The sequence below is a fragment of the Amphiura filiformis genome, chromosome 7 (genome assembly GCF_039555335.1).
Source record: "Amphiura filiformis chromosome 7, Afil_fr2py, whole genome shotgun sequence".
In the NCBI taxonomy this organism is placed as follows: domain Eukaryota; kingdom Metazoa; phylum Echinodermata; class Ophiuroidea; order Amphilepidida; family Amphiuridae; genus Amphiura; species Amphiura filiformis.
The window spans coordinates 69,646,720-69,718,808 of record NC_092634.1 but is presented as its reverse complement, the minus strand read 5'-3'; the positions used below and the strand labels follow the sequence as shown (position 1 = coordinate 69,718,808).

At 36.3% G+C, this 72,089-nt stretch overlaps 3 protein-coding genes across 3 annotated transcripts; 1 reads left to right on the top strand and 2 right to left on the bottom strand.

Annotated features, from left to right (window-relative positions):
• Window positions 1-13,771: 13,771 nt before the first annotated feature.
• LOC140157549 (uncharacterized) lies at window positions 13,772-24,172 on the bottom strand. Its single transcript, XM_072180780.1, has 7 exons — window positions 24,121-24,172; window positions 19,323-19,476; window positions 18,866-19,042; window positions 17,738-17,849; window positions 16,489-16,583; window positions 15,346-15,396; window positions 13,772-14,253 (listed from the first exon to the last, which is right to left on the bottom strand). The coding sequence occupies exons 2-7, from the start codon at window positions 19,425-19,427 to the stop codon at window positions 14,128-14,130; spliced, it is 666 nt and encodes a 221-aa protein (XP_072036881.1). The 5' UTR covers window positions 19,428-19,476; window positions 24,121-24,172; the 3' UTR covers window positions 13,772-14,127.
• A 53-nt stretch (window positions 24,173-24,225) lies between these two features.
• On the top strand, window positions 24,226-51,120 carry LOC140157550 (uncharacterized). The gene is made up of 4 exons (XM_072180781.1): window positions 24,226-24,369; window positions 26,321-26,471; window positions 47,368-47,573; window positions 49,356-51,120. Exons 3-4 carry the CDS (start codon window positions 47,421-47,423, stop codon window positions 49,575-49,577), a joined length of 375 nt encoding a protein of 124 aa, XP_072036882.1. The 5' UTR covers window positions 24,226-24,369; window positions 26,321-26,471; window positions 47,368-47,420; the 3' UTR covers window positions 49,578-51,120.
• A 2,156-nt stretch (window positions 51,121-53,276) lies between these two features.
• On the bottom strand, window positions 53,277-58,682 carry LOC140158051 (nucleotide-binding oligomerization domain-containing protein 2-like). Its single transcript, XM_072181298.1, has 4 exons — window positions 58,557-58,682; window positions 55,922-56,792; window positions 55,259-55,426; window positions 53,277-54,505 (listed from the first exon to the last, which is right to left on the bottom strand). The coding sequence occupies exons 2-4, from the start codon at window positions 56,787-56,789 to the stop codon at window positions 53,601-53,603; spliced, it is 1,941 nt and encodes a 646-aa protein (XP_072037399.1). The 5' UTR covers window positions 56,790-56,792; window positions 58,557-58,682; the 3' UTR covers window positions 53,277-53,600.
• Between the last annotated feature and the right edge of the window lie 13,407 nt (window positions 58,683-72,089).

Sequence of the window (72,089 nt, the reverse complement as noted above, 5' to 3'; positions counted from 1 at the left end):
TAACTATCAATGGGTTTCATATTTTGTTCTGTGAAATCCTTTTCGTTCTTTTTAAACAATCTGTTTCTTGCAAAACATTTAATTAGGTTCTGTTCAAATTTGAAAACCTGCACGATATTGAAAATGAAAGCTTGCTTGTAAGAAATGCTCGGTACTTGTAAATATATTTTTTCGTTAATGTTGATATAAATGTTGCATAAAAAATTATTGCATAAAGAATTCCAGCTGGCTTAAAAAGTTCCTCACACACATTAATGTTTTTGGAATATTTTTAAGAAATTGTAATGCAAAGTTTAAATCTTTTAAAACTTCAACAATAATGTTGCATGGTATCAAAAATTACACGTAAAGCTGTAAGCACTTGATCATTGTCATTCGTAGCTCAAATGTTCTTTGGAAATATAACATGTTTGCACAACATAAACATTTAATGTTGGAAAGCTTCTTATTGCAGAAATCAAAGTTTTCTAGCACAAACTGTTATTCATGTTCAGTGAAAGATCGAATGACATAACACCGTCGGATTATAAAATTGATAATGTGGACTAAATTTAATGAGATACACAAACTTTAGGAAGCGATGAGCGAGTATGTTGATCAAACTTGGAATGAACTGCATTGATGCACGCATTATGTAATCGTTTATTTCTTCGCAACCAGTCAACCGAATCAAATAAAATTTCCGTATGTGATGCACAACAAAATAGGCTATGCGATACCTTTTAAATTTTTTGATTCTGATGTCTATTTTCGACTTATATTCAATTTTATTCGCTCGGTAATTTTTTCTGGGACACCCTGTATATGGATATATAATTGGTTGTATCTATAATTGTACATACAGATTAATTCACTTGGATGTAATTTGTAAATATTGTAATTTTACTATGACTTATGAGAGCTAATAGTTTTCAAACTCAAGGGTCTGAAATGGATCCGAGCAACGTAACATTGTTTGTTTGTTTCAACAATCTTGATGTAAACAGTTCAAATGATGTATCATGCAATTCAAAATTGTGTATATACTTTGCCAATGTCTCAAAATGATTACAGACATTTGTGATTTGCCATTTTATTGCTTTCACGTCTGGAATGTTAAACCTTCATGCATTGGAGGCCCTCCTTATAATTAATAATTTGTCTAAATGTGTAGACGAGTATGCAAGGGACAATCAGCTGGAGCAAAGCAAGTTATAAACTAATATAGTTGGCCGGAGTTGACCTAACTATCTATAAAAGGTCAAACTTGAATGTGTCTATACTTGATAAATACAGTAAAACCTTGTCTACAAGCATATATAGTGTTTTTTTATGAAAGCTAAATTAATTCGAAACAAGCGTAAATATGCCAATACAATAGATTGATCTTAAAATAATACTTGTTTGTATATGCTTGGATCCGTAACTTATTTACTCAAACTCCATGATGGCATCTGGATTAATGTAGTACTCTATGCTTGTAGACGAGGTTTTACGGTACTAAATATAAGTAGGGTTTGCAATATTGCTTCTGTGTAATTAAGTATTGTGCAAATATATGAATATACTAGGGATAGATTGTATATATTGGTTGTACCTAGAGTGGTAAATATTGTGATTATATGTTTAATGAATGTTGGCAAACAAACATGAGGGGTACACAACTCTGGTTCAAGTCTCTCTTCATATTTATTTATATTATAATCTCCTCCTTAGTCTTGCTTAATTTAATTATACCATCCCAAAGAAATTTTGTGGTGATCCTGTCTTATATTAAATATTATGCTCTTTGATAATATTATTTAAGAAATAAAGGGTATTATGCATTATCCTTTACACTCAAATAATGTGTCCGAGGTAGTAAAAACGTAAATAATGTTTTTACTGCCGAGGACACATTATTTGCATGTAAAGGATAATGCCGCACCCTTTATTTCTATTCTATTACCAGAAAATAGTGCAATTTAAAGAGAAAATATCATTTTTGACACAAATATTTCAAGTTGTTTACTTCAAGGTGGAGCGCGTACGCGTAAGTGACAGCGTGTATCGCGGAAATATTGCACGCGTAACAAAGCGTAATGCTGTGCATAGAATGTGTTACGGCGCTTGACCCATTATTGCAGAATAATGGGCTCTCATGTGACGGTTTTAACAAATCACAAAAGGTTTACAAGTCGGGTTGTATAAAGGGTATAAAACGTTTTAAGAACATTTGGAAAACATTTGTGAAAACTTTATCATGTTGATGCAACATTTTCCTTGTTATAGTGTTCTTTTCATATAAACGTTTTAAAAATGTCTTAATGACCGTTATATAAACTGACATTTAAAACGTTTTGACTACTCTCACATCCCTGTTTTGACCAAAACCAAAACGCGTTTATAACATGTTAATAATAAACGTTTTAAACGACATCTTCGTGTTTACTGGAATGCCTGGTGGATAATGGGATTATTATACCATGCAGCTGAAGGATATTGCGTGTTGTGACAAATGCAATTTGTATTTCCTTTATTCTGGATCAGTATCTAACAAATACAATGAATAAATAAAAGTGAAGCTCAAATGAATGAAGGCAAGTTAGGTTGTGATTGAGTATTAATCTTGCAATGAAAAGCTTAATGATGTATGTAGTTCAAATGTGACAAATGCCAATGTCCATAATAAGGCCAAAATAAATATTGTTGTGTTGCCCTCAAGTGAGAAAATGGGAAAGTTGGGTCGGACGGTCGGATTTTTTTTTTTTTTACCTTCAGTTTTAAAAAATCCTCTCAAATATTAAATAATGCTTCTTCAATTAGGGGCGATTTGTCAATTTTGACTTCTGGATACCTGTTAGACATCAGTTAAAGACTAGTTATTAAATAAAATATTAATTTAAAGTGAAAAACATTGATTTTTTGAACAAATCTGTAAAAATCATCATTAAAAAACACACACCTAATAATGGTTAAAGAACTTCGTGATATTTCTTCTCGGACCAGTTTTGAGCAAATAATCCCATAAATGATATTCATAGATTATGTTTATTGAAACTATTGTAAATATTATGTTAAAATTTAAGGAGTATTAGAAAATATGTTTAGAGGCAAATATCTGAGTGAGAGGTTCCAAAATCTTGGAAGTCTTTCTTAGTAGAAATTCAAAATATTATACAAATATATAACCTGGTGTAAAGTTTTACTCAACTGAATTATTCCACAGAAGTGAAAGGTACTATCTATCCTGAAGAGGGTAGAGCATACATATTTAGAAGCTGTATTTCAATTGGTCACTCAGATGAATGTATCATGTAAATAAACCAATCAGAAATGCTGTAAGAAAGGTAGCAGTTCTCAGGTGGTTAAGTATTGCTAGGTATTATTTATGCCACTCTTATGCTATGATATCAGCTGATATTATGATTATGTTCTCTAATACAGAGAGTGTTCAAACTGGCAGCAGAATATTTAAAAATTAAAATGGAATTAATTTTGAAACAAGATGTAATATTTCAATTCTTTTACATTTTGTTCCAAATATGTGTACACCATACATTAAGTTATACACTCTCAAAAATAAAGGTTCTAAAAGGCCTTGAACCCTTTTTGTCCTCTATATGAAACCCCCATGAAAAAAGGTTCTTTAAAGTTGTTGTTTTTTACCTTATGTAGAACCATTTTTGACATTTATAGAACCTTCTTGGTTCATTACAGAATCGTTGAGGGTTCAATATAGAGGACAGATTTTAGAACCTTTTTATCTGAGTGTAGTTGCAAATATTTTATTGTACAATAAAAAACCAGACCGACATGATGGACAACAGGATTATTTTGATCTCTGTCACCCCCGTTCAACCAGCATCTTTAGCAGATTCTGATCAAAGCTGTGCTTTTTGTCAGAAGAGTATTGGATTTAGGGAACAAACCAAAAGATTGATGACGTCATATAAACGAAACTAGTTTTGTTTAGGGGGAGGGGTAAAAATACTCAATTACGTTTGTACAAAAACATCGGTCTGAAGAATGTGTCATTATTATTATGTCAAAATTATCAACATTTCATTATTACGTTTCTGACAGGGAGGGAGGGGGTCGGCTGAGAAACAAAACTAGTTATGTTTATAGGACGTCATCGATCTTTTGGTTTGTTCCTTACCTGGTTCTGTGTCAAAATGTAATTGATATATAGAAAGATGGATGAATTCATTCAATAAAATTCTGATGACAAACAAAAATATGTGTCAATGTATTCATTTATTATTTAGTATCTGGTACCCATGGGGTCTGGTACCCATGGGATACTGGGGGACGGGTGTGGTTTTAAGTGGGACAGTGGGTCCTGGGATGTGCAGCTCAGATGGGTTATATATACATTTCCATGTGTGGGGTATATATACAAATATGTCACAAAATTATGATGAGGTGCTTTTTGTAAAATTTCACCAAACATAGGGAAAATTTGCTAATTTAATCATTAAAATCAAACAAAATATAGTCAAACATTTTCCAAAATTGTCAAAGATGCTTCAATTTGGACAGAAATTTATAAGATCTAGATCATTAGCATATTTTGAGTCTCTTCCCAAATTTAAACTGCACATCCCGACCCAAAGTCAAGAACCCCTCCCCTGGGGCAGAAACATTTGAAAGAAAATGCGAGGTACAAAGTAGATAACATAACAAATCATAATTGCTACCAGCTACAAACTACCCTCTAGGGTTAGAATTTGGATTTAGGGTTAGTGTCATTCTATAACTATTCCTATTCATATTGATGTAGTCTATCCAGTATCAGTTGGAGCATGACCCCATCCATTAACCTTTGTTATCTCATACATCCTGTCCAAAGTCAGGTTCCATCTTTCTCTACGTGATCTTTACCTAAAGTATGTTCTACCATAGGTTGGCAACATGACCTTTGCCCCATGGGTTAGAATTTGGGGTTCAGGTTAGTGTCATTCTATAGCTATTAATTTGATAGATTATTATGAGTACAATCAAACTTTGACAGAAAGTTTTAATAATTGTTTGTTGTAAATTAAGAATGATCATGAAAGATATCATGAACAAAAAGCATTTTCCATATTGCTATAGTTTGTCCAGTCTAAGCTGGAGCATGACCCTATCCATTAACCTTTGTTATCTCTTACATCCTGTCCAAAGTCAAGTTCCATCTTTCTCTACATGATCTCTACCAACTAAAGTATGTTCTACCATAACTTGGCAACATGACCTTTGCCCCATTTGTGTAAGATCCATGCATTTTGGTGTATGTTATGGCCTACCTTATACTGGACACACTTTAGAGCCATAGGTTATTATAGATTTGAATACATAAATTGAAATATATACATGTATTCCAATTTTGGTAGACACCAAATTATGAGAGAAGTAGTCTGGGTTTTCTTGTGTGATTTCTGCTATATTGTGGGTTGAGACCCACCAAAGCATTCACTCACAATGACTTACTCACACAAAATGAGCATAAAGATACAGTCCAATAAACAGGACAAATTCCAATCAAAAGTAAATAAAAAGCTATAAATAAATAAATAAAAATTCAATAGAAAACAAAAGAAATTCTGGAAGAAATATTGATTTTTGAAGACCAAAGCAACAAGTATTCCTAACATGTTTGGTATGATTTTAAAGGGTATAAAATAAGGATTTTAAATCTAGATTATCTCAGAATGTTATTTTGTGAGAGCACGTCATTGTGAGTTAAGTCTTTCTGGTTCTCAACCCTAAATATATGCCCATCCACCACAAACTGGTCGTAAAGTCGGCATTTTCCATTTTGAGATACAATCAAAAACAGTAATGGATTTCTATGTAAGATATATTAGGATTTTGACCTTTGATGAACCATAACTTCACTTCCAGATATCCAATGAAGCTTGTTGAGGTGTCATTTTAAAGCTTAAAGTGCATTCTTTCCAAATCTGCAATAAACAGAAAATGACCTAGAGCCGACTTTACTACCATTTCGTGGTGGATGGTCACATATGGAAATAATCTCAGAAACTGTAACTTTCTGATGGGAGTTTTTACCATATTATCACGTTTATACACAATTTAACATAATTTTTCACAACTAACAAATTCATTTTGCTAAGTCCCATTACATCTCAGCTGTTAGAAATGGGCTATTCCAGTTGAAATCCATACACCCTCTATGGAAGACATGACTTTAATCTTTCACACAGGGAGTGGGAATTTCAAATTGGGGTTACCTGAATGGGCAACTCCATTTGAAATCTACACCCCATGTGTGGGAGATTAAGGTCATGTCTTCCATAGAGGGTGTATGGGTCAACTGGAAGAACCCAATATTAATGCACATGTACATGTATCCTGAAATTTGAAAAAAGCTATTAAATTGACCTTTTGGTAAATCCCAAAAGCCTTTGCCAGTAGACCTGAAAAGTCGTCATTTGATGTCACGTTGATGCGCACATCGTTTAGTGAACATCGCTACTGGGCATTTCAAAGCTGTGAAGTGCACAGCAACGATGTGCACATCGACATGGCGTCAATGACATCATCTCAGGTCTGTACACAATTCGCAAAGGCTTTACGGGATTTACCAAAAAGGTCAATCAGGTACTGAATAAATAATGGTCATATCATACCAACGGTCACAAAGATTGAGAGACCAGTATAGTGATCACATGCCGTAAGCCATTGTAAAAATACTACTGGAAATTAAGTTTTGGCTGAAAATCCACACCAACATGCAATCAAGTTGCCTTAAAGGAAATCTGTACCAGTTATATACCCCTAAATTAAACATACCAGACGGTCTATATGAATTTCGGAATATTCCTAACAAAGAAAAAGCACTTTTAATCCTTCGTTTCTGCGATTCATGGAAGCCGCCATTGCGAATCCTTTCTGCCACAAGCGGTATAGTGTAACCTTTCACACAGACCCGCGGCGAGCGTGTGTTGCTATGGCATTCGCGACCCCCACTGCGAATTTTGGTTTTTAGTGCTGTTTTCACTTTTCGTTCTCAAAAGACATTGTTGATCATAAATATTACTTAAAATACATTTTTTTATGTTCTTCTGTAGTTTTATGGGTAAAAATTGTCGCGTTTTCTTTTGAACGAATGTTGAATCTGAACTTTGGTAGTATTCGTTTTGTGTCACCAAAGTTCACGAGGGACAAGGCTTGTGGCACGGATTTCGCTGGTTTCAAAATCGGGGTACCGTTACAGCGTAATAAAGTACATCGGGTATCAATATGGCCGCCACCATGGATTACAAACTGATCGCTGCTCGTCGTAAGGAATTAAGAATTTCTCCTTTATTTGGATGTATATAAGCTTGGGACTTTTACTGTTTGTCGTTTTTATTATTACTGCAACTATATAGCCATTGATTAGTTTATGGTACAGATTTCCTTTAAATCGAACTGTTTGCGATGTTGATGCAGGTGTCCTATACATTGGTTCGTCTCAAGTTCAGTAGTGACGTGGGTGCGTATTTCACTGGCTGCACTATCGAATGGTGCAGGTAATTGATCCTGTAGAGCCATGGGCATCAATCCCGGGGGATGTAGTCCCCCCACCTTTTGGCAAAATAACCCATATTTTGTTCTTTTTAGCCACTTTTAAAAATGTTGGCCAGGTGCCCCCCCCCACATTTCAAGCCGGATTGGCACTAATACGTAGAACGTACACGCACGCGTGCACGTTCGGTTTATCAGCACGCTTGCAGCGCAACCATGAAAATGTATTGACGTCACTACCAAAGTTGAGGTGAACCAAAGAATAACCTGATAGTGGCAGAAATCAAAAACACAGCAACTGTATAGTATGATACGACTTAAAATATATAAGTATAACACCCGTATGATTATAACTGAGGGACAAGCACACATGTAAATTAAATATTAAATAAAATTATAAAAAGAATTTAAGATATGATATGAAATTGGATCAATTCAGTTGATATCTATAATTGGTCGAGCTATGAATTTGATAATATTAGATGAGACATAGTCAAGTGCAATATTTCTTGTCCAATATTTTAAAACTCATAGCAAGACCAATTAAAATTAGGCGTAAAGTTTCCAATTTTGTCATTATTATGTTTTGGATCCAATATTTTCATACACTTGGATTCATCAAAACATAATGTATAAAGGTGTCTAAATAAAACATATTGTAGATAGGCAATATCAGGTCAAAATACAGAATGTATCAATCAATGAGGATGAGGTAAGGGATAAAATCAAAACTCGTCCGGTTACTATTGTTTAGAACAAAAGCAACCGGACGGATCTGGCGGTCAACCGCCAGTCGAGTTTTGATTTCATCCCTAAGCCAAAGAGTACCTACTCTGACATGTTTTTGTGTCCCTTATGGAGGGCAAATAGCGTACATACCTCTGGATAATTCTGTTAATTTAAATTTAGGAGAACTTTATTGCAATCAAAATTATGACAACTAAAAGAGCGACAGATGACTCATCAAGACATTCTTACTGGGTCACTTGTGTCATAGAAAAACACAAATGAGAAATTTTGGCTGTTTGGAGTGGTCAGTAGTGCTAGAAATAAGGTGGACCCTCTGGCCAAAAACTGACCACATAGCTGACAAAATGTGAAGGTCTCCTCCAACATCTACTAAATCTGAATTGTTACCTTTATTAGGTTGTAGAAAATTGTATTTGAAACACTGCTGACAAATTACTTTTCAAATTGAACTCTTAATAATAAGTGTCCATTAAAGCTTCAAGTTTGGGCCTGTAAACAAATGACAAGATAGATTCAGACCTAAGGCCCCAAATGGTCCGTAAAATTTCTTGCTTATGGGGCTAAATGAAATATGAAGGAGGGATCATCTTATAATTGTCATATTTTTTGATTGCATGACTACATTACATCAAATATAAACTCCACAAACTTTAAAAAAATTATTACATTAAAAATATATTTACTGTCTAAGGGTGTTGTGGTAGAAATATAATTACAAAGTAAAACTGGAACAATATACATCTTTCACAGTGATGAACATTGACAATCGAATGCGGATGCAATTTATCGTAACCATCAGTAAACTGTTTTAAGTTTTTTTTTTTTTTAGTCTGACCACTAGGGGCCCTACACAAGTTTAAGACAGTTAATACCGGTATTTGTATCACTCATACATAAATTTGATGGCATTTCATTGGTCAACACAACTCCAAATTTTGATTTGTCATGGAAATATGAATCATGACATAATTCATATTTTTTAATAATTTTGCCACAACTAAATCTGTAAATCTTATCGGTAAAGCATGCACAAATTTTGTGAAGAAACAATCTCTAAATGCACAGAATGTGGCAAACTGCAAGCATAGGTTGTAATGTGTTGGGCAACACAAGCTTTTTTGGGATAGTGAAAATTATCAAACACTTTATTTTGAATTGCAGTCAACCAATGAAATGTTTAGAATTTATATCAAGTGCTATCAAAACTAAATATCAGACAGATTTATTAATTTCTCTTTAATAGCTGACAATTCTATTTTGAGGTATAAGTGGTGAAAAGAAAACAAGCAAAGTACACCAACTTGATGTGGGGAAACAAGTAAAATACAGACTAGACAATATGGGGGGGCAAAACCAGCAAATGTATAGGCATAGGAAGTAGGCAAAGTTCGATAGCCAAAAATTACCAGTTCCAAGGCTCACAAAAGTGCTAAACCTGCAAAAACAACAAGGATAAAGTAACCTTTACTACAGTAAACTGTGCTAAGTGTGCTTCATTGAAGTAAGACATGCTTATTTTGCTCTGAGCTTATCTTGTTTGCTACTGAGTTCTATTTGAACTTGCCTTCAGTTTTTGACTTGAATTTGTTTTTAAACTACAGCATGTAGTTTTCGTTGTTTGCTTTTATATTTTTGTTGTCTGTCCCTGAAGAAGAGCAGTTTATCTGCTCGAAACGTCGGTTGTTTTTTGTCTGTTTTGTTTTGTTTGTCTGCTCCAGGTTACTTTATCCTTGTTGTTTTTGCAGGTTTAGCACTTTTGTGAGCCTTGGAACTGGTAATTTTTGGCTATCGAACTTTGCCTACTTCCTATAGGCTACATTTGCTGGTTTTGCCCCCCCCTTGCCTATTGTCTAGTCTGTATTTTACTTGTTTCCCCCCATCAAGTTGGTGTACCTTGCTTGTTTTCTTTTCTGTTGTTCATATTCAAGGTATCCTCTTGTATCATTTATTGATCCTTGATGTGTTTTGTGTCCTCGTCCGTTGGATTCACCATTACCCACTTTTTTTGTATAAGTGGTGATTGTTGCACTGATCAAGTATAAATAATAAGGCCCGAACTGACTGATCAAAAGGTACACTTCTAACTAGGATTATGTCAATAAATCAAGACATTTGTAGAATTATTTCAAAAAATTCATTATATTAAATTCATTTCATGATGATCTACCCGTGTCGCATGGTTCTTATAGAAATACAATACATTCTAATGGATATTATAACAAATAAATAAAAAAGCTGCATGGAAAAATCCTGAGGAGAATACAATTAATCAAAGAACCAGAGAAGGAGAATGTGGACTCCCGAAACAGGCATACTGACATCAGCTATGGGGTAAAATTTAAGATTTTTTGAGTCCACATGGGAACAAACAGAAACAATTCTGCATCAAATCTTATGATTTAAAGGGAGGTTCAACCTATCTGCTGTGTCCTAGCATGAGACCCACAAATTTGTCCAATTTAAATTATTGAAATTTGAAGGAAAAATTTATGTCATTAAAATATAAAAAAAACTTGACAAATATATTCTTTCTTCTTGTGTGGTGCATGCAACAGTACACTTAACCTATGTCAAATTTATGTATATACAACAATTACAGATTAAAAATATCTATTACTATAAATTAGAATATTTTACAATGATAAAACTATTTCTGGACATTCAATAAATACCACCCTAACCTTTATATACAAATAATTTACTTAGGAACAGCGTATATAGCTCAATATTTTGTGTGTACTATGCCATTGGGCTATCACTTGAAATCCATACACCTCTATGGAAGACTTGACCTTAATCTCCCACACAGGGAGTGCGAGTTTCAAATATAAAGTCACCTATTCAGGTAGTCCAATTTGAAATTCTCACTCCCTGTGTGGGAGATTAAGGTCATGTCTTCCATAGGGGGTGTATGGATTTTAACTGGTATAGTCCATTGTGATTAACAAGTGTTAATTTTTGATGCGTTCAAGACAAATGAGACGTTTGTTGAGCAAAATAAAAATTCTTAATTTTTTTTAAAATTTCATTATATTTGCCATTTTTGAAGCTTTATTTTGATGAAAACTCGATCCTAATTAGAGTTAGGCCCCCCCCAAAAAAAGAAAGAAAGAAAGTCTGTCTCGGATACCTACACGCATTGCTACATGTATGTGAACTCCAAATTAGCTACGCGTTGACCGTAAAATTATTTTTTCCCCATGTTGTTGATATTTTCAGTATCATATCAGGATCCAATTTTGTCTTTTTTTGCAGTTTGGTTGTTGTCTTTTGTACACATTTCACCATGATACATGCATACATTAATTTCTTAAATAAGGCGCAATATCCAATTTGATCACTGATGATTGTAAAATAGATAAGAAAACTATTCATTGCGTGTATTACTATGTTTCTGCATTTTAATATCAAAAAGTACATAAATATTGTGGCCTTTTTTTAAAAAAAGTATCGCATAGCTCATTTTCTTAAAAAAATCAAAAAGCATAGCACTTAACTTTTTCACCAAAATAATGTGACTGAGGCAGACTTTCTCTTTTTTTGCCTTATGGTTTCCAGAGATATGGTCATTGTAGTTTTGCTCAGAACAATAATTACTGACTCGATCCCAAAGTCAATGTTAGTGACAAACGACTCATTTAGCTTGATCGCTCCACACTGTGCTATGTTTTTCACTTATAAACTGCAAAAAACGTCAAGTAGAACAATGCCCCCTGTAAAGCTAATCTGAAAATCTCAGACGAGAAAAACAAAAATCACAGCTGAGATAAACCAGTGTTTGTTGCAAGGCAAACACATACACACAATTTGGACTATATATCAGCCCTTATTAAAAAGTTGATAAAAAATATGACATACTGTGATATATCCACTTACAATAGCAAGTTATACTTAACTATTTTTCATGTAGAGGAGTCAAAGTCAGTGACATCAATGCATTTGGGCAGCTGTTTAGAGTGTGCACCTTTGTGGCATCTTTAAATACATACATGTATATATTTTATATGTCAGCACTTTGAGCGAATGCTCACAATTTGAAGCTGCATCAAATGAAATGTGCACTGACCTGAGATGAAAAATAGTATAATTTATATTTGACATGTATGCATTGGGCTATTCCATATTAAATCCACACGCCCCCTGTGGAAGATTTCACTGCCATCTCACAATTCTAGTTACACCTTATGTTCAATCTAGGTGGAAATTTTGGCTAGTTTTATGTGAAATTCCAACTGAAAATTATGTACATTTGTGAAATCCAGTTAAAATTATGTAAATTTGTGAAATCCAGTTGAAATTTGCACAATTTGGCCTCAAATTAGACCTAAAAATTTGTTTGGAATCTAAAAATCTTCCACTCCTGATGAATGAAAATGGTTGAATCTGGTATAATTTACACTGTTGAATTTGGATGGAATTCTAAAATCTTCCAGTGGGGGTGTTTTTTTCAAATGGAACAGCCCATTTCAATGCAGAGGCAAACAAAGCAACTTTACAATGACAACAAAACCATAGTCACAGAAAAATCACTTTTCAATATTTTGTTTGCAAAAAAATACCCATTACTGCTCTTTTTGATGAGCTTGGTCTGTATATGAAGAAAGTAAGAATCAATCAAGCAGGTCTCTCCTCAGTCTGTGTAGATTCAAATTGGAGGCAGCTCACATGACGTCACTCGCTCTAGATCGCTTCATCCCATTTGTTGTTTTTGCCGGGATTCGGCTGTTCCATATCGTTCCTTTGGACACTTAAAGCTTATCGATTCATCCCAATGGTTGTTTTTGCCAAGATTCGCCTGTTCCATATCTTGCCCTTAGACACAAAGGGGACACTTATCGCTTCAACCCATTGGTTGTTTTTGCCAGAATTCGCCTGTTCCATATCGTGTCCTTGGACACAAAGAGGACGGTAATTACCGTTGCACTCAATGGTGGAAATCACAAAACATGTCATGAAATAAATAACAATTAAAGTCCAATTTCTTATCAGGGGAATAAGCTCCCAATAATTACAAAAGGAAAAGCAAATTGGCATTTTTTTATGTGGAGAAAATTAACTGGAACTATTTTGCGATTGTGTCCCCTTTGACAGACGTGAGAAATGGGTAAGAGCAATGGATGGAACAACACCAACCGAGAGAATGGTGAAAATGTCATTCTCATAGCAGTGTATTGTAAGTGCTGTCAATATAATCATAACTGTGGCCAGTACTACTTGAATCCAGCACACATGAGATTTTGACCAACAACTATGCTCCAGGACCATCACTAGATAACATACACTCATAGAGCAGCTATTCATTGTTATAATGAAAATGATACTTTAATATATCAGAACCCTATATGTGACATGATCTGGTCCATGGGAGCCAAAGTTGGGAAATTTGAAATTGAGATAAAGGCAAAAATTAAAACCAATAAAATCCATAATTACACACCACAAAAAGTCAGAACTTAAGAACCAAGTATACTAGACCTTTGGTGTTTTCAGTATATAATATGATAGCCTTATTATATTTGTATTTACAATGTAAAATTGCCTCCTTCGTCCGTAATGGAGCAGATCATGTCACAAAGACAGAAAATTCCACTGTGCTGAGCCTCGAACCACTAACTCAGGGACTATGTATCTGTATCTTGTCATGTGCAATCACTATCACTGGTTGTGGCATATGTACCTATATGTATACTCCACCTTGTAGTTTGAGGCAGCAGAATGGAATTTTCACCCTAATATTTTGAATACAAGAAACCGAATTAAGGCTGACATATAATATTGAATAGTGCCAGTGTGGTCCAAGAGCATGCATGGTTATAGGCCAAATTGTCACATAATTGTTGGTCCAAGAGCATGGTTGTACGCCAAAATCTCACATGCTAGGATACAGATGATTTTGGTCTATCACCTGTCTGATAGAACATTATCAGTTTCTATAATCCCCATTGCATCTGCCTGTAGAAGGCACCTTCCTTGCACATAGAATTTGGCTCCCTGCAGAAGCACTTCAGCTTTCAGCACTGTGAAAATCTACGCAAAATAGAAGATAAAACAAATTAATACTATGTGTGCTGGGCATAATAGGCTTCAACATAAAAAGTCCAAATTTTGAGATATTTTCTAGAAATATCAAGAGCTATCTCAAGAACCACTGAACCAATACTTGTTTGTACTCATTTCAATACATTTTTCATGCTGATTCAAAATATGGTCATGTAAATGTACAATTCTGAAATTGAAAAAAAATTGAAACTTGTCGTCTGCAGTCGACACCAGCATGGAGAGGGGTAAAGGTGCGTGGTCTTATTTTGTCACATGTTTTCTACATTACATTCATGTCCATCACCTAACATCTAAGCTTTGTGTTAAATTGCTAATGGTTTGGATATTAAAGCAAAAATCTGTCAAAAGTAGCAGCACAATGCTGCTCATGTGGTGAGCCACTACATCGTTTTCATTTTGTGGTTGGTATTGGTTGGATGTGTGCACCTTAGCTGCAAGTGTGGTGGGCTTTGTGGGTTTATGCCTGTGGCCAGCACACTATAAATCACTGCATTTTGAAAAAAATAGATTTAAAACTTTACATACAGTTTTCTTGATTAAGTTCATCAGGACTCAGAGGATGTTTAAAGACATTCCCATGACCCAATGGGGTTTCTGACCTTGGTATGTCTGGTTTTTGTACACATGTGGCAAGTTGACCATACTTTGCATTGGGATTGTGTGCAAATATCTGATGTTTTCATCCTATTATTTAACATTGAAAACATCGAGACTTAGGAATAAAATTAATGCAGTGGGACAATATGAATGTTTCCTGTAAGAAAATCAAATATCAGTCCTAAGTCTCAACTATTAGCTCGTTGGCTGCAGTTTTAAAATGACCATTTTGTGTGTGTGGCAATGGGGACTTTGCCTCTAAAATTAGGTTATATTGGTCAAATTTCCCAATCATAGTGCATTGTAGGAATGCCTTTAAGCCTCCTCTGATCAGGACTGTAGTATTCCATCATCTGGCTGATGAAAAGAGCAGACATTATCTCTTGAAACGTCCCATACAGTGTTTCAATTGGATTTTAATTACATACAGTAACAGAAAAACCCATCAATCAATTTACTTACCTGTCTTGCTTGTGACAAGTAGCAGTAAATCCAAATTGCACCTTCACTTTCCTGATAAGAGACGAAAGAAAGGAAAAGTATGAGCACTAATTGTTTTTTTAGTTCGCTGTCGTAAACGTGACGTCACATTGGTGACCCCGGTGCATTACCATAGCGACTGGATCACGCTTTCATGAGAACCACAATGGCGATATCAATGTATGGAATTTATAGATCAATATTTGATATTACCAGTCATATTCAAGACCAGCAACCTCTTGGTATCAGAAGGAAAACATCTTGTAAAAGCTTACTAAGCAGTGAAACCCATAATAAATGCTAAGACTTGATTTCCAAACAGCAGAACATCGACGTGTACAGCGTAGAAAGCGTTGTCATGCAAACCGCTTGATCCATCACCACAGAAGTAGTTGTGACTTTGGCAGGAAGTGACGTTGGTCTACGACAGCGAATTTCATTGCCAAAGTCCCAGCAAACGCAAGTATGATTTTAAAAAGATTTGCCAAAAAAATTCAAATTGTTTCAATAACATATATTCAAATCTTGGCTTACAGCATAAAAAGGCTTTAAAACATTTAGTATCAAATGCTGCAAATATATAGTTACATGTAAGATGATTTCGGCCCTGGTCAAAGATGAAATATATTCTACCTTGGCCTCATCGAGGTAAAGAATAAATTACTTGCAATGATTGAGATACATGTAGATACGACTTCTAAATGTGGATTCAGCAATAACTCTGGTCTCAGGCTCAATCCCAGGTGGTGTATGACTTGCTGGGGTATTGGACTGGCAGGGCAAGGGGTAGGGCATATCATGTGGCACAACTCCCCTCTCCTGGACTATCCCCCAAATCATAATAAGAAATTGGAAAAAAGTTCCACTGTTGGGGCAAAAAAGTCCCATGGGGCATTTAGATACATGAGTTCCCCCTGAAATTCACTTTGTCCCACTTCCCAACAAAAATATCTGACACCACTTGCGGAAAACATTGTAACACTAACATCTATAGATTATAAAACAGACTTTTGCGCTCCTGGGGTACATCTAGATTTGAATAAATGAACCATGAGATTGATAATTTTAATAAAATCCCATTACAATGGGGAAAAAGAACCACAAAGAAAAGCTCCTACAGTTTACCTTTAATTTACAGTTGCATTGAGGAAGACCTCCTTTCTTTGAAAGACGACATAATTTCACCCACATCTGATCTAGAGGTTTTGTTGAGGTGTCATCTGGTGATAAAGAAAGCAAGTTCAGATAAAATTTATTGAAAGCTGAGATTTGTTTAGAAGATTGTTTCAATAAGTGATTATTGCATATATCTACAATGTATAAATGTAATGAAATTATATTGAAAAACAACACCTCCCCTTAAGGTCATAAACATGCAATGGGCTATCTATTTGAAATCCATCCACCCCGTATGGAAGTCATTTAACCTTAATCTTCCACATAGGGGTATAATCCAAAGGAGTCACCCATTCAGGTAACCCCATTTGAAATTCATACTCCTTGTGTGGGAGATCGAGGTCATGTCTTCTATATGGGTGTATGGATTTCAATTTGAATAGCCCATTATAAGATATTGAGTCCATAAAAAGTTCATAACTTCGGAACTAACAAAATTTAGTTAAACCCAATGAGAACTACCTAACTAATTTTGAACCAATCAAGGATACTCTTAATAAGATCATCTGCAAATGCAAGTTTGATCATAAATAATTTAAAGCCTAGTATAATAGGCTATTGAAATGAGCATTTCAAGTTATCAACCAATCAGAAATGCTGTCAGATGACCAGTAGTGACTGTCCAGGGGGTTAACATCAAGAAGCTTAGGTACTGAGCAAGTCAGTAACATTGGTAAAAACCAAATTTAAACAATTTCTGAGTAGATTCTGACTTTGCTCTGATGTCCAAATATTGTATAACCATATAGTTTGTTGTCAACCCAGCAGTGAGTATGCTGGAAACAATGTTAATGAATCATGAGCTTCATAATTAGGCCGACTGAAAATTTGATATATTGTAAGCACAAAGGGCCCATACCTAAATACTAGTGTGCAGCTTTCCCCAGCTTGGCTGGGAAAGCCCTCATTCAATGGGAGCTTAAGCATTGTGGCTGCAGTAGGGCTGCAGCTTGGCTGGGAAAGGCTGTGCACTGGTTTATGGGTATGGGCCCTAAGAAGTCAACTAAACATACCTTTTTACATGGACTACTATGATTAAATTTCTGCTTGTTAATCATTTGGTGTAGCAGTTAGGCACACTGTCATTTTTTTGAACAGAAAATCTCTGGTTATGCAAGCCCTGTTTACCCTTCCCACTCACCTAATTTAATGACCCATCGCCCCCTGGCATGGAGTCCTCTTTACCCTTCCCACTTACCTAATTTGATGACCCATCGCCCCCTGGCATGGATGCTCACATTCTTTGGTATCCTAGGATTTTGGCTTTCCATTTCAGAGCTACATTGCTTATTGCTTGATGCACACCAAGTCTAAAAGTAAACATAAAAACATAAAACAACCTCCTGATTTATACATATAACAGCAGTGATGCCAATCAATCATTTCTTTAAGCATTTTGCTGAAGGGGTATATTTAATGTTTTTGTACCCTTTCAATTGTGAATGTTTTTCCGCATTGCCCAAGGGGTATTTTTTATATGGGAAGATTTTTTTAACAATATGTGTCTCATAATAAGCTTAATAAGTTACCTTTTCAGAGTCTGAATAGAGCAGCGATGTAGCTTGCGACACCATCACGGTCACCATTCGCTGCTCTATTCAGACTCTGAAAAGGTAACTTATTAAGCTAAATGTCAATATGACAGAGTCCAATATCAGTCTACACGCTGCTAATATGTGTCTCAATTTCACAGAATTGTTGACCCAAATGTTTTAACCATGGCGCTCAAGAATCTAAAACGTGGGGGTGGGGCTTTACTATCCAGCGATTGTCACGCTCAGCAGCTAGGTATGAAATCTATTTTAGGACCTGCTCTTAATAACCGGGCATGCTTGCAGTTACATTATCTAAGCCATGTATCGATGCAATAGAAACTGCCTATGTCTGCAGTGTGACCTGAAAATCCAAAATACCATGAACCAATCGGAACTGACACTGGCTACCAATTACATTTAATAGACCGCACCTTTTGGCCTGTCTGATGTGCCAAAAAATCAAATGCAGAGGAGATCGTTCAAAACTGTTCGGGATGGGTTGGACCATTAAGTTGGTATTATTCAGGTAATGACAGGATAGTGGTGGGAAAAAGAATTTTGCTAGCAATTTGACTGCTCAGTGCCAGGAGTAGGAATTAAAGTGTACAATGTAACTGCCATGTGTAGATGCCATGTGCAGATAATTCATTCATTCATTCATGTGTTTATTATAAGTACAATATAACATAATGTGTGTAAATTGTCAAATGTTCACAAGGCAGCTTTTGCACTTACCACTGAGCAGTCAAATGATCAATAAATGTTTCATGAATTAAAAATGTGATACTCACCACTTTATTCTTTGCATTACACGGCTTCCTTTCATTGTTATTATTACTATAGCTGTTGACCATTCTCTGAACTAATGGTGATAATTGGCTGTTTGATGACTTGTGCTGCTTCATGAGCTTTGTTACAAGGCAGCTTTTCTGTCCGACAGGTGTCCATGGTTTCTTAAATTGAGGAAACTTTAGAAAAAAAAAATTGAAACAGATTAAAAAAGAATCCATATATATTTCCACCATACTATACCATGATGTATCTATTTCTCATAAGAACATCATAAAATTCATTTTAAAAATTGTACCTAGTTTTTCTCCCTATAATCTGTATACTCTAGTATGGCTCTGTACGAAGGACGGTCAGCTTAACATTCATTCGAACAACAGAGTATTCTCACCTCCAAGAATTCCTACCCCAAGTCAATAACTCGATAGTCTCATACTTCTATACGGTAACGGTACTCACTTGTTGCATCAAAGGTATTTTATGCCTTGCATCTTCTTCTGACTTCAGCGTAGAGCTTTCATTTAGTCCAATGCTCCTCATCAATTTCTGGCTTAAGTCTTCCATTATGTGCACACATAATACATCATGGTTGGAGGAGCATAGTTATTGTGTCCTACAGAGAGGGTAAGTGATTTAAAACAATGGTTAACAGGTAGCACAATATTCTCTTTGAAAATGTTTAATCTTAATAAGGCCAAAAAAAAAAAGAGGTTTGTCTCAAAGCTCACGAGAAATTTAAAAACAAATGCGAAATGCGATTTTTTTTTTTTTATTCCCGACTTTTTTCATGGTATTTTGAGAAAAAAGTCTGATTTTCACTGATTTTTTCTGGAAAAAACTAAAAAATTTTTTTTTTTGAAATAAAAAAAATTTCCGCATTTCTTTTTTGTCAAATTGTGTGATTTTACAAATAATAATAAGGCCCTTCGCACTTGATTATTAGTTTCCTGTTTACCGCCCACGTCCAAAATTGAAAATCTCTAAATAATTAATTATTTTATTTTTATTTCCAATTTTCTCCTTTAAAATAACTTTCAACTACTTCTACTTGCCATTTTCTGACTTTAATAAGGCAAAATAAAAAAATAAGGGGAGGGGGTGTAACTCTCAGAACAAAAATAAAAAAGGGCCTCCTCCTTTTTCCAGGCATTATTGTATGTACGCTAAAACAGCTCTAAGTATGGGTATTTAAACCAATTTTGCGATAAAAAATAGAAAATAAAAAGCCCCCTCCTCCTCCTTTTTTTCGAAAACTCGGACGTGAAACATGTTTTATTTTTTACTTGGCCTAATATCAACAATAATGATGAATGAACAAAGAGTACAACTCCACCTTCACTTATTTATAAAACAGAACACACCAGGTACCACCACCATGATGTTCAATTGCACAGCTGGGAAACCACCAACCAACAGTACACACAGAGCTGCTCACATTACAACCCCATGCACTGAACTGATCAATCAGGTGCATGGATTTTCAAGAAAATTTGTTCTGGACTATGAAAAATGCTCATGCATATTATGTTTGTCCATCAACATTTGACTGTCTCCACTTGTATTTCCTACACAAGTAGCTTGAATACACCTTAAACTTCCATAGAAAAACTTTGAAAATCTCTGAAAAACTTGTAATTTTTACAAAAGGCCTTGAAATTTGAGTAATGTTGGTTCCACTTACATCAGTTACATGTATTTCAATGGGATGTAATTTGAGCTGGTGATGTCATTGGGTTATAATGAGCTGTGGTTGATTCATTTGCATAAGTTGAATTTGTACAGAAGTTTGCTTGTGCCATATGACTTGGTCTGATTGCGTCATCAAGTCCCGGGCATGGAATGCATGCACACAGAGCGTTTTTAATAGTGAGCTTTAGTGAGTCCTAGTTCTGTTAGGGTTACAATAACATTAACACACTTCATAAATACCATGAATACATGTAGTCCGAATAATCAGACCCAGAACAAAATATTAATTTCTGACATGATCGTGTTCTGGTAGAATGGAATACATGTATATACGTCATACATGATCAACTAGTCCGAATAATCAGACCCAGAACAAAATATTAATTTCTGACATGATCGTGTACTGGGTCTGAACTGTTTCCATATGAAATCTTGATGGCAAATTGGACAATAGAAGCACATGTCATGGTTCTACGTACATACATCGAATGTATGGAGCCGGTATATAAACCATCTAAGGATTGTGAAAAGCTGTAACTCACACATACGCCTGGGTGTAGGTTCTACGTGACAGCTTTTTAATCCCTATTCATGTTACGTGAATCACGCTATTGTGGACCATCCTTCTGATACTTGAGTGTTTGGACAAGCGGAACAGTCTTTTGTCTACCTCTCTGTTTGTAAACAAACCAGGAGGTCGAAATCATCCTCCTCGCCGAATACGAAAGTCAGCGTATTAAATAGTACGGCACTAATGATCAACAGTCAATTGTCATGTACTATCATGTACTTTGTACCCATATCATGATATACGGGTTTCTTTTATACAATACATGGATTCTAGAATAGCCACATTTGGCAATATCGTATTTCACGGCCCACTATTTTGGCGCCAAAGTTGGACCCCCTAGCTTACTGAAAATTGGTCGCACTATACGCAAATAGCAAAAATGATGATGTTTTTAAATTGTTTAATGTTTTCTTGCTATATTGTCCTATAATCTTGTTAAAAAGTTTGGTAAGATATTATGTTTAATGTGTAGAAATGTAACTTTGTGAAAATTAATACAGTTTGCCCAGAGAAACCTGTTATTGTCGCGTGTCGGCTATAAAATGACGGAATAAATCATAGTAGTAGGCCTATGCATAAAGTATGCAATTTATTCCGTCAAAATGTTGTCTGTAGGCCTAATAATTAAAAAAAAAAAGCAATTGGAAGTTTTTTTAAATTATCAGTCTTATTCTTTTAACGGAATAAATAGAATCAGTGTCACTTCCCAACTTTTAAACACGGGATCAAGTCATAACATGTTACAGTAATAACGGAATAGATCGTAGTAGTCCTAGGCATGAAGTATGCAATTTATTCCGTAAAAATTTTGCTTGTAATAATAATAATAATGAATCTTTTATTCTCGCGTGTCGGCTATAAAATGACGGAATAAATCATAGTAAAGTATGCAATTTATTCCGTCAAAATTTTGTCTGTAATAATATAAAAAAAAAAGGCAATTGCTTTAAAGGAATAATCGAATCAGTGTCATTTACCAACTTTTAAACACGGTATCAATTCAAAGCATATGTAACAGTAATAACGGAATATGCAAATATTTGTTGATTATACATGATCATGCTGATATTCTAGTGCCGGTATGGTATGAGATATAGGCCTATACGAGGTAATAATAATTCAAGCGCAGTTGATTAATTTGCTTTATTCCGTACCTATCGAACGGAATAAATGTAAAAATTAGGAATGATTTCAAAGCAGCCTACATTGGCTTAATCATACAGCAATATTCTATGTTGCAGTCTTAACGGAATAAAGGCAAAATCAAGTTATATTGCAGCATATTGCGTTGATTTATAATTATTTTTATCATGCTGGGGGCCTATTTTTGTGACGGCATGATATAGTCCTATTTTTAACGGTTTATTAATGAGCAATCTCACAATATATTATAGTGTCATAGAAATAAGGCAAAACCAAGTTAGTTTTATAATTTTCCCGCCTTTTTAAAACTTAAGTTTCCCGCCAAAATGTTCCCGCGCTTTCTAGTTTAAGCTTGTTATAGCCCATAAAATCTTCTAAACCCGCTTTTGCTGCGCAATTTATCCCCCAAAGGAAACCCTCTTTCTTCTCCTCCGCACGGGGACGTATTTTTTGTTTGAGTTTGTTGGAAAGCCTATATATATATATATAATCGTGTTTGGCGGCCCACCCTATGGGAATATTCTATTATTTGCGTGTAGGTGGGCCGCCAAACACGATTATATATTAAGCTTGATGATGTTCGCCCTATATAATCGTGTTTCATGGTCCACCCTATGGGAAAATTCTATTATTTGCGTGTAGGTGGGCCGCCAAACACGATTATATATTAAGCTTGATGATGTTAGACCCTATATAATTTCACTTGCACAACATATTTTGATCATGCTAATTTTTTTTGTGACGGCATGAATATAGGCCTAGGCCTGTTTATAAGGCAACTCCAAGTTCAGTTTTATAATTTTCCCGCCTTTTTAAAACTTAAGTTTCCCGCCGAAATGTTCCCGCTCTTTCTAGTTTAAGCTTGTTATAGCCCATAAAATCTTCTAAACCCCGCTTTTGCTGCGCAATTTATCCCCCCCAAAGGAAACCCTCTTTCTCGTCCTCCGGACGGGGACTTATTTTTAGTTTTAGCTTGTTGGAAAGCCTATATATATATAAGGCCAAGTAAAAAATAAAACATGTTTCACGTCCGGGTTTTCGAAAAAAAGGAGGAAGAGGGGGCTTTTTATTTTCTATTTTTTATCGCAAAATTGATGTAAATACCCATACTTAGAGCCGTTTTAGCGTACAATCTGTACATATAATAATGCCTGGAAAAAGGAGGAGGCCCTTTTTTATTTGTTGTTCTGAGAGTTACACCCCCTCTAATGATCACAAAACCTTCCTAAAATGTTTCTTATATCTTAACAAGGCTATAGAAAGCATCCCAACTTCCTAGACATATTTTTTTTTTTTTTATAACTGAATTTCAAAAAATAAAAATTTATTTGAGAAAACCTCAAAAAAGGAAGCGGGAGGGGACGTGAAACATGTTTATTTTTTTATTTGGCCTAATCGTGTTTCGCGGCCCACCCTATGGGAAAACTCTATTATTTGCGTGTAGGTGGGCCGCCAAACACGATTATATATTAAGCTTGATGATGTTCGACCCTATATATATAATCGCGTTTCGCGGCCCACCCTAAGCTATGGGAAAATTCTATTATTTGCGTGTAGGTGGGCCGCCAAACACGATTAGGCCTATATATTAAGCTTGATGATGTTAGACCCTATATAATTTCACTTGCACAACTGCGCAATCTCTCGTCTTTGTATTTTACCGCGCACGACAGAAAAACATCCGTTTATACAGCGCGCAGATAGGCCTATTATTGATTAATTTTCAGTAAGCTAGGGAGTCAAATTTTGGCGGCAAAACAGTGGGCCGTCAAACACGATATTGCCCTACATTTTTATATGTAACGTCTCTATTTACTTGAAAAAATACGACACGCGGGAAATCGGAAAACTTACAACAAGAAAATTTATCTTAATTTGGCGGTTCTGCGCTGTTCGTCCATTTTTCCCCGGGATATTTTTTGAACTTCGATTGACCCGTTATTTGCAGCCCGTCACCAAAACAATGATTTTCAATCGGAGAAAATGAGTGCAGTGAATGATGCCCAATCCATTGATGCTGGTACCTTTGCATGAAAAACAACATCTTGTCGATGATTGTATCACTCTTTTGACGGCTGAGTGGCCACGATGTAAAGCAACACGGTAAATGTATATTTTATTTTCATATATGTGACGTGTCATGTCAAAAGGAGACACTTTTGAGCAGGTTATCAATTTTGAGGTTTTTACATATCTTAAATATAGAGATATTTTGCTCCACAACGCCGTTTTCCCCAATGAAATCGGATATTCCAAAGCGAAGATATTGAGTTCGTAAGATATGGTATTATAAAATTGGAAATTGAAATATCGGCCTTTAAAAATATTATTGACAATGTTGAGAGTAGGAATTACCTTGAAAAATGTCTTTAAAAATACAAGATGCCAGTTATATTCCGGTTTGAAACTCTCAGACAATATTTTAAACACTAATAACATCACAAATTCGCAAAAAAACACAAATTGTGAAAAAATCACCCCGGGCAGATTTTTGTCTATTTCTCCATTTACCATCCTGCCCAAAAGTGTCTCCTTTTGACATGACACATCACATATATCTATTGTATTTTCAATAACATGATAATAACTAGTACATACCTCAAAACAAATATGATGATTGATCATGGCGCATAGGCCTAATAGATACCGTATTGAAGTTAAAGGGGCACTTCGTGATCCACAGCTAGTCCTGCCAGCAAGACTTCAGTCTTTATCATAATGACATCTACGGACCTGAAGTCACGCAGCGGTACATAGGGATGCACTGTACGTTTAAGAAATCCAAACTTCAAGCATCAAGAAATATACCAAGTATTTGTCAGTTGTACCTCAGAGATGCTGTAGAGTGTAGACCCTCTCTACACAGTGTAGAAACATCACAAGTAGAATGCTGCTCAATATTATAAATCCAAATCATGAAAATCAAGACATTTTGCAGAGCAATATTTTGACCACTTTTGCACTAAGTAAATTACTCCCATGAAGATTGCAGGTTTTTCCAACTCAGGGAATTTTGAACCCACCCAAAAGATGAGATCAATGTAGATCAATTACCTCAACTTTGTGAGTATAGACTAGTACAGTGGGATTAAAATCATCCAGGCACGCCCAAACCCTGGTACAATGGGATTAAAATCATCAGTGCATGCCCAAACTGTCCTTGAGAGAGTTCCTCAGCTACATCCTTAGAGCCCAAAATGAGCCCACATATTGTGATGTTTCTTATTTGTGGAAAAGATAGCAATAGAGTGAACTGTAACTCTAGGTATGACGAGTTACAGTTACTGGAACTAGATCCACAGCCTCATCCCCCCACTTTTCTCAAAAAAAGTTGAGATTTTTATATCACTGGAAACCTCTGGCCACATAATGTTTATGTACAAAATATTTCTTGCAGATTAATTCGCTTAGCAAAGATATCGTGAAATTTGAATTTCGTTCTGGTGCACCAGAACGAAATTACAACACATTGTCTATGGAGCAGTGTAATACACATAATCATGCATAACTCATGAACGCAAAATCGGAAGCAACTGAAATTTTGGGAATAGGTTTTTTTCGTGGATATCTAATGAAAAATGACATAAATAGAGGATGCTATTATCACGAAATACTCCTTTAATTGGACCTCAACAATTTTGGCTAAATTAATTTTGGAACGGCAGTTTCTGGAACCTGGCTATCCCTCCTCCCTTGTACATGCCAAATCCCAGGGGCCAAATCTATTAAGTGGAACCCAATTTGCAAACTGTTATGCATTTATATCTGGACAATTTTAACTGTAAATATATTCCATGCAAGTGTAGCTACATGTAGCAGGAAATTTTGCATATTTGAACGTTTCTGTGCCTTTTTAGAGGTGCCCTGAATGTGTGCCATAAACTACTTTCCCCCTTTTGACCTGCCATATATTGCTTGCCAAAATGTTGCCTCGATGCCCCAATAATTTTACCACCTAGGCTCATAATTGCTGCACGGTTGTAAGTCCTCCATATAATTATTCTACTAGTTACAAATTTGCTCTTTATTTCTTCCCAATTTCACATGAGTACAGGTTGCATGAGCTGGAGAGTATAAATCATGCCCAGGTCTTCCTTGTTCTCTGGTCTTGCTGGAAACCAACCAAGATGGGTCAGAGTTCATTGTTGGTCACTGTCGGGCTGTACGTGTTGCTAATCACAAAGACTCCATATATCTGGAATCAGGTAAATATAGGGGATAGTTGGATAACAAGAAGAATAACCTTATTTTTTGTCCTTTTCTCAAAACAAACCAGGGTGGGACCAGGGCTGCCGAGAACCATTACGGGCCCGGGTAAAATGAACACACAGCTGGGTGCCTTTTGCTAACTAAAATTGTAAATTGTTAACCCCAACTTATTTTCGCTAGGGTGTTCTACATTCAAAAAAATTGCTTCTTCTTTATTACAGGCTCCTTAATGTCTTATTTCTTAACTTTTATGGGCCATTAACGCCAATAAAAGGATTAGGGATTAATCTAATGTGATAATCACAACCAGGCACATGTAGCTTCCACGAGTGCAGAGACAGAGAGAGAGAGCCCATCCAGGCTCAGTGCACCTTAAGGGCACACAACTATGAATCACCTGGCGTAACTACCTCTTTCCTCTTTTTGTTTTTTTTTTAAGAAAAAAAAAAAAAAATCACTTTCCTCACAAGGAAGTGAGGATAACACTACTAAACAACTACTACTAACAACTGACTTGCAGAAACCAATCTAACAGCTTATGTGAATGAAGACACTGCTGGTTAGAACACTCAAAATAGACAATGTGCCAACAGTCAATAACATCAACAGTTCAAGAGTCTTTTTGTCTGCAATGACAAACTGACATTCAACATGAATGTAAAATGGTTCAAAGTTCAAAGAAGTAAACGTCAGTTCCAGAGTTTTCTTTTAGAATTCCAAATGACATACGTAAATCAGTTCAAAGTTCAATGAAGTGACCATATAGGAGGACACCGATGATGGATTAATGTCATAGTACACAGTGACCTGTCCATTTAGTTTAACACATAGTCTTTCAGGTGCTCAGGAAGTTTGTGAGGGCGCTGAACGCCTTTGTGTGAGCAATGGTGGCATGATCTCAGGGCCAACCATACTAGCTTGGGGATACTTTCACTAACCTCACTGCTGTTACCGGTACATGGATTAGACTGTGCAACCAAACCGGAGGTATTGCTGGAGCTATGACCGCTATCGCGCAAGGGATCGCGAGGATCTGACTCAGAACTGGGGTGCGAGTGATTAGCATTCATGGGCAGGGGGTCACAAGTAGCAGGTGTGGACAACTCGCCAGGTATGAAAGGAGGCTCTGGAGGAGTACATTCAGGGACCACTTCAACAAACTCGGAATCCACGGTGGGTGGAGACGACTTGGGAAAGGGACGAGAATCCAGGTCAGGATAATACTGGACCTTAAAGCACTCAGATTTCTTGATACGATAAGAAGTATTCGAAGCTGAGAACCCACAAATTTGCGGATGTTGCACCATGGGCCTTCGATAGTAGTGACTAAGTAGCGATCTCTAGCATGAGATTTCTTGCGATCTGAGTAGAGGTAGACAAGATCACCAACCTCCAACTCTGCTGCTGGGGAGGCAGAGGCTAATGGGGCCTTTGAATGAGCACTGTGTGGGTGGTTGGCTTTTCGCAAGGCATGCTGGGCCTGAATCATTTGACAATCAGTGAAAGGAACCTGCTCATTGGTAAACTGGTCACGCTGAACATCTCACGGGCTGAAAGACCTCGGGATCTGATGCGAGTATTAAGGGCTGCAGTAGCAATGGCAAGTGATAATGCTGTAGCCGGAACACCTGTAGAATCTTGTCTGAGCAACTCATCTTCAAGCTCACGAATGGCTTTCTCAGCAACAGGATTCTTGTTATTATTTTTAATACGACCGATCTCAACCGATAGATGGTAACGTGTGAGAAGTTTGTCATCAATTTGGCGAGTCGAACAAACCCTGGTGCTGGGTCAGTACGAATGACTGCAGGGGGCCATCAAGTGGACGGTTCAATGCACAATTGAATCAGGGCATCACGCAAGCGTGCCATGTTGTTCATTCTCGACAATGCAAGAAGCTGTGTAGGACGTTGAGGTTTCGCGCAGCACAAGGACTAGCTGGCGGCTACGCTTCAGGATATCAGCTGCAAAAGAAATGCCAACTGCATCGGGAGGGTCACTTGAGGACTGTTCGATCAATGTCTTAGGGGCATTGGACAGAGAAGCACACTGGTGACAAGTTGATGTCACTTGATCAACAGCCTTGTCCATATCAAGAGCATAAAAGTAACGCTGGGTCACCAAACTGAGCTGATGTTTGGAGGGATGGTCAAGTTGGATGTGCAGGGCAGTGAGAAGACCATTTAAGGGGCGCACCATTAGATTCTCAGGGGGGGGCATGGGAGTTTGGGTCAGGCAGAATTATTTTTTTTCGCCGCCGAAGGCGGCGGAATTTTTTTTTTTTTTCGCCTCCAAGAGCACCAAAATTTTTTTTTTTGCCGCCTTCGGCGGCGAAGTTATTTTTTTTCAATTTTAATGTACATTTTTATACATTATTATGTTTTGATGGATCCAAGTTGTGATAATATTGGATCCAAAACATAATAATGATAAAATTGATGCTTTACGCTTGGTCTGCTATGAGTTTTAAAATATTGGACTCGACTACGCCTCGTCCAATATTTTAAAACTCATAGCTCGACCAATAAATATGGGCTCAATCGAACCAATTTTATATCAAAGTTGGGTGGGGGAAATTTTTTTTTTTTACTCATCAGTGAGGCAAAATTTTTTTTTTTTTTCTCACTAGTGGGCAAATTTTTTTTTTTTTTTTCTCACTAGTGGGCAAAGTTTTTTTTTTCAAAAACTCCCATGCCCCCCTGGAAATCTAATGGTGCGCCCCTAAGACCTGTCTGGGAATAACAATACAATCGCGAGTTGGGGACAATGGTTGATCACGACGAACAACAAGTAGGCCATCTCTAGCGATAGATGCAACCTGCAAATAGCGCTTCACATCTTTGACAGAAGTAGCTTTTTTGAAGGGCGAGTGCCCTGAACTAGATGAGCATGTGTTCGCGCAGATCCGGGCATTCCTGCTGAATAGCATGTCAGGCTGCTTTGCTGGCAAAGGGAGCTTAGCTTTCCCGACAGAATGTCATGTGCGGAAACACGAAGGACAGTTGCTTCATCTTCACGCTTGATAAAGGAGCATATTTGACAAGTGGGCTCAGTGCAGTCAGGGGCATTACGACTAGCAAAGTCTGAGGGGGTGTTAGCTGATCCTGCAAGATGACGAACAGATGCTTGGAAACGACTGACAGTGGAGAGGAATGTGGACACGCGAGGACTGGCTGAAAACTCACCCCGCAGAGCTTTTCATATGCCTGAACACAAGGTTTGCTGTCAGTGAGGATACATGTCTTGTGTTTGGACTGAATAACATAGGGACTGAAGTGCTTGGTGGAGGCAGAAATAGACAGCGCCTCAATTTCGCAGGGTAACCATGTTGGCTGTCGATCACGCAATTTAGCACTGAAGAACCCGGCGAGGAAGAGTTTGTCATTGCGGGAAATATACAATGTCGACCCAATGCTATGTTTCTTCACGGATCCATCAGTAATGATCCAAAGCTGATCATTGGGATGGGGAAGTGTGACTGCCCTAGCGGAAGACAGTGCTGCTTGAGCCTTGTGAAAAGCAGTATGCAGACTATCAGACCATGTAAGCTCTTCAGTTGATTGGTGCCCTGCAATAGCATCATCTAATGGGGCTACCAGACTGGCACAATTCTGAATGACACGGGCCAGAACCTTGTATGCACCGATGAAGGACCGCATGCCACCAACTTTGCTTGGAGGCGAGCAGCTGGAAAGTGTGGCGATGCTATGGGGGCTAGCACAAAGGGTTCCATTTGACCAAATCCAACCCAGAATTACTGTCTTTTGGGGCAAATGACTGTTTTGGAAGCAGAAAGACGTAACTCCAGACTTAGACAAAGCTTGCAAAACTTGACGCCAATTCTCAACAAGTTCATCCACAGTATTACCACCACAGTACAAGTCATCAGCGAGTTTTGCTACGACACCTTTCTCTAAGAGGTCACCAAGGACACGACACATCAGTTCCTCAAGGGCTGTTTCAGAACCTGGCATACCCATGGCACACCGTGTACATGTATACACACGCACCCCACGAAAGGGAGTAGCAACACCACAGTATTTCATGGACTCATGGGATAAAGGGATTTGGTAGAAAGCACTAGTCAAGTCAGTGGCAATCAAATACTTCCATTTGGCAATTGAACGCAATGTTGAGTCCACATTGGGCATTAGAGAGGGTTGTGGCTTGCTATATCTACCGACATCAGCAAATGCAGTAACCAGACGAAAGCCTCCATTAGGCTTCTTGACAAGAAAGGACGGGTTAAGGTATTCGACACACACACCGACATCTTCAGGTCTAGCAAAGACGCCTGCTTTTTCAAGCTGATCAAACTTTGATTGCAACTCTTGGAGTTTATCCTGTGCATACAATGGGAGACGACCTTTGCGTTGGGGGGTTGGACCGGTCCCATATTAACCACAGATTTGAAAGGGCCGACAGCACCATTGTAACCTGGGAAACTAGGGTCAAAAACCTCATCGTACTCATCGAGAAGACTGCGGAAGTTGGATTGCTCACAAGTGCCAAGTATACCATCTGGGTCAAGGGCAACAGCAGCTGAGTAGTTAACCGGTGAACTGGGCTTTGGGACACTGACTGATGCTGCTGCAGCAGTGTGTGATGGCTTAGAAGTTAGTGATGGTGAAAAAACAGTGTGTATCTGGCCAACATGGCCAAGATGTTCATGCTTTCTGATGACAAGTGGCACACCAGTATTGTTGGGAATGCGAACCCTGCCTGCAATACTTGTGATTACATCAGGCTTGGGCCAGGCTTGTTTGGGCGGTAGGAACCTACCGAGCGGGGTATCAACACGGGCTCAATGGCAAAAGTAGCATCTGATTCAACGATGTCTGCAGGGAGATTTACCTCAACGTATGAGCCTGGCCATATGGTAGTGTTTTGAGAAGGTCCACGAAGTATATGGGCACGACGAACAGTGTGCTGGGATTTGGGGCTCTTGTTGGCGCCATAAGTGATAATTGTACCATCTGTCAAGATGATTTGGTTCTTAGCAGGGCGAATTGCGACATCATTGCATTTCATGAAGGGAATACCTGCAAGGATTTCATCGCCAAGGTCTCTAACAACTAGACCTTAAAAGACAAAGGAGTGTCTGTCAAGAGTAAAGGTGAGGGTTGTTTCCCCAACTACCTTAGGAGGGGATGACCCATCAGCTTGAAGGGCAGACTGCGAACTCTGATGAATGGGGCATCCTAATCGTTGGACAGTGTTTTCGCGAATGAGATTACCAGTGGATCCACTGTCAATGGTGATGCGGACCGCATGGTGCTTGTGGAATGCATCTACATAAGGAGACTGATCAACATGAATTCGCAGCGCTGTCTGAACATTGGGCTGCGCACTAAGGTCAGATTGGTCAACAAAGGCGCATGCTAAATCTGAGTCGCTGTCACAATCATCAAGGATGTTAAGCTGACGAGCGCTGGCCAGGTATTTTCTGTCCTTTTCAGGGAGGTACGAGCACTCGCTAAGAAATGCGCATGGTCATGCCGACCAGCTTGCTCACACAGAGGGGCAGGATTTACCAAATGATTTCTTAGCTTTCAATTTAGGCATCGGTCTCACGCTGACTACTAGTGCATGCTGCGAGCAGCATCGATTGAGCTCAGCTCATCCAGGAGCGAATCCAGAGCTTGAGAAATTTCGGCTTTGATAGAAGCCAAGGTGCGGATCTTAGCTCTGTACCGTATCGCTGCTTTACTAATCGGGCAGATCAGGGTTTATAAGACGCAACCACGTTAACACTACAAAGTTTTCGAGTGTAGGCGTAATCTCCTCATCTTCATCGATGACTTGGTCATGGTGACTGACGCCGCCTCCTTCACGCATGAGGTTGCCTTCGGTGACTGCTACATGTACTAGACGCTGGTACAAGTCCTCTGGCCGTGGATCAGCGCCAAGGGTAATATTGTTGAACTCTAGGAAGTGGCCACCTGTTGTTTGGAAGCCAAAATGGAGACGGATGGCTTGCCATATCGCTTTTCAGGCTGGTGCAGTTTTTGAGTATTGTATTTCGTGAGATAATTGGACAATAGTTGGCTATTTGTCCAAGCATAAGGGGTGGTGCAATAATTATGTGTACCCCTGGGGGGTGAATTCTCAAAATGGTCTGCCAAAAACGCTTGTTCCCCCTTTGGCCATGCCAAAAGTCTTTGCCCCCCCCTTCGATGTGCCAAAAACCTTTGCCCTCCTTTTGACGTGCCAAAAAATCTTTGCCCCCCCCTTACACATGCAAGATTTTGGGGAACCCGAATTTAAAACGTTAAATTGTCTTATTATATAATGCGAGCGCAGCGAGCAGGAAATTTTGCATATTTGAATGTGTTCCTAACGTTTTCCTACGCCTTTTTAGGGCGTAATATAGAAACGGTACCCAAAATATCTGTGCCAACATTGCTTGCCCCCCTTCGACCTGCCAAAAATCGCTTGACCCCCCTTTTGACCTGCCAAAAAATGCTTGCCCCCCCTTCTGGCCTGCCAAAAATCTTTGCCCCCCTATAATTCACCCCGGGGTACACATAATTATTGCACCACCCCTAAGCTCCAATGCAGCATTTTTCTGGACTGCTGTTTTCCTTTGGGCTTCCTGTATGTCCTCACCGTCGTTAGTGAGACCTCGAAGAGGGAAGTTTTTGACTTTTGCCCCATACCGCTCCTTCAACCAAGTAGGGAGAAAAGCTTGGGTCTAATGACAGTGTATACTGGAGGTTATGTTTCCAGCTTTCAAATGAGTTTATTGTTTCGTTCTTTGTTAGAGGCCATATTGCTTGGCGCACGATGTGTTGTGGCCATTGCTGATTGTTTTTACACTGCGTGTATGTGAACCAGAATAAAAGCTAATATGCAGCCTTGCAGGCTTAAGCTTACTGTTTTAAGCTTACTGGTCGCTCACAGTCTTGTGAAAGATCACACATTTAGGGTTCAAGATGACCACCAATTTCGTCAGGAAGGTCAGCTGAGAGACTTCAGAGATGACTGGTTTCAATCCAAGCTGTCACCACGCCAATAAAAGGATTAGGGATTAATCTAATGTGATAATCACAACCAGGCACATGTAGCTTCCACGAGTGCAGAGACAGAGAGAGAGAGCCCATCCAGGCTCAGTGCACCTTAAGGGCACACAACTATGAATCAACTGGCGTAAGGTATTTAAAAAAAACTTATTTACAGGCCCCTAAAACTCCAGACCCAGGAGTAATGCACCCCCTTGTCCCCGCTTGTTGGTGGTACCGGGCCGGGTGTGGCCACTATGGAAAGCTAGAATGATTATGTTAAATCAGTCCTTTATCTTAAAAATTACCAACTGAAATTATTATGAAAAGGATGGGTACTGTACAGGTGGTGTGATTATATAAAAAAAATGTGGGTTAAAAATGAAAAGGATGCATGGCCAATGGCCATGGGGGTCTGATCCCACAGCACACTATTCAAGAGGGCAGAAGATAAGAACAAAAAGATGTCACTATGAACCAGTGGACAGCGCTTACTTTAGCCATCAAAATTTTGTCGAAAGGTATACCGTAAAACCCCGTCTACAAGCATAGTGTTTTTTATAAAAGCTTAATTAATTCGAAGCAAGCGTTAATATACCAATACAATTGATCAGTCTTAAAATAATACTTGTTTGTATACTTTTTGTATGCTTGGATCCGTAATTTATTTGCTCAAACCATGCACATATTTTGGGGGTGGGGCTTTTGGGGCGCCAGCCCCCCGGGGTCAAAGTAGGGGACGGCAAAAACGGAAAGGGGCGGCGGAAAAAGTAGGGGCGACAAAAAAAAGGCAGAAAAAATGAAGGGGGCGTCAAAAAACGAATTAGCAAAGAAAAAAGGGCGAAAAAAATTGAAAAAGCCTAACAAATTTGGCAAAAATGGTTGCTTTTAGGGCGCTAGCGCCTAAAATCCTTTTTTTTTTATTTATTAAAAAATTTTTTTTTTGCTCTTCACTTTTTCAAACGACCGTGAAAAAAATTGGGTCAACCATTTCGGGCTGTTAAGGGCTGGGGTATGAACGTTTGGACAGTATTTATTTTGGGACGTTAGAGCACATCAGACATATCGAATTGCATTCTGAATACGAAGAATGTCATTCTGATATCAAATAATTTTGATTTTTGACATTCGCAATTTGATACACATTTTATGGCAAATCATTAAAAATTGATATTTTTGATATTTAACAGTACTTGAAGTAAACTTTATAAATCTGCTGATTTATACTTAAAGTGTATGTAGGTGGGATGAAAACCGACGATCAATTGAAAATTTTGACCTTTTCAGATTGAAGATATGGATTTTTTTCCCAAAACACCAAAATAAATTAGGTCTTTTTGGGAAAAAAATCCATATCTTCAATATGAAAGGTCAAAATTTTCAATTGACCGTCGGGCTTTTCCTCCCTGCTACATACACTTTAAGAATATATCATTAGATTTATATAATTTACTTCGAGGAATACATTGATTTTCATCCAGTCAAGACGTGTTTCACACGTTGCTCCCATCTAATGGGAAAATCAATGTAGTGGTTAAGCTTATTGACTTGCATTGCCAATGCCTGTATAATATAACCAGTGTATGTAGTATAGTAATATGTAAGTACTACTCAGTACAACTTTGTATTTATTTATCATATACCACTGGTTGGTGTAATATTTATTGTATTTGCATTGTGAAATATGGCTGAATATAACATTGTCAATGTTTGTATATACAACAAGTGTATGAACTATTGTAACATGTAAGTACTACGAGTACAACTGTGTATTATATTCCTCACTCTATCATACCACTGGGTTGCATAGTACATAACTGTTATTGTATTTGTCAAATATGGCTGATAACAAACTACCAGATGTAGATGACTTTCTGGACAAAATGATGTCAAGTTCAAAATATAAAGAGTTTCTGAAAAATGTAATCACTGAAGTCATTGATGAAAAAATTGTTCAACGATAGAGAAATGCGAAAGTGATCTATTTGACCTTTCTAACAAAGTAGAAGCTCTTGAAATTGCCATGGAAGAGAGTAACGTCGGTAAAGAAGACCTGTCTCAGCAAATGAAGTATGTAGATAAACAACTAAATGACATCCAACAGTATAGTAGACGTAATAGTCTCAGGGTGACAGGCATACCCGAACATCTTAAAGAATGTACTGACACTATTGTAAAAGACCTGGCAAAAGAGAAATTAGGTATCACCATAAACGACAGTGATGTTGACAGAAGTCATAGAGTCGGTAAAATGAATGAAGAATCAGAAGACGGTAGTAAAAAACACAGGGCAATCTTGGTCAAATTTACCAGCTACAGGCCAAGAAATAAAGTTATCAAAGCTAGAAGCAAATTGAAAGGCTCTGGCATTACTATACATGAAGACCTGACTAAACAAAATCAAAGCTTGCTATCCAAGACAGCTAAACATCCAGGTGTTGTCTCTGCATGGAGTATTGATGGTCGCATCTTTGCCTCGATTCCAAGTTCAGCTCCAGGTAAAACTGTGATCATACTTGTAAGAAACACAGACGACTTTAAGAAAATACCTGAAGTCGATGAAGGCATTGTGGCTAATCTGAAAAAGCTAGCTAAGTCAAAATCTAAACCTCATGTAACTTCGCCCAAACATGCAATGCAAACAAGAAATAGATCTGGTAGCTTAAAGTAATTTAAGATGATGTTAGCTATCATCCCATTTCCATGATTATAGTGCCTGTATCAGATCCTGTAAATATTATCTCTGGTGTTTCTGATACTGTAGGTCTATAAGGTTTGTTATTGTTTGTTAGGTATGATTCCTCTGTTGTATTTATATCCACCATTTGTTCCTTACTGATGATATGATGTTTCTACATATTCAATGTATGTTGCTATAAATGTGCCTGATGTATGAATCCTGTTGGTTAGAAAATAGGGAAAATTATATATTTGCTGCAGCTCCAAATTCATGCTTTATTGTATTCAATATGCCTGATGCATGAATCCTTGCTTGTTCTATAATAATGATTTTGCTGTAACTGCAAATATATGTATTGTTGTTCCAAAAATTCATGTAGAATAACATAATTAGTCAATGTGTTGATGCATGAGTCCATGTGGATTCCTGAAGTGATCTTCCATGTATCCACAGTGTTTCTTCTATTAATTTATATATTCTGTAGGCCTATGCATGATGTATGAATCTATGTTGGTTTCAATGATATGTATCTTGTATAATTCCAATTTTGTGCAAATATAAGCAATATAATATGAATCCATGTTGGTCCTAAGAAAGGTTGTCTCTGTTGTATCTGCAAATCCTCGCCTGTATACAGCATGTTTAAGACACAATCATTGTATTACTTGTTTTGTCTTATCCCATGTATGCCATATCTGCATACTCATGATTATTATTGTGCCTGATCTATGTTCAAGGGTATCCATGATATGACAATTATGTTGTATCTTCATATTTATGGATGTTGATGCAATGTTAAGTCTAATATTTCTTGTTTGTTGCTATATAATACTGTACCCGGTATGTAAAATGTGCCCAATGTATAAATGACATGTTGATTCCAAAATGATATGTTTTTATCTACATATTCATGTACGTTATTATATTCAATATGGCCATGCGTTTTGAACTCGACACCCAAAAAGGGTGGTGGCGTCACACTTTTCACTGTGATCATTTTGTTTTTTGAGTGTATCTTTGGAAGAAATATAGGTATGACAGTAAATTTGGTATCAAATGAAGGCTAAGATATTGATTAGTAACTATGGACAGTTTCATTAAGATATCTTGAACATTGGCAGAATGTCACCCAATCCAATTGACCAAGTCAGGGGTGGTGGTGGCAGCGGTGCATGTGGCAGCGGTGCACTCATGTACAATCTCTATGGTAGTTTGTATTTTAAGAGCACGCAATTTTAAAATTGTTCATTATGTACTTCAAATGTGTCCTTATTACTATAAATTTGGTATCAAAAGATAGCTTAGTTGTCCATGTAAACATTTAAATACCTTAACTTTCTTAAAAGAAAATGAGAGGACTGGTAGTCACAGGTAAGTCACATGACATACAAATTCGTCCCTATTCTCTACGCAGTAAACCCAAATTTTCAAGCGCAATATACTGCTAGAGATTACCATCGCTGTATTTTGAAAAGTATACCACCTAGGATAGCAAAAGTATACATTTTTGGAAAGCTCTTGGCTCAAGGAATCCAAAAATGCACTGGAAATTAGTGTAGGGTGTTACCCTAAGAAAATATTTGTCAAAATGTACTAGACTGATGGGTTGAATCGGTATAAAATTCCACCAGCCATTTTCTGAAATACACATTGGTTTACTATCATAAAGTCCTATATCATCAGAAAGCTAATGGTCTGAACCTTTCAAAACTGCATTAAGAATTGATGGAGGGGTACACACGAATGAAAACCAGTACCCCAAGTAAGCTTCATCAAAAATATAAAATGGGCTTGCATTTTTTACATTATTTCTTTTTACTTATACCCTACACTAATTCTGATTCCATTTTTAGATTCCATGGACCAATAGCTTTCCAAAAATGTATACTTTTACTATCATAGGGTGTATGGATTTCCAGATATGACAATTTATACCAAAAAAGATGCATCGTGACAGAAAAATCAAGGTGTGACGCAAAGTCGGCGAGTTCACGACGCATGGCCATATACTTAATCATGCGAATCCATGTTTATTCCATCAAATGATATCTTGGTTGTATCTGATATAAATCATATATAAATATTGATACATAAAGTGCGATTCATAATATGGATCCAAATGCATTTCATACTGGTATCCACAGTGTTTCTACTATTAATGCATGATGTATGAATCTATGTTGGTTTCAATGATATGTATCTTGTATAATTCCAATTTTGTGCAAATATAAGCATTATAATATGAATCCATGTTGGTCCTAAGAAAGGTTGTCTCTGTTGCATCTACAAATCCTTGCCTGTATATATACAGTGTGTTTAAGACACAATCATTGTATTACTTGCTTGTCTTATCCCATGCCATATCTGCATACTCATGATTATTATAAATGTGCCTGATCAATGTTCAAGGGTGTCCATGATATGATAGATATATCTTCATATTTATGGATGTTGATGCAATGGGTCTATATGCATGTTGATATAATGTATCTAGTATATGAGTCCAAACATGATCCTCAATGATATCTTTATTGTAGGCCTACGTGTATCTGCGAATGCATGTTTTACTGTATTCAATATGTATGATGCATGAATCCATGTTTGTTCTATAATAATAATTATGTTGTTACTGCAAATATATGAAATTGTTGTTCCATAAATTCATATTGGGTGATATAATTTCGTCATTGGCCATTTTGGTGTATTAGGACCTATATTTTATAAATGATATGTGAAGTGATGATGTATGAGTCCACGTTGATTCCAAACTTGACCTTCCATGTTGTTTCTAATATTTCTTGTGTGAATGTTTAAAAAAAATACTGTATCCGGTATGTAAAATGTTCCCAGTTTATAAGTGACACGTTGATTCCAAAATGATAATGTTTTACTTACAAGTTCATGTACGTTATTATATTCAAGGTAGTTAATCACGCGAATCCATGTTTGTTCCATCAAATGATATCTTGGTTGTATCTGATATAAATCGAGTATTTGATATATAAAATAGGATTCATATTCTGGATCCAAGTTAAATGGTATCCACAGTGTTTCTACTAATTTTTTGTATGTTGTATGCCTGATGTATGAATCTATGTTGGTTCCAAATTATATGTATGTTGTATATTTCCAATCTTGTTCAAATGCCAAGCAATACAATGTCCTGACTCCTGATACATGAATCCATGTTGGGTTTAAGAAAAGTTATCTCTTCTGTATCTACAAATCATTGCCTGTATATGTACAGTGTGTTTATTAGATGCAAAATCATTGATTGACTGTTGGTTGATGTTGATGCAATGGGTATTATGTATAATTATGTCTTTGTTCTTTAAATTTCTGTTTGTTGATATTATACAATGTGTGTAAACATGAATCATTGACTGGTTTTACAGTGATATCTTTGTTGTTCAGGTATCTGCACACTCATGTTTGCTTTAAAATACACACGATATGGAGTATGTGCATGATATATGAATCTATGATGTATACTTCTATGTTATAATAGTTACATGATGACATCGGCATGGTTTATTTGTTGTATCCATATAGCCACCCTATTTCATATGCCTGACACAGTCTATGAATAAATCACGGTTCAAAATGATATCTAGGCCTATGTTGTTGTTTTTAACACTTTAAATTTATGTATATTTTTTAATATACAATTATGTGTCTGGTCTATTTGAATCTTTGCTGATTCCATTAATGATAACTATATATCTTCAATTCCTTCAAACCCTTGTAGGTTAACATGTACAACGGGATTTACAATTTTGTTGATATATTATCTCATGACAATTCTAAATGATATCTTGTTGTATCTACACTGATCCATGTTTATGATATACATTAATGTTCCCGATAGCAATCCATGTTCAGTTGGTTACAAAATGATATGATTACATAACGGTTCCAAATGACTCTAAAGATGCAATATTGTAAACTCTTAAATGGTTTTCTTTTTCATGTATGCTTGTATACAATTCATGTATGTCCTCAATATACAGATTTTATGAATCTAGTACCTTTATTCTATAAATTGGTCATGTTCAAAGTCAAATACTGCATCATTCAACATCGATATGTGTCTTAATTGTTTTTGATAAATATGTTCTTTATAAATACATGTTCTTTATAATATTGGCATGCAAGCTTAGTAATATCTAAGTATAACCCTAATATTTTGCTGTGTTTACAGCATAACTAGGTTATTGCTTTATATATTATTTTTACTTTATTTGTTTGTTGTTTTATTTATTTATGTCTTGTTTATGTGCTATATGCTCCCATCTTGTAAAAAGAAATCATAGAAAGTTAATTTGCAATTTATGTAAGAAATATGTTCACAAATGTTGCAGTGACCTATCTGCAAAGGAATTCAGAAGCAATGACTATACAAAATATTGGCATTGCTCCAGTTGTAATGAAAATTTGACACTGCCTTTTAATCATTTTACTGATGAACGTGAATTTCAACTTGAATTGTATAGGTGTTTTGAGGACATGTCGGCTGATACTGAATATATGAAATCCCATTTCGATAACATGAAATACAATCCTTTTGATAATGATGATGCATTTGAAGTAAATGATTGTAATAATAACACACAATATTTTTCCACAGACAATCTAAAAGAAACAGCCGGTATAAAAAACAGCAATTTATCATTACTTTGTAGCAATGTAAGAAGTCTGACCAAAAACTTTGATGCATTAAAGGAATTACTCTCAGAAATTGATGTAAACTTTCAAATCATTGGACTGGTTGAAACTTGGTTGAAAGAAAAGCCTCATGATTACTATCATCTAAGAGGATATAACCTCGAATTGTGTAATAGAAATGACAAGAGAGGCGGTGGTGTATCCCCTTACCAAACATGAATGCCTATTTGGCATTCTGTAGCTATTCGCCAAGCCCTCGAGTGCTAAGGATAGAGGTACTAGGTGGTCACTAGCACTCAGTAGCTAATGAATGCCTATAGAGCTGGTTCACAGGCATTCCGAATGCCTTACAAGAATGCTACCGAATGCCTATTTACTCATTAAGCCCTCAATAAAGCTCAATACTATTAACTTAGGCATTCCTAAGCATTCATAACTTAGGCATTCCAAGTGGTTCTAGGATTAGGCGGTTTGCTATTGGCACTCGGTGGCATTCGGATAAGTCATAGGCATTCCACTGAAAAAATTTCTAAGTATTAGGCATTCGGTTAAATTTTTTTTAAAGTAATAGGCATTCCACTGAAAAATTTCTTAAGTATTAGGCATTCGGTTTAAAAATTTCTAAGTAATAGGCATTCTGTTCAATTAGGCATTCTGCTATAGCCTTGACTAGCATTCCTTAGTGGTTGACCCAAGGGTCAAACAGGTGCATGATGGGAATATATTTCTAACTGCCATTTTTGAACTGGTGTGAATGCAGAGATGATGGAATCTTTATCCTTTCATGTTTCCAGCTTTATTATAGACCTTATTTTTCCACTTTTTACATTTGGGATGTTACATGACAATGCATATTATGTGGACAACATCATACATGTATACATGTGATCCATGTAGTTATCTTTGTGTGCAATAATATGCCACAATATGGATGGTATATGTATAAAAGGTAAGCTTAAATATGACTAGATGTAATGTAGGCAGTTTCTTGAAATATGGAAGGAGAGGCTAGTTAGTATGTATATTGGGGCATTATTATTATTAATAATAATAGTGTACATTTATACCACGCACAAATATCCACTAAAAAGCACTCATATGGTGCAAGAAGAGCTCAAGCAAAGAGCATGAAACCTCAAACAATGAAACCAAACAACAGTGACAAATTACCGGTACATCATTATGTAGCTATAATTATTTTGTGTAATGTACACTGATCCCAGAAATCAGGCTGTATTTGCAAATGAACTTCAACCTGATTTCAACCTCTGCATCCGGGGTCTGCATTGAATGTTGGTTGAAATCAGGTTGAAATTTCAACCTTGTATCAACGTTGAAATTTCAACATGATATCAACTAACCTTTAGGTTGAAGGGTTGAAATCAGGTTAAGTTGAAACTTCGATGTTGTTTCAGTATTGATACAACGTCGAAATCCTAACCTGTGCAGACTAGGATATGTTACTCAATTTATCAGTTATGAATTTGATGCAATTTAGTGGATCTTGCTGATGCCCATGGCTCCGGGACATGGCTATATACTTGCTGATATATTCAAGTTCAATTTGTGCATATTCTTAATCCTTACTCTCATAGAATTCCTACAGCAACCGTATAAGATTCAAGTTCAAGTGCTATTTTTGAAAAAAAAAATACGGGAAATCATATGGAAAAGTATACTGTTACATCTTTGCGTTCACTCAATTGATGTGAATACTGAATTTTAAGCTGAATTTGCAATTAAAATGCCTCTGCCTCTGTCACAATGGATAAAAAATGGGAGTATATTATGGGCTTACCATTTGCGATTTTCTGCAGTGCATTCCTATTCCTCACTTTTGTAGAATTGCTATAGCTATATTATTATTTATATCGTGGTTCAAGTGCTATTATACAGGTGGTTGGAATACCTATAAGCGGTTGGAATGCATATAGGCGGTTGGAATGCCTATAGGCGGTTGGAATGCTTCCTAGGCAATTGGAAATTTCTTTGGCGGTTGGAGTGCTTCATAGGTGGTTGGAATGCCACTAAGTGGTTCGAGGGCCTAGCTCATTTACATATTGCGCCTCTGAGGAGGGCTTATGAACAGCTTACGAACCACTTATAGCGGTTGAGGGCTTAATAAGTGGTTCGAGTGCTAACCTGTAGGCGGTTGGAATGCTTCTGAAGCGGTTGGTATGCTTCCTAGCGGTTCGAATGCTTCCTAGGCGGTTGAATGCTTCCCAAGCGGTTCGAATGCTTCCCAAGCGGTTCGAATGCTTCCTAGGTGGTTTAAATGCTAGGTGGTTTGAATGCCTCCTTAGTGGTTCGAATGCCTCCCTAGTGGTTCGAGTGCTTAGCTCATTTACATATTTCGCCTCTGAGGAGGGCTTATGAACCGCTTATGAACCACTATAAGCGGTTGAGGGCTTAGAAACAGGCGGTTGAGTGCTAACAACCGCCTATTAGCTCAATGTTATAGTATTGGAGGCATTCACCATTTAGGCATTCATTAGCGGTTCTTTACCATTCAATGGAATGCCTAGTGAGTGCTTAGAGAATGCTAGTTTTTAGGTAAGGGTCTATGTATGTTGATGAGAATATTGCTTATAATGTTAGACATGATATTAATGATCTAAATCAGTTGAAGTATACTGAATCGTTGTTTATAGAAATTGAAAAAAGTAATTAGCAAAACATTGTAGTTGGTGTAGTATATAGACCACCTGACCAAACTATTGATGAATTTAATAAATATATTGATGCTGTATTATGTAAAATAACAGGTCAGGAAAATAAGCTCCTATATATAATGGGTGATTTTAATATAAACCTACTCAATGATGATGTTCATAAACCAACTGGTGAATTTGTAGATGTTATAACATCATATTCTCTATACCCTAGTATAACTAAACCGACTCGGATAACTAGAAAATCAGCAACTCTGATTGATAACTTTTTACCAACAATTATGCAAATCAAACATCTGGCATTATTCTAACTGATATAAGTGACCATCTTCCTATATTTGTATCTACAAACTTAAGTGTTTATGGTAAAAATACCAAAGATTTTGTCATCGAAATTAGGGATATGAGTGTACAAAACATTGATACACTTAAAGATAAACTTAGCAAGGTTGACTGGGACAATGTGTGTGAAAATCATGATGCCAATGTATCATACAACAAGTTTATTGATAAATTTAAAGCGGTATTTGATGAATGTATTCCAAAAAAGGTAGTTAAGAAATCTCATAAAAAAAATAGGATGCCTAGGGCACCTTGGATAACATATTCTCTACTAAAATGTATTCGTAGAAAGAACAAGTTGTTCAAAAAACATATCCAAAAACCTACTGATGCGAATGTACATAAATATAAAATGTATCGTAACAAGTTAAACTCCTTATTGAGGAGGGCAAAACAAAATTATTTCAGTTCACAACTGGACAAAGAAAGGTATAATATGAGAAATACATGGAAAATTCTGAATTCTGTACTCAGATGTCCAAAAAAGACATCTTCTCAAAAGTTTGTAAGTGACAATGAAACTTATAATGATCCATCAAAAGTAGCAAACAAATTCAATGAATTCTTTGCCAGCATTGGACCTACACTAGCTGCCTCTATAAAACACCAAGGTAAAAATTTTGATGAGTATCTAACTAATAGTTGCAACTCTAGTTGTTTTTTCAAACCGACAGACGAAAATGAAATTCTGAAGATTATTAACAACTTAGGTAATAGAAAAAGTCCAGGTTATGATCTAATAAAGTCTGACGTGGTAAAATTGGTTGCCACTGAAATTTTATATCCATTGAAAATCATTTTCAACAAGTCACTAACAGAAGGAATTGTTCCTGATGCTATGAAAATAGCAAAGGTTGTACCTATATATAAGAAAGATTCTCCACAATTATTTGGTAATTATAGACCAGTATCTGTGTTGCCTTGTTTTTCAAAAATTCTTGAAAGAATTGTTCATGAAAGATGTAGTAACTTTTAAATGCCAAAGAATTACTGTACAATAGGCAATATGGGTTTCAGTCATAAACATTCTACGATATGGCTGTATTAGACTTGATTAAAGATACAAACAAGGCTATTGATGAAAATATGTATACTGCAAGTGTCTTCATGGACCTTTCAAAGGCCTTTGATACTATTGATCATGACATCTTATTACAAAAGTTGTACCATTATGGTTTTCGTGGTGTACCGTATAACTGGTTTGAAAACTATCTGTCAAACCGTAAACAATATGTATCTTTTAATTCTGCAAAATCATCTTGTACCAGTGTGAAGTGTGGGGGGCCACAGGGCTCCATCTTGGGGCCACTACTATTTATTATATATATGAATGACATTAGCAGAACATCCAAACTTCTATCGTTTATATTATTTGCAGATGACACAACTGTTTTTCTTTCTGATAATAATATTCAAAGGCTTTGTGACAATATGAATAAAGAATTGAAGGAGATTGTTAACTGGTTTAAGTGTAACAAGTTATCCCTAAATGCTAGTAAAACAAATCTTATGTTTATTGGAACACCTCATCAAACAAAGAATATAACTGATGTCCACAATGTATTTCTAGATGGATGCAAACTTTCACGTGTATATGACGTTAAATTTCTGGGCATTACACTTGATGACAACCTAACTTGGAGGTCACATATTAACAACATTAGTAAAACATGTTCTAGAAATATTGGTGTCCTAAACAAACTTAAACTTTTATTACCAAAAACAAGCCTGTATCAGTTGTATTGTACGCTAATCTTACCATATTTAAGCTACGGTATAATATTGTGGGGTTCTGGTAATAAGTATAATTTAAACAGACTTGTGAAGCTCCAGAAAAGAGCAGTAAGAATTATAAATAATAGTTCGTATCTTTGCCACACCAAACCATTGTTCGAAAAGTACAATTTACTTAATATATGCCAACTGTATAATAAAGAACTGGGTATATTTATGTACAAATATCATAAGGGTCTATTACCAAGTTCATTTGACAACTTGTTCATAAACATGAAGTCTATTCACAATTATAATACCAGAAAGAAAGAGAATTATCGAACTGACATCCATAAAGTCACTGATGTTTTAACACTTGGTCCTAGGCTGTGGAATAGTTTGCCAAGTGAAATTAAAGAAGCTAAACTGGTAAATGAATTCAAAAATAGTATGTTAAGGTATCTAAAAGATAACAAATAATGTCACAATTCATATTGTGCTGAATCTATGTTATTCACTATACTATTTGATACTACACTACTGCTATACTATTTGCCTACTTAACATTGTATTATGGTAAATTAAAATGGGTTCTTATAATTCATATTGTGCTGACTCTATGTTATTCACTATACTACTTGATACTATACTACTACTAAAATATTTGTTTGCTTAAAATTGTATTACGGTAAATTAAGATGGGTTCTTATAATTCATATTGTGCTGACTCTATGTTATTCACTGTACTACTTGATACTGTACTACTGCTAAAATATTTGTTTGCTTAAAATTGTATTATGGTAAATTAAGATGGGTTCTTTGTTTATTTATTTATGTTTATGTGTATATTCGTTGTTTTGATTAAATTATAATTATTTGTTAATTAAAAGGTGGTACATCGTTATCAGGCCTCGGCTTTGTGATGTACCTACCTTCATCAAATCTTGTTAATACACAATAATTGTATATAATAATGCTATAATGTTTGTAATGAGATTGATGAAAAATAAATAAAGATTGATTGAGATTGAGGACTGTTATATATCAAAAATTTGAAAAATATCAAATTTTTATAATTTGTCATAAAATTTGTATTATATTGTGATTTTAAAAAATGAAAATTATTTGATATCAGAAAGACATGCTTCAGATTCAGAATGCAATTGATAGGTCTGAGGTGCTCTCATGTCCCACAAAAAATACTGTCGAAACGCAATAAACGCTCATTTTGGATCCCTTAAGGAAGGGGCGGCAAAATTGTTTCTTCTTCAGCCCCCCCGGGGTTGGGGCGGTCACGGTACACCAATGGCTCAAACTCCATAATGGCAACTGGATTAATGTAGCTTTCATCAGAAGCACACTATATGCTTGTAGACGGGGTTTTACTTTATATCAACTTGGGGCATATATCCTCCTGTTGAACAATTTCATCTGTGTTTTTTCAAGAGTTTTCTATCATTGACAATGGGCTATTCCATTATTTGAAATCCACACTACCCCTGTGGAAGATTTTGGAAATATGTTCCACAGAGGGAGTATGAATTTTAAATGGAATTAGCACATTAGGCAGCTCCATTTGAATTTCATACACCCTCTGAATCAACCTGAATCTTCCACATAGGGAGGATGAGTTTTAAATGGAGCTGTCTAATGTGGTAATTCAAATTCAAATTCATACTCCCTCTGTGGAAGGTATTTCCAAAATCTTCCACAGGGGTAGTGTGGATTTTAAATGGAAAAGCCCAATTGGTTCACCACCTGAGTAACATTTTTTTTTCTGAATATACTCAAGTTAGCATAACTTACTTTTTTATTCCAGCTGCAATTTCTTCAGATTTTCGAGGTAAAAAAGGATATGGCAAAAAGTTGTTCATGATGGTCGAAGAATATTTTAAAAATAAGGGCTTCCAGGCTATCTTTGTAGTGACTGAAGTGTTCACACACCAAGCCAATATTTCCAAACCACTCTTTGAGAAGATGGGATATGAGTATTGTGACAAAAATGTTCAGCCTCAAGGAGCAACAGTAAGTTACTTGTTTGTTTATATGTGACCCATTCTGACAAAACCAGGAACAAGTTGCATTTTTGACATTTAATGATTTGAATAAAAATGTAAGCACTAGACAATAAGTTTTAAAATGATACCAAAATTATACATAGCATCAATACTTTTCAAGATATGGATAATTTTTTAAATGATATCTTGATATTTTTGCGAAATTACTATTTCCAAGTAATGAGCTAATTAGTTTCCTGCCATACACAGGATTGAATAGGGACATGCCCGTACGCAGGATTTTTTTGGGGGGGGTGCTGATTTTGAAAAAGTGGACTTTTTTTCCAAAGGGGGGCGATTTTGTGAAAAGTGGACTTTTCCTCAAAATTTGGACCTTTTTGACCAAAAACCGTAAAAACCTGATTTTTTGATCGCCACGCCGCAAATTCTTACATTTTGGGACTTTTTGTGTACTTTTGCAAATTTGGGGCACCCCCAGCGTACGGGCCTGAATAGGGATTATCATAGTTCAACTGTTAATTATTGATTAAATAAACCGCGTTTAATGAGTACTTTCAAGGATTTGAAAGTCCACTTACATGTAGACCCACAGCCAAATACCATGAAATTTAGACAATGGAAATGTCGGCACTTTAAAGGCCTATAACTCAAAAACATGCCTGGCGACTTGTTCCGGGATTTTGTTGGAGCTGGTCACTTTATGTTGTAATATGAAGTATAAAATATTACTATTTTGTTTCTGCAGAATACTCTCTCATATTTAATGAGTACTTTCAAGGATTTGAAAGTCCACTTACATGTAGACCCAAATTCAGAAATGGAAATGTCCGCACTTTAAAGGCCTATAACTCAAAAACATACCTGGCGACTTGTTCCGGGTTTTGTTGGAGCTGGTCACTTTATGTGGTACAATGAAGTATAAAATATTACTATTTTGTTTCTGCAGAATACTCTCTCATTTCAAGGTTTGTGTAATATTGTGACAATTAAAGTTTGGGTAAAGTACAAAAAATGCTTTTGCAAAATAACCAAAATGATTCATATGACTAATTACTTGTATCTACTCGCAACTCGACGAAACTTGAGGTCCACATTCAGGTAGCAGCTTACTCCTTGGCGGATTATTTTTTAATCTATGTTTTAGGGTATGTAGCACTAGCAGTGTCATAGCCATGGGACCCCATCTTACACCCCTTCATGCCTGCCCCCTCTATCGAAAAAATGCATGTATGTTGGTGGGGAGTGATGATATGTGGGGAGGGGGGTGTTTTTGTTTGTAAATGGCAAAGGGAGCGGTTCATTGTCTTTGCAGAAAAATATTATCATCTAAAATGAAGACAATTAAGAGATAAAATTCATGGTGATAGTGGAACATCCCCCATATATGGTCGTTTTCTTTCTTTAACCAATTCCTCTCAGTCTGTGTTTCATGTGGTGACCAACCAAGCAAATATAAAGTCCATTGGGCTGTTCCATTTAAAATCCACACTACCCCTGTGGAAGATTTTGGAAATAACTTCCACAGGGGGAGTATGTTTTTCAAATGCAATCGAGTTAATCATTTTGAAACCCATACTCCCCCTGTATTATGGCTTTACGTAACATATCTTCCACAGATGGAGTGAGTATATATTTCAAATGGAAGTTACCCAATTGTCTATTCTATTTAAAACCAATACTCCCTCTGTGGAATACTTTAGCTAAATCTTCCACATGGGGGTAGTGTGGATTTCAAATAGAATAGCCCAATATACTGACTACTTGCATATTATTCTTTGTTTTATTTCAGATGTTAAGAACATCTCCTCTGCCACCAGCCTTGAACATATCGCTACAGGGTTATGAGAAGTACTATTTCAAACCACCACCAAAAGAAGAGTGGAAAGAGTTTTTTGCTGCACACAACATAGAAACAGATGTGGAAATTTCAGATAGTGAATTTGCTGGTACAATACCAGACTATGCCATAGACTTACTGGGAGTTATAGCATGGATGAGAAAAACTTTATAAACTGAATTAAATTTGGAAAATAGACTCAATGTTGATATTTTGAACAGGGACTTTGCTGTTAAAATATCAGACTGTGCTATAGACTACTACGATGTGGTACTTTTAGAGTTATATGACGGATGAGAATTAAACACTGCATGTTTCCAAATTAAATTTGTAGCAGAGATAGTGAGATATTTCAGACAGTGAATTTGCTGGTACAATACCATGTACCGACTATGCCATGGATTTAATGGGCTATATTATGGATGAGAATTAAACACTGTATGTTTATACATATCCGAATTAAATTTGTAGCAGAGATATATAGTGGATATTTCAGACAACGAATTGCTGGTACAATACCAGACTATGCCATGGATTTAATGGGAGTTATAGCATGGATGAGAAAAACTTTATAAAATTTTTCTTTGATTTATAAAACTAAACTGAATTTGGAAAAATGACTTAATGTTGATATTTTGAACAGGGACTTAGCTGGTATAATACCAGACTATGCTATAGATTTAATGGGAGTAATAGCATATGGATGAGAAAAACTTTATAAAACTGAGCTAAATTTGGAAGAGACTAATGTTGATATTTTGAACAGTTAAACCAGACTGTGCTTTAGCTAATTACTACTACGTATATTGTGGTTATATTATGAATGAGAAAAACTTTAATCATGTTTATAAATAGCTGAACAAATTTGTAGCAGAGATATGGGGATATTTCAGGCAACGAATTTGCTGGTATAATACAAGACTGGGCTATAGAATTACTGGGAGTTATATCATGGATGAGAAAAACTTAAAGTAACCTGCCAGGTGTACGTGTGTGAGAGAGTATAAAGGTGTAGCCATTCAATATATTTTAATTGATTTGTGTGAACTGGTTATTTTAAGCTCAAAATGAACTTTAACATTTACAGAATGTTTACTACTATCTTTAACAACACACTTTTTATTGTTCTGGGTCTCGAAAGTTGAACAATTCAGAAAAAAGGACATGTTTGACACAACCAAAATATGTATTTAGGGTATTAAGGAAGTCCTTGAAAAATATCCTAATTTTCAAAGAAAATTTGACCCATTTCTATACCAAAATTCAAAATAAATGGAAATTCCTAACTTTTCCCAAAAAACATTTTGGCTACATTTTTGCCAAACTGTGTTATTTTTTTTGGAAAAATGAGGAAAATTTTGAGAAAAATTAAGCCATTCATATATCAAAATTGATGTAGAAAAAGGGGTCATTGATATACCAAATGGCCGAAAATGCAACCAGCGTTTACGGCACATCCCAATATGGTCATTTGTCATATGTGAACAGAGTACCCTCTGAGTAAAGGCACAGGGAACCATGCAATGGGAAAATTAATATATGTCATCAGTCTCTGTGAGTTGTATATTGTATATTTTATTAAATTCAACAACTGGCAGCCATAGGCTGAATTATTTGTCAATTACAATATTAAAAACATCAAAAATATGAAAATTACAATTACAAGATGGCATTCTATACAAATAAGAAATTGTCGTAATCAATATTGAAAAATGACATTTTTTTGTATACAAGGCAAATATTGCACTCATAGAATTGCAAGTTATCATAAAAAATAATTAATTCAAAAATGCATACAAACAAACTGATTGCACTGACACTGGGGTGGAATTAATTTTCATTTAACTTGAAATCTTAGAAAAGGGAGCAGGCTATTTTGGAATCTGTGGTCTGAATTTGAATGAGTTGCTTGTGTTTAAAGGGCAATTAGTGGAGCTATACACTCACAGACTAGGATCCATGACCTCTGATTTGAACATCTAAACATGTTTCTGGATGGTCTCAATTTGATTCACCTGCCTGTGAGTATGTGCTTAATTCATCCCTGTGGTGCTACCTCTCTTTTGAAAGGGATTTATATTTAAATGTGCTGCTTTCTTGTCTGCGATTATGCAGAAGTTGGAGTTCAAGAATTGCCAAGGCGTCCGCATTGGTACCCGGGATGTATTTGCAAAAAACAAAATGTTTCTGGATGTTGTTCTCAATTTAATTCACTTGCCTGTGAGTAAGGTTTTATGTGCCAATGTAATTCATCCATGTGGTGCTACATCTCTTTTTAAAAGGATTTTTATTTAAACTTGCTGCTTTCCTTTCAACCACAGTGCAACATGTTTAACATAAATCTTTACACGTACTTGAATAAATGTTGTTGTCAAAATACAATGTTTTATGAAAGAATTTCATACTTAAGAAACATATTCATGATTCCATATGGAAGTTAGCTTCATTACAGAATACAAACTTGAAATATTGTTATAAAAAATACAATGTTTTACAAAAGAATCAAAATCCCCGGGCAAAATCCATGTAATGTGCAAGTTATCTTCATTTAATACAGAAGACATACTTAAAAAGGAAATATAAGGGACATGTGTGTATGTCACATTACCAATCACTGGTAAGACAAGGCATAAAGTAGGCTATAATATATAAAAATATTCAAATATTCAGTCAGTTTTCATATTATTCAAGTACTAGTTACATAGAAATATTTTGAAACATTTTTGTGTAATAAACGTGTTATTCATCAAAACGTTTTAATAGCATTTCAATGTCAGAATAAAGGTCATGACAACATTTTTAAACCTTTTAAATAAAAAATAATAATTTGAAAAATGTTGTCAAAATGTTATTGCTAAATATACTTTTTGGCAACTAATTTTGCAAAATATTTGTCAACACTTAATAACAGTATGTTACAATGGTTTGCATGTAGTTTCAAAAATGTTTTCTGAATGTTATTAAAACGTTAGATGCACTTAACCCAACATTCAAACGTTATCTGTAAAACGTTTTGTGTTTGCTGGGATACTATTATAAATTACACATATTGACTTTTCCATTTGAGCTTGTGTTCATTTTACATATAATATGTGACATACCATTTATTTTTTAGCCTTACCACCATCTTCCTATCAACTATGTGGAGATGATTAAAAGGGCATTTCGTGATCCACAGCCTCATCCCCCCACTTTTCTCAAAAAAAGTTGAGATTTTTACATCACTGGAAACCTATGGCTACATAATGTTTATGTACAAAATATTTCTTGCAGATTAATTCGTTTAGCAAAGATATCGTGAAATTTGAATTTCGTTCTGGTGCACCAGAACGAAATTACAACGCATTGTCTATGGATGCAGTGTAATACACATAATCATGCATAACTCGCGAACGCAAAATCGGAATCAACTGAAATTTTGGGAATAGGTTTTTTCGTGGATATCTAATGAAAAATGACATATATAGAGGATGCTAGGATCACGAAATACTCCTTTAAGTTGAATTCCCAAGCTTTAGGTATATAAAATACAAATAAAGAAAACAGGTTGGAGATAGGGCTAGAACCTTTCTTTTTTGCTTTTTTAGTAGTCGACACCGAATAGTCATGACTATTGCGACTACTGGCTTCCCCCTTTATGTCGTTATTTGATAGGCACTGTCTTAACTATTATTTCAATAAAATTGATGTCAAATTGCCCAGAACAAGCTGTATCGATATAAGTTGGTTTCTTTGGCTTAATTGTCACCAATTTAATTAAAATCTAGATTACCACTAGCTGGTATTAATTTTGTGGTATGAATGGCAGATCTTTCAAAGCAGCCTGTCCAACTGGGCCAATGCCAGGATTGTGTCTAAGATCAACAGATCTTCATGCAAGTGTGCAAGATGCACAGCAATACAAAAGTCGTGAAATGTTGAATGCAAAAATGTCACTGCTGAAGTAACTTTGAGACTTTTCCTCTTTCGTTCTCTTCTAATGATTCCCATCTGACATCCTAGCCTACAAATTTTGCTTCCAAAATCCTTTTCACTAAACATAACTTGGTAATGGCCAGGCTTCATGCAATTCAAAGCCACCTCACCTAGTTTGATCAACAAACCATTTAGCTCCTCTCCAAACTCTTCATCATCTGACTCTTCATCTGATTCATTATCTAATGAATTTTCTACTCTCTGTTTGTGTTGGTATCTTTTCTAAAGATGTTTGATAGTTTCTTGATACAATTGAGTCATTGTATTTGGTAAGCTAGAGTTGTCATCCCATAATATACAAATCATGAGAAGCAAGACTGGTATGGCTGCTAGAGCCAATATATGGGGCTCTTGTTCTAGCTTTTGAATGAGAGTAGCAATTTTATTTTTTTCTCTGAAAAATTTCATTATGTACTTGAGCATATTTTCGAGTGAAAACCCCTTTAATTTGACTTGAGTGTAGTGACTAAGATGCTCTCCTAAATCACTGATCTCATGGGGTCGAGATGTGAGGATAACACAACTATCGCGAAGCAAGTTGTTTTGTAGGACCTTGCTAATTTCACTTGACCTATTTTTATGTGAACCAGAATGACATTCATCCAGTCCATCAAGAAGGAGTAAAACATTCTTTGCATTTGATGTGATGTATGACTTTAGACCTTCTCTAGAAATTTGGCTATCTTCTGCTAAAATTTGGTCAAATATCAGATCTACCAAACTGGCATTGCTATCTTCTATTTTATGCATATAGATTACAAATACCAGGGTGAACTTGTAAAGAGGAGACCTGTTATCGTTCAAGGCCCATTTGTAAGCGAGGTTAGCAGCTGTGGTACTCTTACCACTTCCTGCATCCCCCAGGAGAAGAACCCTATTTACCCTTTGACCCTTAATACTTGTGAAAGTTACCAAATCTTCATTCCTTTTAAGATTGTCTGACTCTGTTGATGGATCCTTTCTTACAAGTTCTAGGTCCACGAAGATGCTCTCCATTTCTTTGACTTCTTCTGGTACCCATGGAAGAAGTTGTACTTTACCCATTGTGTCCAAGTAAAACTCTCTCAGCTCTTTTTGACATGCTGCCAAATCAAAGTTGTCAGATACTGGTGCTTGCTGCGGCAAACCTATATAATCAAGTACACACAATGGTGAATCTTCCATGGTATGATCACACTTTACACCAGAAACAGTTGGCAAACTTGTAATATTAAGTGATACCAATTTGCCCTTGTAATATAACAGCTAGAAAAATACAGGGGACATTTTTGTTGGTCACTAAATTTCACTTTTGAAGAGTTATGATATTATGCCAATATGGGTCGATGGGATGAGTATATTTCAAAAGGTTCTTGGAAAAACTCTCCATTTTCTAATTTCTGCCAGAAATTTGATCTAATCATTTATTCATTTTAATCAATTACCTGGTTCTTATGATTGCACGTTTGTATCTTAATTGATTGGTTGGGTTAATACAATCATTTTGTGATGATTTTTGTTTACAAATACTTAGATTCATCCTAAATATATAAGCCTCAATACAAAACACTAATACCGGGGTAACCGGACTCGGTAACAAGTGACTACACATCATTCAAAATATCTTCACAAAATGTCCATTCCCATAATCTTAGTATTCATATACTCTTATTATTCAGATCCTAAACCCTTCACACCCAACCTGTATTTCTTTATAACAAATTACCCCTTTTGTACCAGCACTACCTAACCCTTTTAAAGGTTTTTTTAAATCTTAACTGAGCCTTTATATAATTGAGCCAAACAAATTCTTCTTGTTCCTAATTAAAAAAAAATGGTTCTGAACTTCTGCATTGATAATCAAGCTGCAGATGGGTCTACTTCAAATAAGACAAACTTACTCTTTTGTTGTGCATTTCTCAAAGTAGCCACTAACTCTGATTTTTCCAAGCATCCAGTAATATCAACCTGTCGCTTTGAGGCCAGACTTTTCAACTCTTTTACAAACATCTTGTCAGTGATAGGTATGGTTATGTCTGTGGAACTATGATGTTGTACAGCTGCACCACCTTTCAGAAAAGATATAATGTTTATTGATATGGTGAGGATAGGGAATCATATAATTATGTTAATTAATGGAATGCATCTGTATATAAGCCCCCCTTTTTAGCATGAACCTCACACCCAAAGAACGTCACCCCTTTTTTAGGAAATTGTTACCAAAGAACGCCACCCTCTTTAGGAAATTGTTACTTAATGATTCAGTAGCATAACCAGCCTGGTTGATATGAGATGCAAAAGCCCAGTCATTTATCCTGGTTGGAGAAGAAACAATATTCAAAAGGGTGCCCCACTTCCCTCTTGGTATCCTTATTTGTAATCAATTTACTCTTATATAGCCATTTATTGGAGACAAATTTGCCTTCAATTGTAACATTTTGTGTTTAGTAAAAATAGACCTTTGTCTCTTTGTTTTAGATTTCTGTAAATGATAGTCAGTGACGTGCACAAAGAGGGGGGCACGGATATCACTCAGGTTATGTTAATTTACGTTAATAATTTACCTGTTGCTTCTTCATTCATGGCTGAACCGCGATCTGTTTTTCTTTCAGCAATCAGCTTCTCTACTGCTTGGTTAAGTGCTCCTTGTATTGTCTCTCTTGTTATCTCTGCTTCCTCGTGTGTCTTCTCTCTGGTCGCCTCTGCTTCCTCGTGTGTCTTCTCTCTGGTCGCCTCTGCTTCCTCGTGTGTCTTCTCTCTGGTCGCCTCTGCTTCCTCGTGTGTCTTCTCTCTGGTCGCCTCTGCTTCCTCGTGTGTCTTCTCTCTGGTCGCCTCTGCTTCCTCGTGTGTCTTCTCTCTGGTCGCCTCTGCTTCCTCGTGTGTCTTCTCTCTGGTCGCCTCTGCTTCCTCGTGTGTCTTCTCTCTGGTCGCCTCTGCTTCCTCGTGTGTCTTCTCTCTGGTCGCCTCTGCTTCCTCGTGTGTCTTCTCTCTGGTCGCCTCTGCTTCCTCGTGTGTCTTCTCTCTGGTCGCCTCTGCTTCCTCGTGTGTCTTCTCTCTGGTCGCCTCTGCTTCCTCGTGTGTCTTCTCTCTGGTCGCCTCTGCTTCCTCGTGTGTCTTCTCTCTGGTCGCCTCTGCTTCCTCGTGTGTCTTCTCTCTGGTCGCCTCTGCTTCCTCGTGTGTCTTCTCTCTGGTCGCCTCTGCCTCATCGTGTGTCTTCTGTCTTGTTAACTCTGCCTCGCTATGTACCACCTTATTTATTCTTGCCACCATTTCTTCCCGAGATTTTTCTATGGCATGCCTTAATTCTGCAGCTTCGTCTTGCAGTAGGTTTCTATTTTCTTTAGCAGTCCACTCTTGCAGTGCAAGTAAAGCATCATATGGAGGTGGACATTTAACTGTTTTGATGTCGTCATCAATAGTCTTGGTACTCATGATCTGAAAACAAATTATTGTGAAGATATAAAGAAATATGATGTTATACTTATGAGAGGTGACATTTGAACATCACTCCAACGCAAACTTAGGCTGTGTAATTATCATAATGCTGTCGGGATGGGGGTAATGGATAGGGTTTCCATAGACTTTCAGTTTTTATATTCCGTGATTTATTGTCTTTCAAACCAACGGCATTTGTAGGACTCTTCACTATACTCATCCAATAATTGTTAAAACTCATAGTTTGACCAATAACTTCTATATTCATACACTCCTAGATAGTGACAGAGCCCACGTTAGTAAATTACTAGCCGTGCATAAATGTTGTACTGAGATGTTGATGCGTCTAATGCACTCCCCCCTTCGCGGCTCGTGCATTAGACGCATCAACACCTCAGTACGCGTGTATTATTTTGTACAATTTCACTCCCAACAAGTGATACGCATTTATTAACCTATAAATGATTGGATACACTCTCAGAAATATAGGTTCTAAACGGCCTAAAAGATTCTGTTTTTTTACCTCTGTTTCGAACCCTTAAGAAAAAGGTTAGGCCTAAAAGATTCTGTTTTTTTACCTCTGTTTCGAACCCTTAAGAAAAAGGTTCTATAAGCTGAAATAACCTGTTTAGGCTTTTAAAAAGTGTCATTTAACCCTTGAAGAACCATTTTTGGCCTTTATGGAACCTTGTTTGTTACGAAACCGTTGATGATTCCATATAGAGGACAGATTTGAAAACCCTCTATTCTAAGAGTGTACCCTTCAATGTTACATTCTTCGTCACTAATCTTGGTACTCATGATCTAGAAATTGTATGCGCTATATGCAGTAGCCTTTATACAGCCTGTCTCAAATATTTAAAAAATTGCGCAAGTGAAAAGCGCCTTCTTTGGCAATTAGAAAATACCGTTGTGATATGATGCTTATTTCAAAATCAAGGGCATAGTATTAGCTCTCAAATTGTGCCACTTATACTAGGAAAGAAGGCTGTACATGTAAATCAATGATAGCATCAATTTTATCAAGAGTTCCTTTCGTGAAATCAAAAGAATGCATCAATTACACAACAATACAAAATTGTTTTTACTGTTTTATCATGATACAGGTATAATGATTCTCTTTTTCCACTAAAACAGATTAAAAGATAAATACACATTTCACATTCTGTTGTAAAATTAAATACATGTGCATGTCAATGATTTTATCATGGTAAATACTGTTTTCTTTGTCACTCAAGACATGTTAAAAGACAAACAAATGTTGCAAACTTATTTTAGGTATAATGAACGCGTATTAGGCCTACTTAATTGTTGGGAGAGAAATTAGACAAAATAATGGACGCGCGCTGATGTTGCGTCTAATGCACGAGCCCCGAAGGTGTGATCGGGTGCATTAGACACATCAATATCACCTATCATTGATTAATACATGTATACCGTAGCCCTCTTCACTAGTGGCACAATTGTGATTTTACCCTTTCGTTGTTAACTAAACATACCTCGAGATTAAAACAAGCACATTGAACAGAACAAACGGCATTTGAGAGCTACGACTGCGCCCTTGACATTGATGTAAGCATCATGTCACAGCAGTATTTCCTATTGCCATAGAGGACGCTTTTCATTTGCACAACTTTTTTTTGAGACAGGCTGTAGTTTACGCTGTATTGAAATGCGAAGGGATTTGGTCGCACAATGTGTGCACGCACTCATACGCCATTGGGTTTTATAGTCAATTAAAGGCTGCTGAAACTAAAATCTTACCGTGTCAATTTCCTTGACTAGATGTATGATTGAATTGTTATAATTCTTGATGTTTTCTGCAAGTTTCTTCAAGTGGTCATAAATACAATATCTTTGGATGTATGTTAAGGAGAGATCCTGCTTCAATTGCATATGACATAATGTATTACGAACATCGTAGACCTGTTTGAAAAAAGAAAACGGGTAAAACTATCAGACGATGAATGGATTAGTTGTGCGACTGAGTAACAAACATATACACACAAATTCCAGATATTTATTTGTTTTTTAGTGTCATGTTTTTTTGGGTTTTTTTTAATCTCAAGAACAGGTGAAACTGGGATATAATGAATTTCGAATTAAGTCACAAAAGTGGTCATCATGGGAAATGAATATAGATGGTTCATGGTTGTATTTGCAGCATAAATTTAGCAGATCTTGTAAAGGCATGAACTAGAGATGTACCAAAATTGCTCTTATAAAACTATTAACATATATTCTTCTTTAGAGTACAGAACAAGAAAACTCATTATTTTGCAGCATTTCTAAATGACCAGTACTGTGTTCATACACTTGTTCCATCCAATTAATGTCCCTCCTCTAATAAGCGCTATACCTACAGAATGTTTCAAGTGACAACTGGCTAAGCGTCCTCTTTTCAACGCACCTGTTTAAATAAATCAAATGTCTGAATGAAATTACCGTTTAAACCTTCCAGTTTAGTATTATGCTTGACTTCACCTGCAGAAGCGTGTAAAATATCAGAAGTATTGTGCAATTTTCCGGAAAAGCATCAAATTGAGCTCAGTTGTAACTTTTGATGTGGGATATAATAAAATGCCAAATTATTAAAATTGACATTTAACAGTCCTCGAAGTAAACCAGGTAGACTTAATAAATCTAATGCTATGTAGATGGGATGATAATCAGACCATCATATGAAAATTTTGACCAAAGACGTATATCTTCAATACGAAAGGTCAAAATGTTCATATGATGGTCGGCTTTTCATCCTAGATATTCTTCAATCCGTCTTCAAATGTGTGTGGGGGTGGGATGATGTGTGTGTGGGGTAACATTATTTTGTCCTGAATTGTTAACAAATGGCTGAAATGTTAAAAAATGGGTTATTTTCCTCAATGTGTGTGGGGGTGTGTGGGGTGGGGTGGGGAGTTGGGGGTGGGGGTATGTGTGTGTGTGGGGGAGGGGTATGTGTGTGTAGGATTGACGCCCATGCTCCCAGATACATTCACTTTAACTATATAGCATTAGATTTATAAACTTTACTTCGAGGACTGTTAAATGTCAAAGATGTCAATTTGCAATAATTTGCCATAAAATATGTATTATATCGCGAATTTCAACAAATCAAAATTATGTGATATCAGGAGGACTTCTTCGTATTCTGAATGCAATTTGGTGTATCTGATGTGCTCTTAGGTCCCACAAAAATACTGTCAAATGTGGGTGACCGAGCCCTTAAAATGGATAGAAAACTTTCCTCACAATATTACTAATATTATTGTATCATTTTAGTGTGAAATACGTACAATTACAGTGATCATATTTATGGCTTTAAAGTAAATAAATATATATACCTTTTTGATTATTCCATACATATCAGGGTTGCTCTTGTGGAATTCCCCAAAATGCAGCATCATTTTGAGTATACTGGCAGCATCGAAGTCTCCATACTCTTTGTAGTATTCCACCTCTCCTGATACTCCAACAGCAAAACCCTTGGCTGTTTCAACTGGACTATGGTAAAGTTCTGAAGGTTTTAAATTGGTCCATATAATTGGTGGTCCATGGCAAGGAGGTCTAGATGACATGATCCATGCTGGCCTGTAGGCACTCTCTATCTCATGTCCCCAGTTGACACAATTGCTGCAAGACTTTGGCTTTGCAAACCATGGACAATCTCGTCCACTCTTGCGATGTTTATTTGTACCTTTAACATTGATACACATCATGGAACATGGTGTAAGCTTCTTTTTGGTGTCATCATGCCATTTTTGAATAGCACTCTCAACACAAGGTAGAACTCCTTGAAAACAAACAGTTTGCAATGCTTTTAAGCATTTCACATAGTTGTCAAACTGATTTTCATCCATCTTGACTGAAGTGTTGCTCCACTTTTTGTTATCCCTGAGACAGAAAAAAAACCCACACACATAATAAATTCATGTGTATAATACAATAAATATGAATCCCCAGTTCAACTTTGTGCTATAAATCAAAGACATGTTTTCAAATGGATTCAATTGAAATCTAAATCAATTGCAATATCTATTGCCCATTATAGAAATATTTACATATCAACATCATTTGATAGTTAATAATTGAGCTGGATGTATTAATCATGTTACAGGCATGGTTGTGTTTTTCCATATATTCGTTATACAGGGTGTCCCAGAATGATCTATACCGGAAAAGATGGAATTTTTTTGGTATAAAGGGCATGTTGAATGGTCATATTGTTTTGCATTTTAAATTCTACATATATTTAGCTTTCTCAGATTTTTTAGATTTTAAAAATTGGACGTTTCTAGTAGAAGTTATAGAAGATTGCGTAAAAATGGTGAAATCTAAGTTTTGACAACGCAACCTATTTTGAAAATCTGTAACATTACTAACCGTTTAGCACAAAGTTTTTTGGAAAAAGTTATGCAGGTATTTTAGTTGTGCCCTGTTCATATTTCCACTAAATAGCCGATATCTATCTATTATTTATGACGTTATGAAGCAATCATTATATGGAATTAAGGATTTGTGGCCTAATCCCATTCTCTCTTTGGCGGTAGTTTTAAATATAGTTATTGTGGTGTGAGGTCCATGTCATTTGAAATGCTTGCAGAGATCGACCTGGTTGTGGTACAGAAAAGACGGTCCTCAATTTACTGTACAGCAGCGTGGATTTCTTTCAAAAACTTACTGGCAAACCGGCAGCTGTGTTGAAACGCAAAGAAGATTCATTAGACGATAGTGTAACAGTATAACGTAAAGAAGTTTGACGAGCACGGAACTGTCAGGAATCGGCAGAGTGAAGCTTCAGGTGTTCGTAAGACTGTAAGAACTAGAGCGAACATTGCAGCTGTCCGGCAAGCTTTAGGCGAAACCCCAACAGTAGTTGTCGTCGAAATGCTGTGCCAAACATCCCACGTTCTTCATTTAATCGTATCGTGCCATTTTTCAAAGGTATGCGAGTCGTTTTTCATCGATTTTACATTATTGCATGACACGTCAAAACAAATAAAGGTAGCGTGCTGAAATTAACAGAATAAGTAGGAGACATGTCCAACATTATAATGCTGGTATCAAAAATAGATACACTGCCCGTCGTCTATTTTTAGTTATTTTTGCAAACACGGTACAAATCATTCTGGGACACCCTGTATAGAGCTACATGTATAAATACATACATGTGTGTGTCAAGCTGCATGTGAAATACATGTTCTGGAACTTACCATTAATATCTGCATGATTTAATAGTCCATTACTTGACAAAATCATCCAAAATCATTATTTTATTGTTATCGCAATTTCTTTGCATGAGAAAAATGTGCTTGCATCAACGCCATACGTCAGCAGTGTCACCATGGTCACGTTGCACATAATGTATAGTGTTTCTAGTCATATTTGAACTATTTTGAACTATGTAAACTATTATGCTATTATTGGATTCTGGCTATGCATTTGGGAAACTCTATTTGAATTGTAACATTGCAATAACTTATAAATGATAGAGTAATTTAATTTCACTATTTAAATGAATCTGTAGCATCATATTTACTTTAATTTTCAAATCAGCGAGTGGTGTGAGGTCAAAAAAGGAAATTATTAACAGTGAATTAGAATGACCATGAACTTCAACAATCAATACAACCTGTACGCACATTGACTGTGCACATGGTGCATGGTATACATATATCGATAATGTATTAATATTATATAAAGCTGTATATTAATACCATGCACATTGACTGTGTATTACAGCACATGCACACTGGCAGACTGCATTCCCATACTTATAGAATTGACTACATGGCTCAATGTATATACTAGAACAGGTGAATTCTGGATTGAAATTGAATGATTACTTTTTGCCGCAACTCGTCGCATTTCCAAGTTAAAATGTATTTAACTTTATTGCGATACTTTAATGCAGCAGTTTGCAGTACGATGCAGTGCGGCAACGCAACGCAACGCATCGCAAAGCAACGCATCGCAAATGCGGTGGTAGTATGAACGGACCACAGTGTCATCGACCCTATATCTTCATGGCAGGAATCGCCATGGTAGGTTGAATCCACAGCCACGATTAGCCATTTGGTTCAAACCTTTAAAGCTCTTTAGAACTAATAATTAGTCGAGGGACATAACTAAGGCTACTCACAATAGCCCGGTAATTGATCTTGGTTGTGCGTGAATAAGCTTGTATACCCCATTGAGATCAATGGTCATCGACTTTTATACTGCCTACAGTGAGTGCAGCTGTACTACACGCTGTAGTCCATATACAGGGTATTACAGGACCAACGCAATATAAAATGGTCAGATTTTGAGTTCAAAGCGCACGGCCAATTTTCAAAGCGCATTCTAACGACTATCATATCTGTTCAACACGTATTTTCAAGTGTATGAGACCACATCTGGTTTCTTGAGAAAAATTCATTTGCGGGAGATATTCATCAATTTCTAACCCAGTATTCGAAGATTTTCGTCTGATATCAAAATCGTGCATAGCAATTCACGTGTATCGATCCCGTGTATTCATTTTAGTGTCCCTGCTCCACCAAATAATTATTAGCCAGGCGGTGTCGGTGTCGGTGTGCGGACCTTTAGTCTAATGAACACATCTTAGTATAATAATCTTGAAGTTTGGAACTGATGTGATAGATCTCTGTGAAAAACGAAATACATTAATAAATATAATAAATTTAAAAAGTGAAATAATTATTTTAATTAACCAACTCAATTAAATCAACTGTTTGATTAGCTAAAATAATGAATTATTAGTTCATTAACACTGATTGGACATTGACAAAAGCTAAACCTTTATTGTTGCCTGGAGAAGAGATGAAGCTTATTTGTTTTTTGTTTAGTAAATCTATTTGCGATCTCAGATAGCATACACGAAACTTAATTCATTATATTATAGGTGAATGACCCAATTATTGACATCCTCTTACGGGGATTATGTACATTGTCCACGCCAGGTAAAGAATTAGTTTGTACATGCATCAAAGCGCGTGTCTTTATAAACTGCCCGCCGGTTGCTGAGAGTAGCTTCTATTACAAAATAAGCTTATACTTTACTCCGCGCTCGGTGAGCGATTGGTTAAAGGCTAAAAACCAATCGCTAATAGCTCAGCGATGTAATTAATTCAGCTATGAATTTTCTTTCAAAATAGCCATGATACACAATGCCTCATTTCAAATATATAGTTTTAGTTTTGGTTTTGGTTTTGGTCACGTGGTTTCCTATTGTCCTGCCTAACCACTTGAATCATAAGATATCGAACTCATTGTTTCTACCTTTTGTTTAAAACCGAACATTTGTGTCAGTCAGTTTCGGTTTTGGTTTCAGTTTCTTATAAGTGGTGTGGATCGTAAAATTATTTGATTTGAAGTTACCTACTCTAAGTATACAAAAGAAATGTTTAAATTTCGCAGTGCAATATTCACGAGCAAAGAAGTCGAACAAAGCAGTCTACATTTGAAAGCATTGATTTAGTTTGAAAGCATTGACTTGAGACTACGAATTAGCCTAAGCTGATTTCACTGTGAAAATATATAGACCATCGAAATATTTCCACAGACATTACAATAGCCACTTGACAGATTATGACTTCATTGATATCAACACTATTTTACATAACTCTATTTATGTTATATAAATATTATGCTATATAAATGAGCAAATAATAATGTGCATGTCGCATGACGGAAGATCAATATCATAGAAACCTGGTTTAAACTAACTTTTATTCAATTTATTTATTGGAGAATAGAAAGAGAGAGAGATAGAAGAGATCGCCAGGGAAAGAGGGGGTGTGTGTGTGTGTGAGGGGGGAGGGGGTAAGGGTAAGGGAGAAAGAGAAACAGAGGGAGAGAGCATTGGAAGTGGGAAGGAAGGAGGGGAGAGGGGGCTCAAGAGTGGAATGGAATAATAGGGAAGAGTCGATATCGAGTGTGGGGAGGGGGAGGGAGGAGGTTATATATAGGTGGCGGAGGAAACATAGGAGGGATGGGTTGTGCTTTCCGGGGAATAATCTAATTCATAATCAAATCATCTACATCATCATGCATCGTTTATATTTCAGACAAATAAACAAAACACCCCCCACCCCTCAATATATGCACATGATTTCTACATGTAGGCCTAGGTCTCGTATATATCCATCATTTGTGTCTCAACGATGTCTATGCATAACTTATCAAACGAATCTCGGAATTCGGGTGTAATTTTATGGTGTCATGGAAGTATGCCACCTACGGCAAAAGTCGCCCGCGTTGATAGATATCGATAATGAAAATGTTAGCACAATAGGCTATTATATACGTATGGTTATAGGCCATTATACTTTTGATTATATATACCCTCTTGTGTCCTCCCAGCACAATAGTGTTATGATTGCATACCAGTTCATCTCCACATTTTAATCCCTTGATTTTTGGTTTCTGAAAAATAGAGAAACCAAAACTATATATTTGAAATGAGGGATTGTCTCTGTATTGTTGAAGGTCGAGTCTTTCAATGTCTGTATGGAATAGTAAACTCAGGGACAATAAGATCGCATTTCTCCGTTGCATATAATTTGAGATGAATTGAATTTATTCTTAGTTATAATGAAAATTTGATATGATTATATTCTCAAATCCTAGAATATATGCCGTTATTATTGGTCTATGTTAAAACCTTGCAGTTGAATTGTAAAAATGAGTCATTTCAGATCATGAATGACAACGCTTTATTCGTAGAGTGAATGAAGCGTGTCTCTTTATCGTACATGGTGGTGTGCTGAGTCGCGCGGCCCATCTCGAACGAAAAAGTCATACGTGGCTGTTGAAGAACTAGTGGATTCGCTCTACTATATCATGGCAATTTTTGACACGAATATACAGGGTGTCTCAATAAAAATAGGCCCTATGAAAAGTGGAGCATAACTTAAAATATCGACAGTAAAATAAAAAAATTCTTAAAGATTGAAAAACCATGAAGTGTCTGCTTAACAGTGGTGCAAAAATGATCACAATCCGTTCATGCGTCACTGAGATAATTAAGTTTGTACAAATAGACACATTTTTTGACCATTCCACTGGGGTAATACACGTTAACAAAAAATATTAGGCTTTCTTTTGAAAGTTCATGAGCATGATTTTAACCTTAGAATACAAGTGCCCTCCCAGACGGAAATTACCAAGGGATCGTTTAATGTTTAAAAACAAAATTAATACCATAATTGGTGTGTGAAGACAAAGGGGGGGGGGAGGAGGAGGAGGGGTGGTACTCTAGTTGGGTGTGTGTCGCTCAGAATTTGAAAGTGAACCCATTGATCCATATACCAATTTCCAAGAAATTTGGACCCATTCTATACCAAAAGTCCAACCTTTTTGCCAAATTGTATGCGAATTCCTAACTTTTCCCAAAAAACATTTTGTGTACAATTTGGTCAAATTGGGTAATTTTGTGGAAAAAATTGGAAAATTTTAAAAATAATTACCCATTCATTTATCACAATTTGCCTAGAAAAAGAGGTCATTGATATACCAAATGGCCGAAAATGCAACCAATGTTTGCGGCATATCCCAATATTTGTCATATTTGTACAGAGCACCCCCTGAGAAAGGCACAGGAACCACGCAGTGGAAAAAGTGGTATACATGTCAGTCTCTGTGTGTTATAAGTTTTATATTTATTAAATTCAACGACTGGCAGCCATATGCTGAATTATTTGTCAATTACAATGTATTAAAATTATCAAACATATTAAAATTACACAATTACAAGACGGCATTGTTGCACTCTATACAAATAAGAAATTGTCGTAATAAATAATGAAAATTAAATTTATACATACAATTATACAAGGTATAAATATTGAACTCATACAAAAATGCATACAAACAAACTGATTGCACCGAAACTTGGAAAAACATCATGACCGGAGATGGGGTGGAATTGATTATAGGTTAATAACTGCGCATTAGTTATTTGGAGGGCATTGTGAAAAATCTAAATATTTTGCCTTTGGTACCGAGATATGCCCCTCGGGATATTCCGAGGTCCAAAGCAAAATGTTTAGATTTTTCACAATGCCCGACATGTAACTGATGCAAAGTTATTAACCGAATTCATAACCGTCACTTTTAACTCATCACTCAACCAAATCTCAAGATTTTATTCTCCGAAATTTGTTGAAATAAATAATTTTTATCAAAACTTATATTTCGCCCTTCAAAAAGTCGAACAGGCTAAAACGGACTTACCAATTACAGCACTGCGCAATCACGCCATGTGCGAATATGGTAGTTGCGTGCCCGTGTAGAGTTCCGGCGCAACGGATGCGCACTACGCGGAAGTCATTGTACCGCGTAAGCATATGCGGAGGTCGTTGATGGATATCAATAACCTGCGCGCCGGTGTGCGTATCCCGGGGGTGCGTATATCATCTAAAGAGCAATTTGATTGGAACGCACATATGGCGTAATACGCGGAGGTTATGAATTTTCATTAAAAGCTTAGAAAAGGGAGCAGGCTATTTTGGAATCTGAATTAGAATGAGCCACTTTTGTGTAAGGTCAATTATAGTGGCGCTATATTCACAGATTGGGAACCACGATGAGATACACTGAAACGTACATATTTGCCTTTCTGACAAACTCCATAGGTCTTGTACATGTCTCCTATCATGCAGAGATTGGATCATGACCTGCCAAGGCGTTTGCATACGTGGTATACTTGGTACCCGGGATGTATTTGCAAACACGTTTCTGGATGTTGTTCTCAATTTGATTCATCTGCCTGCGAGTAAGGCTTTATGTGCCAATGTAATTCATCCCGGTGGTGGTACATCTCTTTTTAAAGGGATTTTTATTTAAACTTGCTGCTTTCTTTTCGTTTCCACCGCAGTGCAACATGTTTGTTTAAATAAATCTTTACACATACTTGAATAAATATCCATGATTTCATATCACAGTTATCTTCATTACAGAATATAACTTGAAATATTGTTATAGAAATACAATGTTTTATAAAAGAATCAAATTGTATGTAATGTGCAAGTTGTCTTCATTTAATACAGAATACTTAGATAAGTATAATGCAAATCTGTATATTTCACATTACCATTCACTAGTAAGGCATAAAGTAGGCTATACATAGAATACCCAGCAAACACAAAAAAGTTTTTAAAACGTTTTAAATAAGTTATATTTTGGCTTTTGGTTTAGGTAAAAACGTTTTAATAACATTAAAATGTCGGGTTATATTTAAAGGTCATGACAGGGTTTTAAAACGTTTTGTATGAAAACACACTACAACAATATTTTGAGATGTTTTCAAAAAATGGTTTTGCAAACTATTTTTGCAAACATTTTTGTCAAATATTGTGTCAATACTTAAATAACATTATGTTGAAATATTTGAACCCAGCAAACACAGAAATGTTCTTAAAATGCTTTTTTTTCCAAACCTTTTAATAACATTTAAATGTCGGGTTATATAAAGGTCATGAAAACGTTTTAAAAACGTTATTGAAAATATTTTTGGCAAACATTTTTCGCAAAATATTTTTTCAACCCCAAAATAACATTCTGTTTGGCAAGTTTTGTATCAAGTTTTCAAGAATGTTTTTTGAGTGTTATTAAAACGTTTTTATACCATTTATATAACCCGACATTTAAACGTTTTCTGTAAAACATTTTTGTTTGGTGAGCAGTAGATTATCAAAAAATGTTTTTTAAGGTTATAAACACGTTTTATACTCTTAATATACCCTTTATATAACCCGACATTTAAACGTTTTCTGACAACCTTTTATAACCTTTTGCGAATGATGTCGAAAACGTTTTGTGTTTGCTAGGTACATACTTAGATAAGTATAAGGCACATCTGTATATTTCACATTACCATTCACTAGTACCAAGTACTAATTACAGCAAACACAAAATTTTCTTTAAAAAGTTTATGTGTAATAAACACGTTTTTTGGGTCAAAACGTTTATACATGTAATAGCATTTCAGCTGAAATCTTTTATTTTTTGAAATTCGCGATACAATACAAATTTTATACCAAATGATTAAAATTTGATATTTAACCGTCCTCAAAGTAAACTTTATAAATCTAATGATATGCACTTAAAGTGTATATAGCTGGGATGAAAAACCGACCACCAATTGAACATTTTGACATTTCATATTGAAGATAATACATTTTACCCCCAAAAGACCTATTTTTTGGGGGTTTTTTGGGGGGAAAATCCATATCTTCAATACGAAAGATCAAAATTTTCATATGATGGACGGCTTTTCATCCCAGCCAAATACACTTTAAGTAAATATTATTAGATTTATACAATTTACTTCGAGGATTGTTAAATTTCAAAAATATCAACTTTTAATCATTTGCCATAAAAGGTATATTATATCGCGAATTTCAAAAATCAAAATTATTTGATATCAGAAGGACATTCCTCGTTTTCAAAAAGAAATTCGATATGTCTGATATGCTCTCAGGTCCCACAAAAAATACGTGAAAACGTCGCTCTCCGAGCCCTTAAGAGCTAGGGCTAGAACTTCATCCTTTTTCTTTTTTTTAGGAGTCGACTTGTTGACACCAAATAGTCACGACTATGGCGACTATTAAAATACCATTTAATGAACCATTCCCCCATTAAAAAATAAACATGACTGTTATTAACATAGTGTTGCAAGTCACATTTGTCCAGAGCCAGTTGCATTTTTTGTGGATATGCATGGATTGATTGATGAAAATAGAAGTTATATGGTATGGGGAGGTATCAAACTGATGACTTCAATCAATACCGGAGCAGGAGGGGGGGGGGGTGTTGGTGGTGGGCGCTAAATTTAAAAAGGTCCGTTTTTCGCCCAAATAAAAATAAAATCCCCCAAAAAAATCCGATTTCCAAGCGTAGCAAGCTGATTTAATAAAATGCTTTTTAGGTAGGGTAGCAAGTCATTCCCCTCCACTGCTCAGTCGACAGAAATGCTGTGACAACATTTTCGATTGGCATCTTCCTTTTGGTCTATTTTAGACCCAAAAATCAACCCCATTTAGGCCCATTTAGTATTAAAATACCACATTGCCGCGCGCGATTTGTGAGACGTCCAATTGGAAATTCCTTCTTTTTTCATCTCGAACTTGAACATGAATCTCAAAAATGAGAATTATAATTTCATCGTTTCTATTATGTAAATCATAAATATGAGTGCTAGGGCAGTTCCACTGATGCCGGGGAAAAGCATAAACTTGTGAGCTGGATCAAAATACCGGGACTAAAATAACCAAAAGTTGTAAAAGGCCTACGCATCTTCCATTGGCACGATTTTAGGACACACCGTAATGATTTCAGCAGCTGTTAATGCTTTGAAATAAATTACCACTAGCTGGTATTTGTGGTATGAATGGCAGATCTTTCAAAGCAGCCTGTCCATCTGGGCCAATACCAGGGTTGTATCTAAGATCAACAGATTGAAGTGAGGACTTCTCTTTTAGGCATTTGGCCAGAATACAGGCTGTGTCATCTGTCAACCCAATATTTGCCAGTATCAATTGCTCTATAACCGGAAGTTCTCTGATACTTTCAACTAGACAATTCACTGAATTTGCTGTAAAGAAGTTACTTGAGAGATTTAATACTTTCAGCCCCTTTGCTCTCTTTACAACGGAAAATAGTTCAATTAGATGACTTTCTTGTAGTCCACACTGTATAATACATAGATGTGTAAGTTGGGAAGAAATTGTCCCCAACTCTTTGATGACATTACCTATCTTGTATTGGCCAAAGGATAGAGTTTTAAGCTTATTGAGAGCAGGCAGTTGTTTTATGATTTGACTTGCACTTGTATATTGCCCTTGGGTATTTAGTGTGCCAACTAAACTAAGTCCAGTCAGGGAGTCTCTTAAGTTAAACAAGAACTTGTTCATAATTATAACATCATACTGGAATCCATGTAATTCTACCTCGACATGCCTAACTTTTGTTTGAGTGAACAGGTGTAGAAGTTTTGTGATGTCATATCTAATATTTAGGTCCTTGTTTTTCAGTTGTAACCAATTCAGCTTGGTCAGTTTACTTAATGCCGTGAACATCCGGTCAAGATCAGCAGTGGTAGAGTTGGGACTTTTGTGGATAAGCATATCGCATCGTTCAAGGTTTATTGTTTGTGTCAGAAGTGTTAGAATAAATGGATGATAACCAGTTGTTACCTCTAACATTTTTATGCAGGGAAATAATCCCGTATCTTTTGGGGTTGACTCAAAAACTTTCAGTAGGTACAAAAGGCTGGGTACATACTCGTGGCTTACTGTTAGCGCAAGATTGTTAGTGACTGAAAAAAGTGGGACAAGTGCCAAACATTGTTTATATGATAACTGACTTTCAAATATATGATTCAGGTGATTGGTAATGTCTGTTTTTTGAACATATGAACGGATACTACTAGCAGATAAATGTTCTCTACGCATCATCATTTGTAAGTCGTGTTTAATGAATATCTCTGTTACTTTGGGCTCTATTCCACAACAAAAGTCCAGTACAAACCCTGCATGATAAACACAATATGTTGTATACAAACACAATTTATCCAGGAGTTTGGTAAATTCTGCCTTGTCAATATCTTCATGAAATAAATGTGCAAGATGCACAGCAATGCAAAAGTCGAGAAATGTTGAATGCAAAAATGTCACTGCTGAAGTCATTTTGAGACTTTTCCTCTTTCGTTCTCTACTAATGATTCCCACCTGACATCCTAGCCTACAATTTTCTTTTCCAAAATCCTTTTCATTAAACACAACTTGGTAATGGCCATAATTCACGCCACGCAAAGCCACCGCACCTAGTTTGATCAACAAATTATTCATCTCCTCAGCAATCCCATCATCATCTGACTCTTCATCTGATTCATCATCAGATGAATTTTCTACTTTCTGTTTGTGTTGGTATCTCTTCCAAAGGTAGTTGATAGTTTTTTGATACAACTGAGTCATTGTATTTGGTAAGCGGGAGTTGTCATCCCATAATATACAAATCATGAGAAGCAAGACTGGTATGGCTGCTAAAGCCAAGATATGGGGGTCTTGTTGCAGCTTTTGAATGAGAGTAGCAATTTTATTTTCTTCGCTGAAAAATTTGTGTATGTACTTGAACATATTTTCCAATGAAAACCCCTTTAATTTGACTTGCGTGTAGTCACTAAGATGCTCTCCTAAATCACTGATCTTATGGGGTCGAGTTGTGAGGATAACACAACTATGGCGAAGCAAGTTGTTGTGTAGGACCTTGCTGATTTCACTTGACCTATTTTTA

Coding starts and splice junctions, on each gene's coding strand:
- LOC140157549 (XM_072180780.1), bottom strand. CDS start 19,427: ATGGAAGACTTAAGCCAGAAATTGATGAGGAGCATTGGACTAAATGAA. Junction 17,850..18,865: donor GTAATGCAAAGAATAAAGTG/GTGAGTATCACA, acceptor GTTTACTTTTAG/ACTTGGTGTGCATCAAGCAA. Junction 16,584..17,737: donor GCGATGGGTCATCAAATTAG/GTAAGTGGGAAG, acceptor CTTTATCACCAG/ATGACACCTCAACAAAACCT.
- LOC140157550 (XM_072180781.1), top strand. CDS start 47,421: ATGATGGTCGAAGAATATTTTAAAAATAAGGGCTTCCAGGCTATCTTT. Junction 47,574..49,355: donor TTCAGCCTCAAGGAGCAACA/GTAAGTTACTTG, acceptor GTTTTATTTCAG/ATGTTAAGAACATCTCCTCT.
- LOC140158051 (XM_072181298.1), bottom strand. CDS start 56,789: ATGAGTACCAAGACTATTGATGACGACATCAAAACAGTTAAATGTCCA. Junction 55,427..55,921: donor CATGAATGAAGAAGCAACAG/GTAAATTATTAA, acceptor CTTTTCTGAAAG/GTGGTGCAGCTGTACAACAT. Junction 54,506..55,258: donor GAGAAATGCACAACAAAAGA/GTAAGTTTGTCT, acceptor TTGATTATATAG/GTTTGCCGCAGCAAGCACCA.